This window comes from Vombatus ursinus, unplaced genomic scaffold (assembly GCF_900497805.2).
Source record: "Vombatus ursinus unplaced genomic scaffold, bare-nosed wombat genome assembly UNPS02010822.1, whole genome shotgun sequence".
NCBI lineage: Eukaryota > Metazoa > Chordata > Mammalia > Diprotodontia > Vombatidae > Vombatus > Vombatus ursinus.
Window position 1 is genome coordinate 3,769,820 of NW_020950600.1, and position 71,574 is coordinate 3,841,393.

Sequence of the window (71,574 nt, forward strand, 5' to 3'; positions counted from 1 at the left end):
CAGGGCTGATGGCCTGTTTTGAGAAAGGCCTCTGATGAGAACTACCACGTCCCCCTTGTGTGAAAATCACACGCTCCCACAAAATGCGGGCTTCATTTACCCTGTGCCCTGTGACGGAGGCTGAAGTTCTCCAATAATCAGAGTTGGACATGGACGTATGAAGAAAGAGGCGACTGGAAAGACCCGACCATGGGTCTTGTTGGCTGTGTCCAGCAGTCTCGAGCCACAGAACTGGAAGCCAAGCGTCGTTCGCACCCAGGACCTTCAACGGTTTGGTCATTGTTAATACTAGCAAAAACCGAAGCTTGATTTTAAAGCCCTTTAAAAGGCTATATTAAAACTTTTCCCCTTGTCTATTTTTATACAAACTCTGCCTACTCACAGTTAGGTACACCACAACAATCGACTCTCAGTGATGTGGGGAGTAAGCCCCCAGACGGCTGGGAGCCTAGCTCAGTAGCGGTCTTAGCAGACATTGTCAGGGAGGGGGAAATACTGTCTCTGAGGGCCCTGTGGAAAGAGTTAGTGAGAGAAAACACAAAAACTGCCGTGGAACTGAGCCCTGGTCACAATCAGCCACTCACATCTATGATAGGGAACTGGTCAGTGGTGAACCAAGCCCGTCTGAAGACCTTGTCCCAAGGCGGCACGACACTGACAAAGCGCATTACACTGTGACATCTCTCCCGGTTCATTCTCATGGCAATCCTGTGAGGGAGGCCCTATTGTGTGACTTATCTACACCTACAGGAAACTGAGGCTCGAGAAGGTAAGTTAGCATGAGACGCCGTGGGCAGGGGCTCATGTTGCAGACACTCCCTAGATGGCCTCCGTGGGCACACCTGATGTCAGCCAGGATTTGACCCATTTGATTCCACACCCAGCACACCATCCTCTACATCATGATGCTTTTCTATAAACTGGACTACTGGGTACCAATCTCAGCAACGGGTTGATGCTGCAGGCTTCCTGACGTCGATAGTCTCCATTTAATTAAGAGGCTGTGGACAATTGTCGAGGGGAGAGGGGATCCTGGGGCAGCACCATGGCTGAATGATGAACTGGCCCCTGCCTCTCTGTCCCAGGTGCAGTCCAGTCTCACCGACTGCCTGCGGCCATCAGAACACACAGTCCTGGTCCACCACGGCCAACGACCCAAACGAAACTTGTGCGTGATGTGAGCGTTCCCACATTATACACACAGCACACACCCAGACAGGCATGCTGCGCAGGCACAAAATCCTTTCCAGGATCCCCATGTGCTCCCCAACACAAAAGCCCACCTCTCCAGGGCCAGTCCTGCCCAGACTGATGTACTAGGTTATGACTCATGGCACCCAGATGACTTGAAATAACCCCAATGGATGCCGGGCGTGAGCGAGCAGGCTGCAGCACGTCAGCAGTGAGAGGCGGCAGGACAGGAAAGAAAAGAAAAAACCAATCACATGCTGAGGAGGCAACTGCCAGATGGCTGGGCAGACCCAAGTGGCACGCTCCAGACCAACCCCCCAAGAGATGGCTGGGACCCTCCAGGGAGGACTGACAGGAGAGGCAGATAAAAATGACCCAGGAGAGGAGGAGTGCCCACCAGGGAAGGCAGGCTCACCTCTGAATCCTCTTCTGCTCCGGCTCACAGCCCGGCACATAGTCGGTACTTAACACACGCTGGCTGACTGGCCTTGAACAGGACTGGGGAGGAGGCCACAGCAGAGCGAGCCAGGCAGCAGCTTCTATCTGCCAGACATCATCTGCTCCATCCGAAATTCCCAGATGATAAATACATTGCCTGCTCTTCCGTGACAGGCTCTAGGCAGTGCATAATGAAGGGGATTACTGAAGGGCAGGGGGCCTCAACCCATCCCCACCCTAGAGACAGAACCACCCTCCCAGCAGAAACCACGCATGGTTCCAGAATGATGACTCATCACTTCCTCTGGCAAACGCGCTCACTGTCATGTCAAAGATACTCCTCAGAGTTTTCCCGGTCCATGGAGCAAAGCAGAGCAAAGCAGAGCAGTGAAGCTGCCCCTCGCCTCCTTCAAAGGGTTTCACAAAGACAGGAGGGGGCACTGGAGACAAGGCTGTGGTGGTGACCAAAGGGGTGGGTGGGTGGGTGTGTGACATTTTCTGCCATTTGAATAGCACATATTAATGGGGTCTGGGTTGATAGCCAGGGGGGGTACAATGGAGAGAGGACAAGATTCGAAGCCCACAGGACCTCATTTCCAGACCCACCTCGGGCACTCTCTGCTTCTGTGTGTGACCTTGGACCAGTCATTCCCAGACGCTACCCTTCTGTCCTTCCCATAAACACAACAAGCCAAGCTTTTGGAGGCAATTTTTAATAAATCTGAAAAACAAAAATGCCGCTGGGACAAAATAATGTAGCGGGAAGGGCAGGGGAGGCCCAATACAAATGGAAGTGTCTCAAAGCGACCTGACAGGTCTGTTCCGAGGGGGCCGGCTTCATCATCAGGGACAAGGAGAAAAAGCCCATCTCCTCATCACACTCGGGCTCAGCCACACCCAAGCATGCCCTGAGGATTACTCCAGAAAACGTAAGAGAACAGTGGAAATCATGCTGCTCCTGTCAAATTAAGATCCTCTAGCCTGCATGACCTCCAAGGACCAACTCATTTCAAGGCCACCACAGTAAACACCAACAGAGGTCCCTTTGCCATGGCCTCAGGGCTAAGCCTGGGATGCCCCCAGCCAGGCCCCACCCCACCCCAGGCACTCCACACCAGGGGGTGCCCCAACATGGGTCACCTACAGGGAGCTGTGAATGCCCATCTCTGTCCTCCTTCCTACTGGTCAAGCACTAGCCTTGGGCTTGCCTCTTCCTTAAAAGGGCCACAGTCTGCCCTGCTCTAAGCCATGGTGAAGCCCCCATCTCCACCCCCACCCCCAATCCCACTCAGCCACTTCACAGGTGTGTGTCACGAGTCAAAGGAGGGGTCTGGTGGGGAAGAGGACGGTCAGCGGCCACTGCGCTGCCGATCTGGGACAGGCGGCAGGACGACGGAAGCCAACGTTCAGAGTTCTGAGTGGATGAAAGGCTCTCTGCTTCGGAACCAGGCGAGTGCGCACACACAGGCACACGACACAAACAGCAGCAGGAGATTCTGTCCTCTCGGCGGGGGGGCAGGAGCAGGGGCGGGCAAGCGAGGAGGAAGCAGCCTCAGAACTCCTCGTGCACGTTCCGGGCATAGTCCATCAGCTTGCTTCCGGTGAAGTACTCCCCATACTTCAGGATCTCCTCCATCTCGAGGTGATGGTTCTGGTTCTCGTCGGCCACGGCGATCATCTGCTTGGCTTCATTGAGAGCGTTGTACTCGTTCATGGGGTCCATGTACTCCTGCGAGAGAGAAGCCGTCAGAGGGGCTGGGGGTGGGGGGCGGAGACAAGACCCCCCCAGCTCCCGAATGCACGGTTAACCCTAAATGCCTTTTTGCTCACAAACGACTGAGTTACACTCAGCCTTTCCCAGTCTCCCAAACAGAGTCAGGCGTTTGAAAAAGTCCTTTTCTACCCTCACTGCTTCCTCGGAGCCCCTGCTGTCATTGGGGCCCTCTGCAGAGCTGCCAACCAGGGGCGGCAGGCTGGGGAGCCCCCAAAGGAAGGACCATTTTGACCACTGGGCACCTGAGTCTTCACAGGCTGCCACTGCAGCAAAGCAGGGGGTGCCCTCTGTCAGCCGCAACAACGCTGTCAGATCTCGGGGGTCATCTTCTTACTAATCTGGGGCCCTGACAGCAACATCTCCTTCATTATTCCACTTCTTTCTCAGAGTCCCAGCACGTGGGTACTTCATATCCTGTATTCACAAGCAAAGAGCTGCCACCAAAAAAAAAAAAAAAAAAGAGGCCACCAAAAACCTTTATTTAAATTAGTTTCTTGACCAAAACATTGAACAAGAGTCCAGACAGTGCACAGGGCCCAAAGAGCTTGCACTGCCTCTGAGGCAGCCTTTCAGCAGAAAGGGCCTCCCTGGGAGGCTCAGGAAGCCACTGCTGCAGAGGGGGCAGGGCCCAGGAAGCCCAGCACCCCTCCTCCAGGGGGAATTCTCTGAAAGGTCACCCGTAGCAGCTTCTCTTTCCATGGGAAACCCTAGGCTCAGAGGGTCCCAGCCTGGCAGGCCTCCTGCCCTGCCCCAGGAGCCCCACCTGTGCCTTCCCTCAACCCCAGGCTGAACACCCTCTCTGCTCCCTGGTCGTCAAGGACGACAGGCCTGCAGGGCTGCAGCCTGGGTGGACACTGTGAGCCCTCCACGGCCAACGCGACTCTCCGGCCCACCTGGTGCAAGCTGCCAAAATGATTTTTCTAAAGCACATCTCATTCTCCTGCTCAAAAAATAGCAGTGGCTCCTTATTTACTCTACGGTCAAATTCATACTTCTGTTTGCCAAATGGGCACTCTTGTCATGTTCCCCAAATATCTCCAACTGACATCTCCTTTCTCCACACCTTTGCCCAGGCTGTACCCCATGCCTAGAATGCCTTCTCTTCCCCTCTGCCTCTCAGTCTCCTTCAGAGTTTACCTCAGGGGCCACCTCCTCCATAAAGCCTACCCTGACCCCCCAGCTGCTAGGGCCAGCCTCCCACCCACCCCAAATTCCTTTGTTTGTATCAATCTTGTCTCCCTGATAGCACTGAAGCCTTTTCACTTAAGAGACGCTTGACAAGGTCTAGGCCTGTCCCTCGCTTCCTCCGTCCTTCCAGGGACACGCGGTATCTGTATGATGCCCCTCCCTGACCAGGACTCCCCAGCTCTGAGCGCAGCCAGGCCAGCGCTGACGACCAATGACGATCAGACGGGCAACGCCCAGGGAACGAGGGCTCACCCATCTCTGCCGCCCTGCCCCATGCCCAAGGCTTCTCCTCCATTTCCCACCTTTCCTGCTACAGCACAGAGGGCTGAAGGGGCAAAGGCCAGAAAGAGGCTGACACCCGAGGCCCAAACACTGGAGGTCAGGTGTTGTCTATTTCAGGAAACACCAGCTAATTCTCTGTGGCCAGGGGAGTTCTTCCCTGTAACTTAAACTCCTCAGTGTGGCCCGCTCCCAAACACAACGGCCAGCTTGGCCCTGCCATTCAATGTCACAAACCCTCCTGAAGCACCTTTACACGTCCCATGAGTTAGACTCTTGTTCTCTTAAAGGAGAGAACCAAAGATCTGAGAGTTGGAAGAGACCATGATTAGAGTTCAATCCTTCTCTGAGACTGATTTCCTCATATGTAAAACATCAGAGAATGAAATGACTTGCCCAAGGTCACAGAGCCTGCCGAGCTCTCCCGGTCCCTGACTCCTGGGCCCAATCCTCTTTCTACAGTGAGAGGAAAGGTGGCGTGATGGCAGCACTCCCCCTGCCCGCTGGGCCTCTGCAGACTGCCCCCAGCTCCCAGAGCCCAGAAATACCCACCGCACCTTCTACGAGGAGAAGCAGCAACGAGGCACTGCCAGCCCCTCCTCTCACCACCTGAGCTCCTTCTTGTGAAGGGCAGACACCACCCCCACGGTGAGGGAGGCAAGAGGAAAAGGTTTCTAAGAACAAGAAAAACTGTTTAGCAGCCTGCCAGACATACCTAATTACTGGAGTGACTATTTCCTCGTTTCTACAGAAGTCTAAATGCTGGAAAGAATTTCAATACTCAGAGTTGCGGGCACTGAGATGCCTTGTGAATTTCCTCTAGGAATAAATTTGAAGGGGTTCCCGAGAGCCCGGGGGAGAACCAGCTGCTGGTGGGGAGGGGTACCAGAGCCAAAGCACTGGACCATGCATCCTTGAAAACTTCTAACGAATCATAAACAATGTCCTCTCTCCTCCTCTCTGCTCCCCTTTCCTCTTCTCTCTCCACCTCCCTTCTTCTTCTCCTCTCTCTCTCCCCACCTTTCCCTCTCCCCTTTTTCCACAAATAACACAGATGTCCAAAAGTGTGACACACTTCAGTGAGGCAGGGTGGCAAACTAGCGAGAAAGAACCATGCAGTCAGGAAGCCCCAGGATCGATCCTCACCTCTGCCACAGCCCAGCCTTGGTCCCGGCACAAGTCACTTTGGCCTCTCCAGGGCTGGCAGAGGGAGGGTCCTTATTAAACACCCCCTACACCTGGGAAATCTGGGGAGCAGACCACCTCAAAACTTAATGACATCATACACGATGGGGGATGGTTCTCAAATACTGACTGGCCTCCTGCTTAAAACCCATGAATGCCCAAAGCCTAGTTTAAGGACTAATCCTTGGATTTTCAGGTCAGAGGCGTGAAGGGGGGCAGACTGGATAATCAAGTTAGGAATGACAAGGTCTCCCCAGAAAAGAACAGTTCCTGTTACAGAGCGGGACGCTTTACAGAGTGGGAACAGGGGTGGACGGGAATGGACCCTGCCATCACTGAGCTGTTACATATACAGGACCAGAAGGACTTTCTGTTCCAGGGGTGGAGAGCAGGGCCCCCTCCCGTCCCTGGCCCAAGCTACCCTTTCAACACTGGGACCCAAGGGTCGCCCCAACAAACCAGCACTAAAAGCCCACACATTCAATCTGAGAGCAGGGCCTACAAAAAGCTGGATGACACTGGTGGCCATTCATTTTTCTGGAGAGCCACAAACAGGTTTTGGGGGAAGAATGATAGAAATAGAAAAGAAATTATTTTTTGTCCTTACCACAAGATTTGATTCAACAAGCATTCCCTAGGCTCAGCGCTAGGATCAATGGGACCCAGGCTCTGACCCAAGGACGCTGGAGTCGACTAACAGCCATCATGATCCCCAGCAGAGGTTGGCCGACCGGAAATGGAGGGAAGCCGCCAAACTGCCGGGCTGCTCCAGCCTGGTCACAGTCTGATGAAGGCAGGGCCCACCCCTCGGACCTCACCTCGAGTTCCTCCATGGTGACAACCCCGTCATGGTTCGCGTCAATTACTTCTTCAAACTCCTTCTTTCTGTCTTTCACCCAGTCGTCATCAATGTCTTGGGCCTGCTGGTTTTCAACTGTCCCCACGGGCAGGGAAATGAACTCAGACAAAACCAGCTTTTTATCACCGTCCTGGTCTGAAAAAGAGGTTTGAAGAAAGAAGGAGCATGAAAAACGACCATCCAGAACAGCAGAGACAACTCAGCCCTAAGCACACAGAAGACCACCTAAGTCTGTGGAAACATCAATTGAGCTCCAATGCTCGTTTTCTCCTGGAACCAGCCGGACCACAAATTCCACACATCTCACTAGTTTGTGGTAGCCGAGGTACCTGCAAGCACAGACACTACGTGAGGGGCCACTGAATTAAGAATCATCAAGAACAGACAGCCTCAGGGAAGAAAGCGGAGGGCACCGACAACAAACACGGGCGTGCCCAGCGAACCCCAGAGAGCATCATCCCCCCAACCCGGTGACCGAGTCACTTGGGCACGTCCTGGGCCCTCCCTGCCCACCCCAAGTAAGCTCTCTGCATCTCCCACCAATGCGCCTGACAAGTGCGTGGCCCAATCAGCAACCTGCCAGATCAGAGCACTGGATCTTTAGAGCCAAAAGGGACCCAGAGGACATCCCAGTCATTGATCATCAGATCACAGATTCAGAGCCCGAAGCCATCTAGTACAGAGGAGGAAACTGAGGCTTAGAGAGGCTCAAAGTTTGCCCGAGGTCACACAGCAAGTACCGTCAGAGACAGCAGCAGAAGCCCAGGCTCAATTCTCTTCCTTGCTGACTCTCTGCAGAACTGAACGCTACTGGACGACTGAACTGCTGTCCGTTTCTCTCCTGCCCTTTCGATGGCCCGACACGCCTGTCTGACCACTCCTTCTCAGCCTGTCCTCCTGGAAGCTCCTTTCCCGGCTCTGCTCTGGGCCCTCTTCTCTTTACGTTCTCAGTGAGCTCATCAAACACGACGCCTGCATAGGCCCACAGCCAGATTTTTACAAACTAAATGCCTGGCACCCAGGCACTCATAAATGCTTAATAAAAGGAAGAGTCGTCCTGCTGCCCAGAGGACAAGTCCGAGCTCCTTGGCCAGGCATAAAAATTCCGTTCTCTACTCCAGGGCCACAATCTTCTTTGCCTGAACCTCATCTCCTGCCACTAGCTTACGGGAATCTCCCGCTCCAGGCCGGCTGACTCGGGACCCTCCAAGTTCTGTCTGGCATTCTCACCTCCACAGCTTGGCTAGGCATGCCCTCTCATTCCCCAGCCACCTGTATCCCTTCTGGATGGCCAGCATTGGGCTCTCTTCTTCCTGGGAAGCCTATGCTAACTGCTCAAGCCCACTGGGCTCTTCTCTTCCCTAAATGGACCTACCATGTGCTCAAGGCACTGTTCTGGGTCTTTGTGGGATACAAACTTGGGTAAGACACTAGCCTAGCCCTCAAGGGGCTTGCAAGTAAGATTCCAAATGACTCTCTGCCATCGGTTAAAATCAAATAAAATTAGATATAGACAGATAGACAGATATATAGCTTTAGTGTTACTAAAGAAAAGAACAGCTTTAGTGCCATGAAAGAAAGGAAAGCTATCTCTACTTTAATGTAGAAAATAGTTTCTCTATAGATTCATTCTTCAGCACTACAAAGCACAAGACAGAGGTAAGGAGCTGCTCTTCAGCAGGAGCAGTGTTTCAGTGGTGGGAAAACATAAGAAATCACAATAAAGAGAGGTCTCACACACCCCTCTTTCATATATGACAGCAGGTAATTCTATATACATATATATGCATATTCATGTGTGATTAGATATAGATAGTATATACAATAATAATTGTTACCTAATAAGAAGTCGAGTAAGGGAGACAGAGAGTAAGGGGGAGCCCTGGAAAGATTCCTGAACAGCTGCCCAGGAAGGGAAAATCCCTAAGCTCATGTGAATTTCCAAAACCAGGTTTTACATGGTTGTGTTAAAATGTCCAGGAAAAAAAAAGGTCATATAATTAGAGTGGGCCCAGCTTTTATGGGTTAGGAATGAAAAATAAACCAAAGGAAGAAAATAACAGAATCAGAAACAGCATAAAAAAAAAACGTAAGAGAAAACTTATTTTGAAAGGTGTAAGATTAAGGAAGGGAGAGGGGAGAACCTGCAGTCAGTTTCCCCTTGAGAGTGAATTATAAAAAACAACTTTTTTTTTCTCCTAAAGTAAACCACAAAATTTACATTGTTAATAAATTCTACCACAAAAACACGGGTAAAAATTTTTTTCTTAAAACTTCAGGGAAACTTTTCCACACAGGATACTAAAATAATAAAATCTTAAAGTTAAAAATGGTTTCATAGATAGATCACCTAGTTTAACTTTCTACCCAAAGCTGTAAGACAGTCAGTCGACTCTTCCTTAAATACTTCCGGTATCAGGGAACTCACCACTACTTTATAAAGCCACCTATTCCACAACTAATGCTCTGGGTGAAGCATGCTGAAATCTGTTTCTCCATATTTCTGACTCATGAGCTACACAAACCAAGTAAGTCCAGGTTCAGAGCTCAGAGACACACCTGTACAAACTGATATGCTGTGAAGTAACTGCACCAGGAGGATGAGAGAGACAACACAACCAAAAATGAGCCTGAAAGGCATTTGTTGTCAAAACCGTCCTGCTCCATGGAGCCAGGGGCCTTTCCTGCCAGCCCTGGACTTCTTTATTACAACGGGTTTGGAGGTTACAAGGGAAGCACAGAAGGCAAATACAAGACTGGACTGGGATGTAGAAACAGAAGTCGTATCAGTAAAAACCAACAAAATGGGCCCTTGTGCCTTTCTGTTCTCGCCCCCCACCCCGACCCGCACTGGGCGAGGGTGAAGCACCTACCCAAGTCCCGCACGATTTCCTTGACCATGAACTTGAGCATGCCCCTGCTGTGTTCCGGATGGAGGAAGGACAGGAACTCCTCCTCGTTCAGCAGCTGGTCGGCTGGAGGGTTGTCGGCCTGATACCAGCGATCCTTGAGGTTATCGAGAACTTCCAAGGCTGAAAAAAAGGACATGTCTCATTAGCCCAGATAATCACAGGCGCCACACAGGCGACACCCAAATTTTCTACAGGTGAAGGGGGATGGGGAGTTCTGATTACATATGTTTTAAAAAGAAAAGGTCATCAAATTGGAATTTTAAAAAGTCAGCATGACCATTCCAACATAATCCCATGTGACAAAGCCATTTACATGGGGAAAAAAATGTGAGTGTTGACTTGTCCTCTCCTACAAAGATATCTTTTACTGTGCAGAATAAATAAAGGATGTAATCACCTGAAATTGGATGAGTGATAATCCTTTTATTATTATGAAAACTAGGGAAATGGGGGTGGTCTGCCATAGTGCTGCTAATACACTGAGGCAAAAATTAGGGTCCACTGAAGGAAAGCTACACGCCTTTCTTAGCCCAAGGTGGGATCCCCAAGGTGGGCCCCCCCAAATGAGGTTGCCCCCCCAGGTTACAGGATCTATTTGACAATCCATGCTCTCTAGTCTCCTTCTCTGCCCCAATCCCAACTCTCAGCCTTCTGGGACAGATTTATGATTCCCTCCTCAGCTCTGTGAGGGAAAGGACTATTTGTTTTTGTCTCTGTGCCTTCATCATCTAGTACAATACCTGGCATGCAGAAGGCACTTAATAAAGGCACAAGTGATGTGCAAGAGGAGAGGAGGTCCTTCCCCACAATCCCAGACTTTCACACAGCCACAGAGTGACAGACAGATACCGATCAGAGCCACCTGAAAGCTAGGGGACGCTGCTGGGTGCACCAGTGAGCAGACGGTCCTTCTAAGACTACTTCAGCAGCTGTAGACAGACCATTCAAGGACGAGACAAGATGAATGCCGCTCCTTGGTTGCACATGCTTTGACCAAACAAAAGGTCAGAGGCCAGCATGCGCCTCCTGAGAAGGTGAGAGGACCAGACAAGGATGTCAACAATCTCAAGGATCTCAGCTTTGCAACTCTGACCCGGCAAGGACAGTGCAAGGAAGAAGATGCCTGCTTTGCTCTCAGGTCTCGCCTGCTCCACCCCTGGCATTAGTCAATTCAAGTCAAACACACACTAATTAAGCTCTGGGTGGCAAGGTCCCAACTACAACAATAGCTGCTGCTGGACGGTACCCTTGCCAGAACCGTGGGCGGCTGGGAAACGCTGGTGTCTAGTGCAACTGTTCTCAAAGTGTGGTCCAAGGACCCCCAAGGCCCCCGAGACCTTTCCAGGGGTCCAAGAGGTCAAATCTATTTTCATAATATACTATGATATTATCTGCCTACATCTGTTTTTTCAAACTGTATATCTATATGATTTCTTCACACGCTTCAACATGTGGGTTTGTTGTTTTGAGTTCTAATACAGCCATTATCAATAGCACACATAACCCACATTTTATAAAAGCTCTTTGGGGTCCTCAATTATTTTTGAGAGTATAATGGGGTCTTGAAACCAAAATGTTTGAGAACTGCTGGTCTAGTTCACTGCCACTAATAAGTGGAACCAGAAAGATGGCACAGTTAGAAAGACAGGCTTCAAAGACTACCAGAAACAAACCTCAAAGGGTAGGACCATGCATTCCAAGCCCTAAGCCTCTGACAGTCTGCTGATGACCTCAAGAAATAACAAGGCCTGAGTGATATGCGAAGAAACAAAATACGACTCAGTGTAACAGGAAGTCCCACCAGGAAGGAGCTACTCAGACCATCCAGGGGGCTGGAGCCACAGCAGCTGTATCTGTGACTCTTCAGATGCAGCTGCCCCTAACATCAGCACTGATGACGTGAGAGTCAGTCAGTCTTTGGGGATGCAGGATTCTACAAGGTTTTAAGAGAAGCCTGATCTATCCTCCACATGACAGACTTCCAAGAGGCGAAACAGACTCCATTCTTTTAACTGACCTCACCGGGCAGAGGCTCAAGGACCTTCGCTCTCCTGGCTGCCCCTCTCCGGGCACTCTCCGGTTGTGAACGTCCCTCCAGCCCATAAGAGAACATGACACTGCAGATGAGGCCTGATGACAAAGCACAGCGGACGAGCACCTCCTCGTGCCTCAGCACCACACCTCTCAAGGTGACGCACGATCATAGTGCTTTTGCTGCTGCCCTTTTAACACGAGTTAACAAGTGTTTATTTACCGCTCACCATGTGCCAGGTATAATACTAAGTGATGAGAATACAAATACAAGCAGAAAGAAAATCAGTCCCTGCCTGCCCTCCAGGAGCTTCCATTCCAAAAGGGGAAGAGAAGCTAGAAAAAGAGCATGGGGGAGGAAGGGCCTGGAGGACAAAGTCTGGACAGGCGGGAGTGCAGCCCAGGAAGACATGGCTGGCTTGGGCTCTTTCCTTAAAAAGGAGGTTCTGGGAGAAACCATCTAATCTAATAAGAGGAAGGGGCTACAGGGACAGAGTGACTGTCTGTGAACAGAGTGAACATGTTTCCAGTGCAAGAAGACCAGGAGTGGGAGAAAGGAATCTCTGGGTAGGTGTGCACCCACGTGTGTGCGTGTGCGCTCGTGCGTGTGGTGTGTGTGTGTGTGTGTGTGTGTGTGTGTGTGTGTGTGTGTGTGTGTGTACCCCTCTCCCAGCAAGGACGTTGGCCAGCCGTCATGCAGGTCACCAATAACTTGGTTATTATTGTTAGAACTGTTAGCTCAGGGACAGTCCTTTCTTTGCTGATAACATCAGAGACCCTGGTAACACCACAGCCCCTTTTTCTGATTATGGAGACAAGATTCTTGTTTCTTTTGTCTTTTTCATTAAGTGGAAACTATACTACCAACACTGAGTCATATATAACCAAAAACTTGACAGAAAAACAAAAGGCCAATTCTTTTCTAACTATAGGTTATTTTCATGTGCAAAAGAAGAGACTACAAGAATTTCCACGAAAAGCACATCACAGAATGTTATTTCTTACTGTACTATGAAGAGACCAGACAGGGATAAAAATTACGAAAACAAGATTTGGAAGAGTTAAGTTTCAGGATGCAGATAAACATACCACACCTGAGGCTAGGCTGGTGGGCCGCCCCACCCCGACCCCATGACTCAAAGGGCTGTCTTGGGCACTCTACCCTGAATCCCCCTTTCCCATCCCCTCGTTCTACCTCTCCTATGGATCTGTACCCTTGTCCTAGCTCCCTAGAACAGCGTAAGCTCCCGAATCTTACTCGATCCATCTCAGTGAGGGTCCAGGTACCAGGGCAGAGCGAATGCAGCATTAGGGGCAGGGGCAGGAAGCCCCGGATTCACATCACTTACTAGCTGTCAGAGCTATGAGTTTCAGGGTCCTCCCCACCAACAGAAGCCCTCGTACAGGACTACTGAGAGGTTCAAATGAGAGAATGTGTGCAACAGCCCCAGTGCTAGGCACAGGGCCCTGCACAAAGATGAGTGCTAGATAAACGCAGATGTGCAATATATTATTGTGGCCTACTCAGCATTTCTGTAAAGGAAAATTATACACATGGTCCTAAGACTAAGGGAAAATACCTGTACTGCAGAGGAGTTGAAGTTAGATTTGCATTTTGGTGGCTTTTTGATGAATAAGGGGTAAAAAAACAACCAATTTTCAAATGACTAATCCACACGTAAATCAAAGGAACACAGAACCTGAGCTGGAAGAGACCCCACGGGCTGTATGAGGCTCCCTTCTACAAAATTCCTCAAGCCCCCCGGTGAGGGTGGGGGAGCCCACCACATCTAGGGCACAGCTCTGGGAGGGGCCTGGACCTGCCTCGCTCTGTAACATCTACTGCCTGCTGCCACATGACCCTGAGGTCAGGCTAATCCTTCTTCCAAAGACCTGAGGGTTCTCGTGTCTATCCATCCTATCTGCCCGACCTCCCCCTTCCCCTAACAAATCTCTTTTCCAATATAAATATCTCTGGTTCCCCCAAGGGATCCCCATATGTTATGTCCTTCACCATCCTGGCCACTCTCCCGTCTGGCCATTCCTTCCTAAACAGTGCAGCCCCAATTGGATGTGTCCGTCTGGTCTCAGCAGGGCAGAGGATAGCAGGCCTGACCCTTCCCACTCCTCTGAAGGCAGGCACATGGCCCATTTACCCTTGGGGCTGCCCCATCACACTGTGACTCACCCTTCATCCATTAAAACCCCAGAAGTTTTCCATATACACCACTATCTAGATATGCCCCCTCCTCTGTGTTTGTGAAGCCATCTTCTGAGCCCAACAACAACACTTCACATTTACTCCTATTAAATTTCACTCTGAGATTTAACCCTTTATTCCAGCCCCCCCCCGAGGTCTTCGGAGAGTGTCACACTGATACTGGCAATCCTTCCCAGCCTGGGGTCCTCTTTATATTGAAGAGCTACGCCAGCCAGGCTTTCTTCCAAGTTAATGATTCAGCTTTTTTTAAAATTTAATTTTTTGTTACATTTCAAGTTCTGAACTGTCTTCCTACCTCTCCATCCCTAATGGTTCAATTTTTAAATGGCCCAGGGCCAAGAAAGATCCCTGTGACCCTCCACTGAAGACTTCCCCACAAGATGACACGGATCTGTTAACGATTACTTTGGCGGCTCCAGCCTACACTAGCTTGTCTATATGGAGAACACGAACGACTCTGTCCAAGACTGTGCTGAAATCTAGGCAGACCCTCCGTCACGCTGGCCAACCAGCTTCAGTGAGCCAGGCCAAAAAGGAGATCAGTCAGTCCTGCAGGACCTCTTCTCCAAGAAGGCTCTCTGTGACCAGCATCCCCTTCAGAGATACTCACAGACAAGGGGTGCCAGAGTGTGCCCGGCTTTCCTGTGCTCCTCTGTCATGAGGTGATACACGAGACGGAGAAGCCATTCACTGACCCCAAAGTCTTCATCATTCCCACTTCAGCAGCAAAGTGCTCCTCATGAGCCAGCATCAGGCCCAGAACAGCAGTGGCCCTGCATAATCCTACCATCTTTTGAAGAATGAAATCAATACTGCTGTGCTAACGTATGTAAATGTCTTATAAAACTTGAAGCACAGTGGACAGAGCACCAGCCCTGGAGTCAGGAGGACCTGAGTTCAAATACGGCCTCAGACACATAACACTCGCTAGCTGTGTGACCCTGGGCAAATCACTTAACCCCAACTGCCTCACCAAAATAAAAATAAAACCAAACTTGAAGCACGATGTAAATGTCAGGCCCCAGCCCAGCAGCTACTGTTAAGTCCACATTTATCAACTGCTTGGCCTTTGCCAGAGAGAGTGCCAGGAGATATCCAGAGATCTTCGCAGGAGAAGTCTCTGCCAGGCTGGTGAGCTTTCCAAACTCATCATCAATGTCCTCCTTCTGTCTTGGTAGCCTGTAGTGTATTACCAAGACAGCTGTACTTCAGCTTCTTCCCCCACTGCTCCTCAGCCAAATGTTCCTGACCATATTCCGCCTCGTCCCACCCTGGAGCCCCCAGGCTCCTCACACAAATACATCTTCTCAATGTGCCGCTTCTCTACTTCCCTAATCCAATCAGTACCCTCCTTTCCACAGCCATGTTTGCAACTTGCCCCCTCAGGTTAATACCTCCAAGACACCCGGCCTATTACTCATACCTTGTACATTTATGTATAAGAACCACGTATCCCTACATAATCACCAGGCATTGGGGTTTAAGTCATCTAGTAAGTTCTCTATCCTGTCCTAGATACCGGAGACATTCAGAAGAGATTCAGCTGGACGTGAGGAAGAATTCTCAACTTTCAAGATGGTAAGACACAACCCTAGACCACCCAAGACTACAGCATCTCCTTAGAGAGCTTCAGGAAAACAAGAAGAAACCACCTGGCAGGGAGAAGGGTCAGAGAATTTATTGAATAAGGCTTTAGTTTGAATATTCTTTAGCTTGTAGACTCTAAGTAAAGACAGATCAAGCTCAAAAAACATTCTTCTCACTAACGTGTCTAGAATTCAACTCCTCTGCCTGCTCTTGGATGTAAACCACCCCAACCCCCAGCCTTGCACACCTGGCAGTTAGTTACCTCCCCACACCCTAGCCCTGCACATCTGGCGGTTACCAGCTCTGTACATCTGGCAGTTGGCTTACCCCCAACCCCCACAGCACATCTCTCCCCTTTTCAAGTCAAAGCAAATGCTCCACCAGGACTGCACCAACAGGACTCCCAGCATCCTGGTTCTGATGGCCCAATACCCAGACAGCCCAAGAAGGAAGCAATGCTAGCCTCAAAACTCTAGGGGCTACGAGGCTCTTGTGGACTTACTTTCTTCATCAATCTTCAGCTCCTCATTGTTCTTTATCTTCTCTGCAACCTCTTTTTCATTGTGGCCCTTACTTGCCAAAAACTTCACTTTATATTCGTCCCAAGACACACGGCCTAAAAGAATACATCAAACACGTTAGAATATTAATAATACATTGTTATGCTCCTCTGATACAGCTGTTAAGACCTTGACACTATGCAAAGACAGGAAAACCCCCAATTAGTCCTGTCCTATACTCACTGTGGTTATGGGGGAGGTCTTCCCAAATACTTAACTAGTTGATTTTCTCTCTGAACAAAGACCTCAAAAATACTTTTCTTGAGCCTAATTTTACTTTTAGGTAAAGTGGGGTGTGGTATGTGTGTGATGTGGTAGAGAAAAGCAGATGAGTAAGAAACCACGTTGGCTTCTACCTTCCCCAGTAGTTCAGCTAGCTCAGCGCAACCCCTCGATAGGCACACCACCCCAGAAAACACTATGGAGTTGAATGAACCCAAAGTAAAAGGCAGTATGGTTAGAAGAAGCCTTCACAACAACCAAAAAATAGAAGAGACCACAAAAGACAAATCAGACTATTTACATTATGTGAAAATTTTAAGCTTTACCAATGCAACCAGAATAAGAGAAGAAGCTGTCAGGCTGTGTGTGGAAAAACCAATGAACACTTCTCATTAAAGTTTGCTATCTAAGACATAAACTTTTTAAAGTCATGAATACTTTTCAAAGGAAATTAACACCCATATGAAAAAATGTTCCAAATCGTTCATAAGAAAAAGAAACAACTCTGCTGTTTCCCTTTATCCCCAACAAACTGGCAGTGATGACAAAAGAAGGAGGCCGTCCAAGGTAGAGAAGCTGGAGGAAGACAAACACCTCAATCCACTGCTCCGGGAGCTCTGGACTGATTCAGAATTTCCCTTCTGAAAAACAATCTGAAATCCTGGGAGTGAGTGAGCTTTTCATAGCCTCTGCCCAGTGAGGTCAATGTAGAGAGGGTCCATATTGAGCCACAAAAGATAACAAAGAATAGAAAAGAGGAATTCGTGGAAAACTAATGCATTGTTGGTGGAGTTGTGAAATGATCCAACCATTTCGGAGAGCAATTTGGAACTGTGCCCAAAGGGCTACAAAAGTATGCATACCCTTTGACCCAGCAATGCCACTTCTAGGTCTGTATCCCAAAGAGATCATACAAATGGGAAAAGGACCCACACGTACAAAAATATTTATAGCAGCTCTCTGTGTGGTGGCAAAGAATTAGAAATTGAGGGGATGCCCAACAACTGGGCAATAGCTGAACAAACTGTGGTATATGAACGTAATGGAATACTATTGTGCTATAAGAAATGATGAGCAGTTATGCGATGACTAATATTGGTAAACTTAACCCTTCCGAGCAATACAAGGATCTAAGACATCTCCAAAGGCCTCATGATGGAAAATGCTATCCACATCCAAAGAAAGAACTATGGAATTTGAATGAAGATCAAAGCATACTATTTGCTAGTTTTTTTTTCTCTTCTGTCGAGTTTTGTTTCCTCTTTCTGGTGGTTCCTCCTGATTCTAATTCTTCCTTACAACACCACTAATGTGAAAATGTTTAATAGGAATGTATATGCATAGCCTATATCAGCTTGCATGCTGTCTTGGGTGGGGGGGAGGGAGAGGGAGAAAAATTTAAAACTCAAAAGCTTACGGAATTGATTGTTGATAAATCAAAATAAATTAATTAAAAGAAAGAAAAAAGAAATTCAGAGGAAGAAGGAATGTTTAGTCAAGAAAGTAAGAGCAGGTAAATACGCATGACGACTCCTAGAAGATAAAGGGAAATAACTCTAAAATACATCTGGATTCAGATTTAGCGCAAGAGCCAATCTGGGCTACTGGCAAAACTCTCCCCTTCTTTTGGGGATCACAGGAATGGAAGACGTTGCCAATGCTGACAGATTAGAGATGATGTTGGCTGGCTCTACTCAACTGTTTTTCTTGGTATATGAGGGAGAATTTCATGCGGGGAGAAGTTCATTAAGAAGCAATTACAACTTAAAAAGCAAATGGCATACATAAACATTAAAAAACAATAAAATACCAAAATTTCTAGGATGTATCAAAAGCAGTTCTTAGAGGAAAAATTATGTCTCTGAAAACAATACAAAAACCAAATATAAGAGTTTTAATAAACTAAGTATACCATTTAACAAGTAAAAAAATGAAAAAAATACACCCAAGATATGCACAAGAGGAAATTCTGAGAATTAGAAGAAAAATTAAAAAAAAAAAAATAAAGACTATATAAAGATAAATAAAATAAAAAACTTGGTTCTTTGAAAAGGCTAATAAAAATCAACAAAACAGTTAACCTGATCACAAAAGGAGGAAAATCCAGTTACCAAAAACTTAAAAAAAAAAAAAGATGAAAACCACAACAGAAAATAAAGGATTTATCAGAATGAATGAAAAAGCATTTATTAAGAGCTTAGTATGTGCCAAGCATTGTCTTAAGTGCTTGGGATACAAACAGAAAAGTGAGACAGTCTCTGCTCTCAATGAAAGAACATGATCACAAGAAGAGACAACACAGAGGAAAGTGCATTCAGCTATGGGGCAGATGGCAAGCCCCAGTGGTCCTTGGGGAGTCACAACAAAACAGATGGCAATGCACAGGACATAGGGCTTACTACAGAATTTATATGCTAGCAAATGAGAATTTAAAAGAAGCACTGTTTACAAAAACAAATGAACAGAATATCAAATAGAAAACTTTAAAGTTTCAGAAAATAAAATTAAACAAACAGTAAAGGCTATATTAAAGGGGGAAAAAAAAACAGCAAAAAACAGTGGTCCAGATGGATTTGCAAGAAGAACAATTAACACCTATGCTACACAAGTTATTCTCAAAAACCTGAGAAAGAAAATATTCTATCAAGCTCCTGTTAAGAGACAAGTCCTAACACTTAAACCAGGGAAGCATCAAAGAAAGAAAGAGAATTATAGACCAATGTCACTAAAGCATATTGATATAAAAATTTTAAATAAAATCCTAGCAAAAAGACTATAATAATATACCTTAACATTCATATTTTAAAATTTTGAGTTCCAAATTCTCTCCTTCCCTTCAGCCATTACCCATCCATTGAGAAGGAATACAATATAATATCAATTATGCATATGAAGTCACACAAAATATATTTCCATATCAGCCACGTTGCAAAAAAAAAAGGGGGGGGAAGAAAAATAAAGAAAGTAAAAAAAGTATGCTTCAATCTATACTCAGAGTTCATCAGTTTTCTCTCTGAACGTGGATAGCATTTTTAATCGTGAGTCCCTTGAAACTTGTCTTAGATCACTATATTGATTAAATAGCTAAGCCTTTCACAGCTGTACATTATAATATACAGTAATGTATTTTAATTATTCACTATAGCCTAACTGAATTGATATTAAGCATGCAAAAATGGCTCAACATTAGAAAAACAATTAATATAAGTGAGCATATAAAAAACAGAGACATACTGCCATGTAATCATATTAAAAACACAAAAAAGCTTTTAAAAATAAAACATTCATTTATGATTAAAAAAAACCAAACTCTCCAAAAGTATAGGTATAGTCCAAAACGGAAAGCTGACACTGGGGAAAGAAGAGATGTCTTCCCAGTAACTAGAGAAGTAAAGCTATTTGACATGTTCTAGTAAGTCTAAGGAGAGTAATTAGATAAGAGAGAAAAATAAACAGAAGACAAAAGCAGACAAAATTAATCCTATATGCTGCTGGCACAGAGATGCAGCAAACAGCTAATACAATAGCAATAGCGAGCATTTATATTGTACGCACACATACACACACGCACACCACACACACACACACACACACATTTGTAAAGTGCTTTACAAATGCCATCTCCTTTGATCCTCACAACAACCCTGGGAGGAAGGTACTGTTATTATCTCCCTTTTACAAATGAGGAAACTAAGCTTAAATGCAAGGTTCACAGAGCAAATAGGTATCTGAAGCTAAATCAGAACTCAGGCTCTCCTCACTCCAGGACTAGCTCTCCATTCACTGAACCAGCTAGATGAGAAAATATCCAATCAAAAAGGAAGATACAAAATGAACCCACAAATAAATAGCATTTCTATATAACAACAATAAAACTCAGGAACAATAATAGAAAGGAAAATTCCATTCAAAAGACTAGGAAATGCATAAGTTATCTGGAGTCAATTTAACCAAGGCAGACACATAAATAAAATTATAAAATTCTTTAAAAAACTGAAGAAAAACTTAAATATTCAAAGGGATACTCATTGTTCATCGTTCACCAGCGTCAATATAATAATAAACATGATGACAGTACCCAAATTAATTTATAGATTCTATACTGTACCAAACCTCCAACAGAATACTTTATAGATCGAGGCCAAGTGATAACAACACTCCTTTGGGAATGAACTCCCTATTTACAAAACTTCTAGAAACACTGGAAAGCCACTGGGCAGAAATGAAGGTGGGTGTCGCTGCTGAGTCATGTCTGACTCTTTGTGACCCCAAGGATCTTAGCATACTAGGCCCTTCTATCTTCCACCATCTGCTAAAGTCTGTCCAAGGTCATGCCCATTGTTTCCATGACACTAGCTATCCATCTCATCCTCTGCTGTCCCCTTTTCCTTTGGCCTTCAATCTTTCCCAACATCAGAGTTTTTTTCAATGAGTCCTGTCTTCTCATTATTTGGTCAAAGTATTAAAGCTTCAGCTTCAGTATTTGACCTTCTGGTGAATATCCTGAATTAATTTCTTTAAATACTGACTGATTTGATCTCGTTGCAGTCTAAGGGACTCTCAAACGTCTTCTCCAGACCCACAATTCAAAAGCATCATTTGTGCGGTGCTCAGCTTTCCTTATGGTTCAACTCTCACGGTCACACATTCCTACTAGAAAAACCACAGCTTTGACTTGATAGAACTTTGCCAACAAGGTGACAGCTCTGCTTTTTAATATGTTGTCCAGATTTCCCATACCACTCCTTCCAAGGTGCAGACATCTTTTAATTTCATGGCTGTAGTCGCCGTCTGCACTGATCTTTGAGCCCAAGAATATAAAATACAAAATCTGACACTGCTTCCATTTTTCCCCCTTCTATAAAAGTGATGGGACCAATTGCCAAGATCTTAGGGTTTGGTTTGGTTTTGTTTTCCTATGTTAAGCTTCAGGCCAGCTTTTACACTCTATTCTTTCACCCTCATCAAGAGGCTTTTTAATTCTTCACTTTCTACCATCAGAGTGCTATCATCTCCATGGCTGAGACTGCTGATATTTCTCCCAGTCACTATCATTCCAGCTTGGCATTTCCCATGATGTACTCTGCATATAAGTTAAATAAGGTGACAATATATACAGCCTTGTGGTACTCTGTTTTGAATCTTTTTTTTTTTTTTTTTTTTTTTTTAGTGAGGCAATCAGGGTTAAGTGACTTGCCCAGGGTCACACAGCTAGTAAGGGTCAAGTGTTTGGACTGAGGCCGGATTTGAACTCAGGTCCTCCTGACTTCAGGGCCAGTGCCCTATCCACTGCACCACCTAGCTGCCCCCTGAATCTTAAACCAATCAGCAGTTGTTCCATGTTTGGTTCTAATTGTTGCTTCTTGGCCCGAATACATGCATTCCACAAGAGACAAGTAAGATGACCTGGTACTCCCATCTCTTTGAGGCCTCGCCACATTTTGTTGGGATCCACACAGTCAAAGGCTTTAGTGTGGTGAACAAAGCAGAAGTAGAGGTTTTTCTGGAACTCCCCTGCTTTCTCCATAATCCAGTGAATGTTGGCAATTTGGTCTCTAGTTCCTCTGCCTCTTTGAAAAAAACTAGCCTTCTCTTCTGGTAATTCTCGGTTCACATGTTGCTGAAGCCTAGCTTGTAGAATCTTAAGCATAACCTCGCTGGTGTGTGAAATGAGCACAACCGTCTGATAACTTGAACATCCCTTCTTTAAGACTGGGACGTAAACTGATCCCTTCCAATCCAGTGGCCACTACTGAGTTTTCTAGATTTGCTGGCACATTGAGTGCAGCACTTCACCAGCATCATCTTTTAGGGTTTTAAATAGCTCAGCTGGGATACTGTAAGCAAACTGGGAGAGCAAGGAATAGTTTACCTGTCAGATCTATGGAGAACAGAAGAATTCATGACCAAACAGGAGATAGAGAGCATTACAAAAAGCAAAATGGATAACTTTTGACTACATTAAATTGAAAAGTTTTTGCACAAACAAAGCCAATGCAACTAAGATTAGAAGAAAGGTAGAAAATTGGGAAAGAATTTTTACAATCAGTCTCTCTGATAAGGGCCCCATTTCTAAAATATATAGAGAATTAAGTCAAATTTATAAGAATACAAGTCATTCCCCAATTGATAAATGGTCAAAGAATATGAAAAGGCAGTTCTCAGATGAGGAAGTTAAAGCCATCTACAGTCATATGAAAAAATGCTCTAAATCACTATTGATTAGAGAAATGCAAATCAAAACAATTCCGAGGTACCACATCACACCTATCAGATTGGCCAAGATAACAAAACAAGAAAATGATAAATGTTGGAGAAGATGTGAGAAAAATGGAACACTAATGCATTGTTGGTGGAGTTGTGAAATGATCCAACCATTTTGGAGAGCAATTTGGAACTATGCCCAAAGGGCTATAAAAATTTGCATACCCTTTGACCCAGCAATAGCATTTCTAGGGCTATATCGCAAAGAGATATACAAATGGGAAAAGGACCCACATGTACAAAAATATTTATAGCAGTTCTTTTTGTGGTGGCCAAGAATTGGAAATTGAGGGGATGCCCATCAACTGGGGAATGACTGAACAAGTTGTGGTATATGAATGTAATGGAATACTACTGTGCTGTAAAAAATGACGAACAGGCTGACTTCAGAAAAACCTGGAAAGACCTGTATGGGCTGATGCTGAGTGAAGTGAGCAGAACCAGGAGAACGTTGTACACAGTAACAGCCACACTGAGCGATAATTTATTGATAGACTTAACCCTTTTCAGCAATACAAGCAATATAATACAAGGATCTAAGACATCTCCAAAAGCCTCATGATGGAAAATGCTATCTACATCCAAAGAAAGAACTATAGAGTTTGAATGCAGATAGAAGCATACTATTTGCTATTTTTTTTCTTTTGTTGTGTTTTGTTTCCTCTTTCTGGTGGTTCCTTCTATAGGTTCTAATTCTTATTTACAGCATCACTCATGTGAGAATATGTTTAATAGGAATGTATATGTATAGCCAATATCAGATTGTGTGCCATCTTGGGGAGGGTGGTGGAAAGGAAGGGGAAGAAAAATTTTAAACTCAAAAGCATTTGGAAGTGATTGTTGATAAATCAAAATAAACTAATTTAAAAAAAAAAAAGACTTATATGCAAAGTGAACTGAACAGAACCAGGAGAACATTGCACACAGTAACAGCAATACTGTGTGATGATCAACTGTGAATGACTTAGCTATTCTCAGCAATGCAATGATCCAAGACAATCCCAAAGGACACATGATGAAGCATGCTATCTGCCTCCAGAGAAACAACAGATTGAAACATGCTATTTTTCACTTTCTTTTTCTTTCTTCCTTTCTCTTACTCTTCTTTCATTTGAGTCTTCTTGTACAAAATGACTAATATGGAAATGTTCTACATGATTGTACATGTATAACCCATATTATTAGATTGCTTACCACCTCAAAGAGGGGGAGAGGGGAAGAAAGGGATAGAATTTGGAACTTAAAACTCTTTTTTAAATGTTAAAAAACTGTTTTAATAACATGAAATTGGGGGGAAATAAGATACTAAAAAATTAATATATATATGAATAATAAATGAATGAATGAATGAATAAACACCTCAGCTGGAATTCCATCTTCCCCACTGGCCCACTTGACTTCACTCTCCAGGATGCCTGGCTCTAGATCAGTAACCATATCACCATGGTTACTGGTATGTTAAGATCTTTCTTCCTTTTTTCTTTTGTGTATTCTTGCCACCTCTTCTTAATCTTTTCTGCTTCTGTTAAATCCCTACCATTTTTGTCTTTTATTATGCCCATTTTTATATGAAACTTTGCCTTGGTAGCTCTAATTTTCTTGAAGAGATCTCTTGCCTTTCCCATTCTATTGTTTTCTTCCATTTCTTTGCACTGCTCATTCAAGAAAACCTTCTTATCTCTCCTTATTAGTCTCTTGGATTCTGCATTTAGCTGGCTCTATCTTTCCCTTTCACTTTCCTCCTTTCCTCAGCTATTTGTAAAGCCTCATCAGACAGCCATTTTACTTTCTTGCTTTTCTTTTTCTTTGGAATTTTTTGTTGCTGCCTCTTGTGCAATATTGCAAACCTCTGCCCGTAGTTCTTCAGGCATTCTAGCTACCAGATCTGAGCTCTTAAGTCTATCCATCACTTCCACTTCATATTCATAAGAGATGTTATTTAAGTCATACCTATGTGGTTTGATGGTTTTCCCTCCTTTCTTCAATTTAATCTGAATTTTGCAGTAAAAAGTTCATGATCTGAGCCACAGTCAGCTCCAGGTATTGTTTTAACCGTATAAAGCTTCTCCACCTTTGGCTATAAAGCATATATTTAATCTGATTTCTATACTGACCATCTGGTGATGTTCACACGTACAGTCACCTTTTAGGTTGTTGAAAATGAGTTACCTTGACAAAACTCTATTAGCCTCTGCCCTGCTTCACTTCTGTGCTCCAAGGCCAAACCTGCCTGTTATTCCAATCATCTTTTGATTTCCTATTTTAGCATTCCAGTTCCCGAAGATGAACGTAACATCTTTGGTGTTATTTCTAGAAGACGTTGTCGTTCTTCATAGAAGTGATCAACTTGGGCCTCTTCAGCATCAGTGGTTGGAGCATAGACTTGTAGAAATTAAGTGTAGACTAACATATTACAAAATATACCACACACACACAAAAACCCACAAATGTGAACTACCAAAGATCACACAATAAAAAAACTGAAATAGAAATTGTCACAGCTGTAAATAAGGGAAAGCTTCTTAACATGAGACAGAGGGGATCACAGAGGACAAAACAGATACTTTAAATTGAATGAAATAAAAAAATCTTACCCATCAATAAAATCAGAGCACCTCAGGTCCAAAATACATAAATAACAAAAGAAATAAGACAAAGTCCCGCCCCATCATTTTCTGGGCCCCAATTGATTAGTGGTCAAAGGATGTGAACAAACAGTCTCCAAAAGAACTGCAAACTATGAAAACTATAGGAGAGAATGCTCCAAATCATTTAGAAGAAATAGAGAAATGCTGATCTTTCATCACACACTCAGCAAACTGGCAAAGATAACAAAAAACAGAACTACTCGAAAGTTTCAGAAGTATTAAAAAGACAGGCACACTAATCTGCCATGAGTTGAAACGTAAACTGGTCTAATCATTTTGGAAAATAATTAAGAATTATGCTTTTAAAAAGTAACTAAAGTGCTCAGAGTCTCTGACCAAGATACGCCACTGCCAGACATACACCCCATAGGTCAGAGAGAGAAGGAAAGGCCCCACTTACACTATAGTCACAGCAACATTTTTGTGGCAGAAGACTGGGAAGCAAACTGAGGAGGGATTGTGGCTTATGAGCATAACCCTATCACTGCCTGGCAAGAAATCACAACTGTGACGCCTGCAGAAGCATGGGAAGATCTCCGTGCACTGCTGCAACGTGAAGAAGGACCAGAAAATCAGGTAGACGATGAACACAGCACGATCAAGAGAGAGAAGTGATTAACAAGAGAAGACGGGACGCTGGGAAGAGACAGCCAAGTTCATCCCGGAGAACTGACGTGAGAGGACACTCCACCCTGACTTCTTGGCAAAGGTGGGGGACCGTGGCGAGGAGACACTCCAAAGAATGCCAGGTTTTTTCATGGCATCGGTCATTTTTCCTGAATTTTTATTTCTCTTTCTATTCCTTATTAAAAGAGATGGCTTTCTGGGAAAGTGGGGGATAGATACCTCAAGAAACATAGGTATGATAAAAACAAAAAGATGAACAAAATTTATTTTAAAAAATAAGATGTTTTAAACAGGTAGCATCTATGTCCTTTACTGATTGTATTCTTTAGTCCTTTTCTTTCTTCAGATTTTGTTGCTATTCTTAAAACATAGCCTTAGTGTTTATATTAAGAACCCCTCATTTAAAAAAAAAAGTTCAGAGGAACCCTTGCAGTAGAATCTTTCAAATTATTTTTTAAATGTTTGCTCTAAATGGTACCAAACAATGTCAAGCCATTTCCTAGTTCTTACTTCCAAATCAATTGTATTCTGACTTTTGACTGTGACCATTTCTATGGGAGCAGTTAACAGGCATTGATTAAATCCCTTCATGGACCTGGCACTGTGCTAGTTCTCCTTATAAGATTGGCTAGTCATGTCTGGGGCTTCGGGGAACAGGAACCAAGCTCTGCACTAGGCCTGACCCGACCTAACAGACCAGCTCATCACACTGGCAGCATACAAGCAGACGGGCCTGTTCCAAGCGCCCACCCAACAGCTCTAGACCTCACCAGTGGCCTACAGCTGGTCCAGGCCGTCCGGTTTTACCTGGCAGAGTCAGCAGGGGGAGCAATCTTCTTTGGGGTCTAAGGTCCCATTCATGGATATGCCCTCCCAGTAGCCAGCTCTCCACGCAGGCCCTGCAGCCTTTCAGGCACCAAGGGGACCAGGCTAACTCACTTCTAGGAAAGCAAGCATCATTTCTCCTCTGGTTTACATGCACCAGTATTGGGGGAGTAGTTCTTTTGTCACATTTTTGCTTTAAAAATGTGTAGTTTGTCTCAGGAAGCCCGTTGCGACCTTGCTGGACGCAGGAGGGCATCTTAAAAGGCAGCCTGGATGCAAAGGTGGGGGTGCCTACCGTCGCCGTCGGGATCGACCGCCCTGAAGTGCATCTTGTTTTCTTTGACAGCTTCCTGAAAGTGCTCCTCCGTCTTCTCCATGATCCAACGCTGCATTTCTTTGGCACTGATCCTTTTGTCATTATTAACATCCACCCTGCAAAGATGCACCAGAGTCAGGCACTAGAGAAGAGCACGACAGCGTAACTAAGGTTAGCGGGCGAGAGAAGAGGGCCATGCTACCGATCCTTAGGAGGAAGCAGCCTCACAGACACCCAGAGTCCATGCCCCTCCTTCTACAGGCGAGGAAACAAAGGACCCCCGAAAGGAGGGAAGGGCCCCAGACCACAGGGCAGAATGGCTGTCTGCGGCCTGGGGATGACCGGGCAGTGACGACGACGATGGTGACAGATGATGCTAGGACCTAGGCACCGAGGCCAGGATCTGGTGACACTGCTCTACCCACACACGTGTCTACACCACTCAGGCAAAGGAGACAGAGATACAAGTAAAGAAAATGGAGGCCAAGGGCCCCACAAGGCTCAGAGCACTAGAGAAAGGCCCAGCACCACTACTGATGCTACAAGGAGCTGAGAAAAATCAGGATCCTCAAGGCCCAAGGGCTGACTCCCTGGGAGGAGCCAGGACATGCTGCTCCTCCACCCCCCTTCTCTGCCCTCACAGCGACCTCTAGGCCCCTGCCCCTTATCCTGGCACACAGAGGGCTTTGCCAAGTCCTACCTAGGTCTTGGTCTTATTAGATTTTGTCGCCACTGGATTGCAACTCTGATTCACACTGAAGTCCACAAAGACTACTACGATCTTCTCTGGACAAACTGCTCCCTAACTACACCTCCCCAAGTTGATACTCATCAACGGGATTTTTACATTTTACCTGTACTCTTATTAAACGTCACCTTCTTAGGTTTGGTTCAACCTTTCCAATCTTTCAGCCTGCTGAGGTATTTTTGGATCATGACCGTCATTCACTGTGTTCACTACATCTCTCTCTTAATGTCATCTGAAAACTGGAAAATCACACCATCTGTGCCTTGGTTCTAGTCCTGGAGAAAAATGGGGAACGAGAGAGATACAGGAAAAGCCCCCTGGAGTGCTTTGCTGGAGGCCTTTCAATCTGATAATAGCCAGAAGCAAATGAATGAAAAAGCACTGCCCCAAAGTACACCAAGTGCTGGGGGTACAAATGCGAAAGGGAAGCCAACTGCAGCTCACAGTCTAACAGAGGCAAAATATACAGGGGAACAAGGGCCGGGGGCTGCTTTACTTAGGAAAGGAGCAGGGGTGGTAAATGGGGTCGGGGGAGAAGAGCTCATCAATTGACCTGATTGATGCAATCAAGTGATCCAAACAATAAACAATCAATTAGCAGGCATTTACTAATTTTCTACTGTCTACCTACTGTGACAGTGGGCAAGTTGCTCACCAGTGTAAGCCTTGTGCCTCCGTTTCCTCAGCTGTAAAATGACGACACTTGGCTAGCCAGCCTCTGGTACCTTTTCCCTGCAGGACAAGGATGCCGCGACCTGCCCAGCGACGTGCCAACCCCAGAGGACACAAACACTCAATATGAAACAGTCCCTACTGTAAGGAGGTCCAGACCCCAGAGGCAGGGACAAGCCCCCACGTCAGGAGACAAGACCAACACAAGGTGCTGCAGTTTAGAAAAGGCCGAAGGAGCCAGAGGAACAGGAAAGGCTTCCTGCAGAAACTGGCGCTGGAGCGACGCCTTGAAGGAAGAGAGCACTGTAAGCAGCAGTGGGGAGGCGGGCACACGCCAAGCACGGACATGAGATGACAGGGGACAAGAGGCACGTCAGACCACCTTGCAATTGTCTAAGAAACACGTGCTGGCTGACCAACCAGAAAGAACCCAGGAGGAGAGAGATGAAGGGAGCAGCGTCAGATGCATGGGGAGGTCGGCAAGGGGAGACCACCAGCCACGACAATGAGGAAACCACAGGACCTTCAGTGGGGGAGCTTCACTTGAGGGATGAGTCAGGCTGCGCAGGGTGGGGAGGCAGTGGGCGGTGGCTGAATCTCCAGGAAAGACCACTTTCTCTGTGAGTCGGAGAGGACAGCTAGAGGGGGCGGAGGCCAGTCTTTTGAGGGCTGAGGGAGCGGCTGTATTTCAATGCAACAGAAAAGGAAGCCCTGCAGAGAGAGAAGCTGAAGATTAAAGAGACAAGGGGATAGTTTGGGGTAAGCTGCGAGAGAAGAGGCGTGTGCCCTGGGAAGGCACAAGAGAAGGGCCTGTGCAGAGAGGCTGGCCACCTCACACTCGGGTCATCACAAGCACAAAGGGAGACCGAAGAGGCCCAAGGAGAGAAGATCTGGATGGCTTCTGAGGGCTGAGCTGGGAAGTGCCAGAAGGCCTGCCCACCCAGGATTCTAGAGTCCCCAGGCAGCCTGACTGCACTTTGTCTAAATACTATCTACCCTGGTGACACCCACGTGACTTCAAAATAAGGTTTTTAGTGCTCACTTAACAAACACACTTCCACACACAAGGCAGAACTGAAAACGATTAGTAACGTCTAGACTGCGGCTCTCCCGAGACCGAGCGAACTTTTCTTTTCAGGTAGAGGAGACGCTCAAGCTGTAGCTTTCAAAGCGTTCCTTCTGTTCTGCTCTCAGAGATTCTCCTTTTCTTGATGCTGCCCCATCCCTTCCCTTACCCTCCCCACCCCTCCCCCACTGGAGAAAGAAGGAACAAAGCCCTTGGAATAAAAATGCAACAGTCGGGCAAAACCAAGTCCCACCCCGGCTGCGTGTGGTTCTGTGTCTCCAGTCCACTGGAGGCGGCTCACCCAACATTCCAAGGGGCAAGGAGGGGCTCTGAGCAAGGGTACTCAAAGGGGCATGTGGGGGCTGGGAGAGCGAGCAGGAAAGAGAAGGCAGCCATCCACTCGGAATGCTGACTCCCAGCGGCCAGATGGAAGGGGGAGCAGAGTAGCATGCTCTTTTCTGGATTTAATGATGGTTCCAGAACTAGAAGTCAAGCAACTTGGGGAGGAGCGAAGGGATGGGGAGATAAGTGAGCCTGCCTGGGGCCTGTCCAGATAGGGGGTGCAAGGTGAGAACCACATGAAAGTCTGTTAAATGCTGGTTCAAATTGAGGTAAACTATACAGACAGCATCCTATTGACCTACTAATCTAGGAACCTAGGCAAAAAAAGGAAACGTGGTTAGTGTGACAGGACCTATCCATGATCCGGCCACAATGACCAGCAATCGCTACCTTCTCTAGATTTTTACTAACCATCCCTTTAATATACAATCTAGAATGTGGCCAGGAATCAAAGTCAAATTCATTGGCCTACCCTCTGCAGATATCCCTCTCCTCTCTTATGTGAAAATCAGCACAGCCTTTGTCTTCTGGTCCCAGTGCATCAGCTGGGATCCACAAGCCTTCAGAGACCACTGACAATGGCTCCCCACTCCCATGTGGTCATTCAGCACCCAGGATGCAGTTCATGGAGGCCTCTTCAGGACAGCTATGGGGTCCTCTCTCCTCCCTGCTTAGAAGCAGTTTCAACTCTCTATTAGCTATGTTCATTCTTTAGAGGATTACACCTTACCGGGTGAGATGATCAAAATGGTGTTTCTGAGTAAATAAAACGGAGTACCAGAGCCTTGGGCTGTAACGTCACCAAGATAAAGTCAACCTTTGATGCTCAAACTAACTGAGCAAGCCAAAACTAATTCTAAGACCATAACTGTTTCTACTCTCAAATGATGGCAGAAAGTGAGGGGATTTCTTCAGCAATATCTCTGGTTCTATTCTAAAAGTCACATTACCCCTAAAAAATTCCAAGAGTAACCACATATGACTGTAATGAATAAAGTTAAAATGTCAGCAGATAGTAGATCAGAACAATGTAAATCAATAAGCAGGCCTGTCCCTAGATGGAAATACCATGGAAGACTTGTGGGGACAGCCACATTTGTAGCTCTTTTCTTTTTCTCAAATTGTATTAACTTGCCTGTGTTTAATGTCACACACACACAGGGCTGCAAGTTATCTGATGCCTTAAAATTAAACAGTGTAAAACTACCTTCATTGCATTGACAGGGAACCACCTGGAATTTATTAGTTGATTCAATTTCCATAAAACTGCATTCTTTTTCCCTATTTTAATCCTGACTATGGCATTAGAGGAATAAGAAAAGGAAAAAGGGAGTGGACCTGTGATTTCATTGGTTTAGTATTGGTACAGCTGACATAGTGGATTGGGCACTGGGCCTAGACTAAGGGAAGATTCAAGTTCAAATCCAGCTTGAGATACTTCCTAGCCGTATGACCCTGGACAAGTCACTTAACCTGTCTGTCAGGGTTTGCTCATTTGTAAAATGGAAATAATAACAGCCCCTCCCTCTCAGGGTTGTAGTGAGTATCAAATGGATGACAAATGAAAAACTCTGCTCCTAAAATGACAGCTATTATTATTATTATAAGGGATCCCCCTAGCAACGCAGGTTGGTACTTTCCAATGTACACATTCTTAAGAGAAATTCTCTTAACAGTGAGATAAGTGACTTGTCCAGGGTCACACAGCCAGCATGGATCAAAGGAGGAACTTGTGCCCAGGTCGTCCTGCCTTCCAGTTGTCTCTGGGGCCACAATGCTGTGCTCACGCTTAATGAGAACACATTCAGTGAAAGGTTTCTAAATAAATCCTATCTCTAACTAGAGCAGACCAAGAGTCTCCTTAGTAATTTAAGGCAACAGAGAAATAGCACCGGGCAATGTTCACATCCTCCTTCCACCAAACTCACCAACCCCACTCAACCACAACAACTTTGGGTACAGACCAAACTCAACACCATTTTAAAGACGTTTTCACACAGACCCAGCAGGTAACACACCTTCTTGGGTTAGCTTTGCAGCAATGTGCCACACAGGGAGGCAACCTAGGAAGGCCACGAAGCCTTGCCTGGCCTCTCTAGTTAGTCAAGGCAGGGGGAACGGGCCCTCTGCTGGTTTCTGACAGGAGAGTCTGGGGGTGAGGACACTGGGCACGTTATACTATCTACCCAACTCACTTGGATTTTATAAGAAGTTTCAATCTGTACTTTGGATAGTCTGAGACATTTTGAGCTCTGCTAAGGACCAGACATAAAACCCCACCAACAAGTCTACTTGGGTTCTGAAGGCAAAGGTCAAACATCCATAAAATTAACATAAATCTCTCAGAGAGAAGTTCCAAAGGACTGCTTACTTTGAATATGATGATTAAGGACTAAAGGATTACAAGTGGACATTATTCCTTCATTCATCAATTGGGGCTGTATTTTATCTACACTGAAAAAATGCTGTCCCAGGCCTCTTTCCAGTTGCAATGTTTAAGAAATATACAATGTTGTTCTAGCAGAAGTCAAGATATGGACTAAATTTTTAAAAGGGCAGCTAGGTGGTACAGTAGATAGAGCACCAGGCCTAGAGTCCAGAGGACCAGGATTCAAATCAGGCATCAGACACTTACTAGCTGTGTTACCCTGGGCAGGTCACTTTACCATCTTTGCCTCAGTTTCCTCCTCTGTAAAATGAGCTGGAGAAAGAAATGACAAACCACTTCAATATCTCTGCCAAGAAAACCCCAAGTGGGGTCACGAAGTCAGACATCACTAAAACAACTGAACAACAACAAACTTTTTTTCTTTTGTTTTGTTTTGTTTTTGTTTTTGTTTTCTGCTAAACAATGGGGTTAAGTGACTTGCCCAGAGACACACAGCTAGTAAGTGTTATGTGTCTGAGGCCAGATTTGAACTCAGGTCCTCCTGACCCCAAGGCCAGCGCTCTATCCACTGCGCCACCTAGCTGCCCCCAACAACAAATTTTTAAAAACAGACTTGGGAAAATAAAGTATAACTCACATTTTAAAGACTTTATCTTAGTTTCTTTTACCACAAAATAAAGGACATTTCAACTACTCCATTAAACATCTAGCCAACTACCTGGAGAGTCTTAAGACATTCTGCTCAAATCACTTTCGGGGTCATTATGGCTCGAGAGTGTCGGTTATACGACAGATCTAAGAAGTTTGCATACACGTGGTCACCCACAAAGAATCACAACCGAACCTTCCAGAGGCGTGCTGCAGCAGCCCTTCCTTCACACCACCCTTGGTGCTGGTGCTCACGGGCTAACAAGGGCAAGCTGGACACGCATCCTGCCCTACCTACTAGAAGCAAAGCAGCCTCAATCAACGGTCTTACTCCTCCAAAGGTGGGGGAGGGTCAAGAAAAAGGGACTTCCAGGAAAGGAACTGGTGCCCAAGATAGAAACCAACAAGCTTTTGTTAGATGCAGGCCACAAACACAAAATGAAAGACCCTGCCTTCCAGGAGCTTACAGTCTCAGGGAGGGTGATCCCTGTGGCGCTCCCATTTCAGAATTCACAAAGAGGAGGCATGACATCCACTCCAGATTTGGGGAGACACGATTTCAGAGCATTCATTCTCTAGGAGATGTCAGTTCAGGAAAGATGCATCTAGAGGGCATCACAGCACACAAACTGCTGGGCCTCAAGATGGGGAGATCTGGGAGTTCAAATCCAGCCTCAGACACTTCCTAGCTGTGTGACCTGGAACGGGTCCTTTGACCCTTGTCTGCCTCAGTTTCCTCAACTGTAAAATGAAGATCATAATAGCACCTACCTCCCAGGGTCATTATGAGGATCAATGAGATAATAATTGGGAAGTGCTTAGCACTGACATGCCACAGGCACTTAATAAATGCTTATTCCCTTCCCCTCTTAAGATGAAATTCTAAAGACACAAACAGAGATAATTCCATTAGGGAGAAAAAGGGGCAAAACAGAAATATGGAAGCAGACGGATTTGTGACCAACTTCCATTTTAAAAATAGGAGATAGAGGCAAGGGAAGATTAAAAGGATAAATAGCATTAGGAGTGGTAAGGCTCAAAATAAACAAAAAACCGGGCATCGAAGCTAAGTACACCCTTCTGGGTTGTTTTTCGTTTGTTTTTTTTCTTGCTTTTTTTTGCTGCGAGGCAGTCGGTGTGGGTTAAGTGACTTGCCCAGGATCTCACAGCTAGTAAGTGTCAAGTGTCTGAGGCCGGATTTGAACTCAGGTCCTCTTGACTTCAAAGCTGGAGCTCTATCCACTGTGCCACCTAACTGCCCCTACCTTTCTGTTTTTAAATCAATTTTTAATCGATAGGTTTTCTTTTTACAGGACCATATTTCCTAATGTATTCCACGCCTCTCTCCAGAGAATTATCACTTGTAAATAAAAAAGGGGGAAAATTAATTTAAGAATACTAAATAAAACCAAAAAAGTCTGATATGACATAGTGTTCCACATCCACAGTCTTCCTTCTATGAAAAAGGAAGGGAGGTGCCATCTCGTCTCTTCTCTTCTCTAGGGTCAAGCTTGGTCACTCTATGTACAGCCTTCAGCTTGGATAATTTGGCATATTTATCATTTCTTACAATATAGTAATGTTTCATGACATTCATGGATCAGAACTTGTTTCATCAATTCCTTAATCAACGGGTGTCTACTTGGTTCTAGTTCTTTGCTAATAAAAAACCCTGCTGTTATAAATATTCTGGCACATATACCATAAATTTATAATATAAATGCTGTTGTAAATACGCATGTGTATTTATCGCTCATGTCTTTTTCTCACTATGCCTAGCAGAGGAATTTCTGAGTCAAAAGGCATGGACACTTTGGCCACTTTCTGTCGTGGGCCCTCTTCTCCCTGCACACGACTTCACTTGGGGATCTCATCAGCTCCCATGGATTTAATGACCATCTGTCTCTATGCTGACGATTCTCAAACCTACCTTCCCTGCCCCAGTCTCTCTGCTGACCCCGAATCTCAAATCTCCAAATGCCTTTCAGACATCTCAACCTGGAGGTCCAGTACAGCCATCTTAAAACTCATTAGGTCCAAAAGAACTCATTATCTTCCCCCAAACCCTCCCCTCTCCTCCCTTCCCTCTTTCTGTAAAGGGCAGCACCTTCCTTCCATCCCCCAGACTCTCAACCTGGCAGTGATCCTGGACTCCACTCTCTCTCATTTCCCATGTCCAAGCCATTGCCAAGGCCAGGTGCTGTCACCTCTGCGGCATCTCTCTCATCTGCCCCCTTCTCTCCTCTGATACTGCCCCTATTCTGGTGCAGACCCTCATCCCCTCATGCCTGGATCACTGCCTCCAGGACCAGATACAAAATGCTCCATGTGGCACTCAAAGCCCTTTGTCACAGGCCCTCTCCTACCTTTCCAGTCTTCTTACAGCCCACTCCCCATTATGTACTCTTCCATCCAGTGACACTGGCCTCCTGGCTCTTCCATGAACTGGACGCTCCAGCTCCTGGCTCTCTCTGTCCCCCATGCCTGGAACGCTCGTCCTCTTCATTTCTGCTGTCTTCCTTCCCTGGCTTCCTTCAAGTCCCAACTAAAATCCCATCTTTTACTGGAAGCCTTCCCCAACCCCTATTAATTCCAGTGCCTTCTCTCGCTTATTCCAGCTACAGTTTGTTTGTACAAAGTTGTTTGTCTTCAAATGACTACGATTTAAGAACAAAAAGCATCAACAAAACTAAGTTTTCCCCCCAAAGTTAAGAGACAAAGCAGAACTATTCTCGGATTCTGCGTTTTCTCTGCCAAGGACACTACTCTTTGTACTGTGAAAGACAGAACAAAGACCATGGACAGGGAGATGAAAGCCTGGAGTCAGAAAGAACACAGCACTGTCTCCAGAGGCTTCAGGACAACATCTGGCAGGTATGGTGGCTGAGTCACAGTCAAGGGCCTCACTAAAACTGCCAGCGGCCTGAATCTCAGAACAGCCAAGCAGGACCCTACAACCCTGGCTGAAGAGTGTGACGGATTGCTGGCTCCATCACGTCACTGGAGAACCCTGAGAAAGAGAATGGGGATTGGTAACCCCCAGCACAGCTCCATCCAGAACAGCTCACACCAGAAACAGCGTGGGAGACAAAGCGGGCGCCCATCAATGGGCGTATGGCTAAAGAGGGGGTCCTCCTCTCGGGGAGGAGCTTTAGGAAGTGACTTTAAAAGAAAAAGAAGCACCAATAAAGTGGAATTTTAAAAATAGCAGACGAACTTCATTTCTTTTTATGGAGGGTCATCTGACCCTGTGAAGATGAGGAAGATATCACAGCCATGATCAGCCTCGATTTCATCAGATGTTGGATAGGCCTCCATGCCTTCCAGGTGGCCAAGGCAGAGAGAGTGCAAAGTGAACCCAGACAGAACTGGCTGAGCGACTGGACCCTCAGAGCAGGACGGCAAGGCTCCACGGCAGTGCCCCACGGCAGTGCCCCAACAACCCTGCCTGGATCTGTGCTAGCTAATGTTATCATCAGTGACTCAGGAGAAGGTACTGGTGGCAAGTTTATCAAATATATGGATGACATGAAGCTGGGAGATGTGAGAGCACCCCGGGTGACAACCACGATCCAAGCCAGAGCTGTGGGCTAGGGTGGGGAGACTAAATTTGACAAACATTTAAAAACTAACCAAGTTTTTTTTCTTTTTTTTAAATAAGCTTTTTGAGGACAAGATGGTTATAAGAGTGGTGAGACAGACACTGCTGCGTGTGCAGATGGGATGGGTGCAGTGGGCTGCAATCTGGCTGCGTGCTCTGGGGCCCACACTGAGGGGGGAAGCCCAGAAGACAAGAAGCTCCACCTTCCTTGCCCTCAGCAGACGGGCGCATCTGGAGGACAGGGCTCAGTGCTGGGGAGTGCAGGGAGAGAAGGGATCAGCAGGAAGGGGGGCATTGGGGATGAGATGACAAGGACACCTCCCCTCTTCATTCCTGTGAAAGACAACCACATGGAAAAGGGCCCCATCTGTCTAGTACAGCAGCAAATTCTATCATCACTAGCACAAAGAAAAACTTCCCAGTGACTAGACCTGTCCACAAGTAAAGTGAACCACCCAAAGTCCTCCCTCACGATAAATTGTGTTTCTACAGTATCTTAAGGTTTACAAAGCCCTTCCCTTTGTCGGCCAAGAAGCAAGTATTGTGGCGGGAGCAGGGAGGAGCGCTGGGAATGCAAATCCAAAGAGAAAGGTGGCACGGCCCTGGAGGAGCAGAAGGGCGTGACAGAAGGGGGCAGGGGGCAGTGGACAGCGCCAGGTCTGGAATCAGGCAGAAAGCTCACAGCGGTGACCCTGGGCCAGTCACTTCACCTCTCTCTGCCTCCAACTCTTTATCTACAAAACGGGGATGGTAACAACAGCTGACCCCCACGATGGTTGTGAGGATCCGATGAGATGATGGCTGTAAAATGCCTAGTACGGTACCTGGCACCTAGTACGGCGCCTGGCACCTAGTATGTGCTATAAAAATGTTAGCTATGATGATGAAGATGATGATGAAGGTAGGTACCTAAAGTAGGGGCATGGAAGAAAGCACAGCCTAGAGAGGAAAGAGTTAAAGGACCCATAATGCACAGGAGTTGTTACAGCATTCCCTTTTGTGGTAGCAAAAAACTGGAAACTAGGAAGGTGTTTATCCGCTAGGAAACTGCTGAACAAATTATGGTAGGTGAATCTAATGCAAGACAGTGACCATAAGAAATGATGAAAGGGATGGCCTCAGAGAAACCTGGGAAGACTTGCATGAACTGACACAGAGTGAAGTACAATCCATGCACCAACCCTACAAAGACAGGCCCAAGAACTCCAATCCACATGATGAACCTCAGAGCCAGAGGACAGAGGATGAAGCTTGCCAATGCCCTGGGCAGAATGGTGCCTATGGTGCCTTCGAGGCGGACACTGAGTCCCATGCCCTTTCAGACAAGGCCAGCGGAGCAGGCTGCCCTGCCTGACTGGGCTTTTCCAATGGGGGTAAACTAGAGGTCTCCAAGTGAAGACTGCAGGAGCATTCACTGGGGATTTGCAGAGATTCTAAATCAGGAATGGGTTAGGCTGGCATCTATTCATCTCTAGTTATACCACTATAACTAGAGGCCAAGGGAAATGCTGAGCCAATGAGAATCAAATGAAATTCTTGGAGAGAACAGAAATTAACTTCTCTGACCCCAAAGCAAATGCAGGGTAGACCAGAAGTGTTGCCATCATACACAAACACCAACACGCACCTAGCAGTCATAAGAGCCAGTCATTCTCGACAGGAAAGGGGGCTCTGCCTGCTGAAGTGTGGGAATTCTTCTGTAACAAGGGAACGACATTTCTGTAAAACGAAAAGCGGGCGGCGAGAACTACCCGGCCTTCCGAGAAGCACCTTCCTTTGCTCTTCTCAGAAACCACGCCATGAGAGTTCTCCCTCCCTGAGGGAGATCAGAAGGTCACAGCACTAAGTTTATACAGTCAATCATCAACCCTTTTCCTCAAAAACAAGTGAGAAGAGGTCCCCTCCCTCCTTTTTTACAGACAGGGCGGGGGAGGGGGAGAAGGGGTACTGAGCACTGCATTTACGTGGTCAGGCTCTGTGAAAGTGTTGGTCAGTTTTACTGGTTGGGTTTTAAAAAGTATTTGTTACAAGAGATAGTTCCCTGGGTAGGAGGGAGGAGGATAGTTAGAAACACATGTGACAAATAACAATTTCAAAAAATGTGTCCAGCTCAAATGCCTGGCTTCTCCTTCCCCACCATCCTTGGCTGGTACACCTTCCAACAAAATACAATAAAAATCCTTGGCTCCTGTAAGTGGAGGATGAGTCCTCCTGTGGAGAACGCTGCTGCACTGCCTTCAAGGCGCTTAAACTGCTAAGGGGAAATCACTGCCACCTGGTGGCCAATGCGCACTGACCGGTTGTTTCATCCACGTCACACTAAGGGGAAATGCACCAAATGCCAGAGAGAGAAAAAATGGCAGAGAGTTGTCCAAGACATGGCAGCAGCCACCCCAAATAAGGGGGAAGAGGGCCTCTGAGCCAGAGCCTTGGCTAGGTCATCTGGTCCTGAGCCAACACGTGAGTTAGGGGTCATATGATTTGGGCTCACAATTGTAAAAGCAGAGCAGAGCTTCACATTTTAGGGGACAATGTTACAAGATGTTACATTAAAGTAGATTAATTTTTTCCTCAACAAAGACATTTGACACTTGTTAATTTCCAGAAAAGGATTATACGGTTAGCTACTGAAAATGAATTTCTAAGTAATTTCAAGCTACGTCCCAAAGTCACTAGGCTGTGCCCAGTGATACCAGTTTGAGGCGAAGCCCCCAAAGAGATCAAGGAAGAAGACAAAGACCATGTGGACAAAACCCTTCCCAGGAGCTCTCCTGGCCAGGGTGGAGGAGTGAGGGGAGCGCCAGAGCGGGTGCTCTGCGCCCAGCTGCCCGTGCGCCGCGTGTTGAGGATGAGCTGAGGCAGAGGGAAGGGGGCTGAGCAAGGGAAAGAAAGACACAAGTCCAGAGGCCCCTGAGGAAGCCTGTGCCCCCACCTCTAGTTGCAGCATCAAAGCCAGCTCATGTGTGGATTTGTATTGCTAGGGGATGTCACGGTGCACAGAGCGCTGGGCCTGCAGTACACAAGCTCCGAGTTCAAATCCAGCCTCAGACACTTCCTAGCTGTGTGACCCTGGGCAAGTCACTTCACCCTGTTTGCCTCAGTTCCTCATCCGTAAAATGAGCTGGAGAAGGAAATGGTCAACCACTCCAGTATCTTTGCCAAGAAAACCCCAAATGGGGTCCTGGGGAGTCAGACACAACTGAAATAAAACTGAATAACAACAAATCTTGTGACATTTCCTCATGACACTTATTTTACTACTGTGTCCAACAGCGGTTCCACTTTTTACATGTCTATGCCTTGTCTCCAGAACTCAAGGAAAAGGTCTGTTAAAGCGCCTCCTTGCTCTCCAACTTCTTCCTCCTTTCCAGAGGCCAAACCTAACGCTGGCTATCTCGTCACTTCTTCTCACAGGGGTATCCCTAACATCTCTGCACCTGTTTGCTTCCTCCTCTTCATTTCCCTTTTTATTCCCTTAAATAACCATGATACAGGCCCCAATTTTTATTAATACTAGATTTATCGTTTAACATTCTACATTAACTTGTCCGCAACTTTAAAAAAAATTAAATGTTTTCTATTTTGCACAAAAACACTACTAAATAAGTTTTTTAAAAAATTAATGTGGCTAATACTTGACTTTTTAATCCAATGGTTCTTGGAAAATAAAGTTTACAGGCCTCTACAAAACACAGAACCCCAACTTCAAATGACTCTTAGTGCAAGGATTTTGTCATATTGGCTGCCAGCTCATGTTACCTAACCTACCCACAGGGAATGATAACACCTTAGAACTATCAGTCTTTAATTGTTCTACCTCTATTAAAATTATCTAATCAACAAGCATTTAGTAAGGAACTACTAAGTGCCAAGCAAAAGCCTAGAGATACGAAGAAAGGCAAAAACACAGTGCCTGCCCTCAAGGAGTTCCCAGTCTAATGAAGGAGACAATATACAAACAGCTATGTACAGATAAGATACATACTGGATAAACTGAAGATTATTCCAAAAGACAGCACTAAAGGGGATGGGCATACAGCCTGAACCAGACTAAAATGAAACTGGAAAAGATTTAATAAAATACAAAAATAAAACAAAACATAAATAACACGTTAATATGTGTTTTCTAAGTTGCTATGAGCCCAAAGGAATCTTTATATGTGGTTTAGCAGCTCTTGCTTCTATTTGAGGTTGATTCTACTGCTGTAGAAGGTGGGATCTGAGCTGAAACTTCAGAGGCCAGGAGGCAGAGATGAGGAGGGAAAGCATCCCAGGCCTTGGGGATAGCCAGGGAAACGTCCCAAGCTGGGAGAGGGAGGATCTTGTCTGAGGAACAGCCAGGAGGGCCTGTGTCACTGGACGGTAGAGCACGTGGAAAGGAAAGAAGACTGGAAAGGGAGGAATGCCCAGCTTATGAATGGCATCTAAAAGTCAAACAGAGAACACAGAGCCACTGCAGTCTACCGACTAGGGGAGGGGGAACTACGGAAGAAAGGATTAGAAAGGGAATTGACAGCTCGGCTCGGCAGAAGAGGTAGAAACCTGCCCGAGCCATAAATTCTCCGAAAATCAGAATGGTCCAAACAGAAGCCAACAACTTCATGAGGCAAGAAGAAATACTAAAATAAAATCAAAAGCCTGGGGGAGAACAGAAGAAAACATTACATCAGTAACAACTGACTTAGAAAACAGACTGAGGGGAAAAAATTAAGGACCAAAAAAAAGAGGGATCATGTGACAATCCAAAGGTCAAGACCAAAAAAGAAGTCTAGACAGAATATTTCAAGAAATTTTAAAGGAAAACTGCCTAGATCTCTGAGAACCAGAGGGCAAAGTGTAAACAGAAAGAATCCATCAGTCATCTTCTGAAAAAAAATGCCAAAATGAAAACTCCCAGGAAAACTCCCAGAAAGATCCAAGGATTCCAAATAGATAAATTAATTAATTAATTAATAATAATAATAATAATAATAATAATACAAGCAGCCAGAAAGAAAGAATTCAAGCACCAAGATGCCCCAGTCAGCATCACGTACAATTTAGCAACCACCACTATGAAGGAGCAGAGAATTTGGAATATGATATCCCAGAAGGCAACGATGTAGGCTTACAGCCAAGAATAACTTACCCAGCAAAACTGTGTATAATGTTATAAGGGGAAAAAAAGAACTTTTAATGAAGTACAGGACTTCCAAGCATTCCTGATAAAAACACCAGAGCTGTGTAGAAGCTTTGAAATTCAAACACTGGAGGGAAGAAAATTATTTTTAAAAAAAACAGAAATAAAGGACTTAACAAGGATAAATTTCTTACATTCAAATATGGGTAGATGATACATGTCTCTCCTCTGATCCCTATCATCTTCAGGGTCCACAGAGGGAGTCCAATTAGACAAGGCCTAGGAGTAGTTCTGTTATGCCTTGATGATCTTAAGAATGAAAAGGAGGGAAGAGGAAAATGCTGAGGGGCAGGAAGGAAGAAGGTTAGGGAAAATTATCTCACATAATTTGGGTACACAAGTAGACATTTATACAAAGAGGAGGGGTAGAAACTGCTGATATATGAACTTCACTCTCATCTAAATTGGTCAAAGGAGGGAAGAATACGTACACACATACACATACACACACACACACACACACACAGAGTTGGGTACAGAAGTACATTTCACTCAACAAGGAAATAGGAGCACAGAGGGAATTAGAGAGAGGGTATATTAAGGGATGGATTAGTTCTAAGCAAAGCAAGCTCTAAGGATGTATAAAAATATTTATAGCTCTTTTTGAGGTGACAAAGAATGGGAATCTGAGAAGGTGCCTGTAAGCTGGACAATGGATGTACAAATTATGGTTTATAATGTGATGGAATACTATTAAACTCATATCAGAATAATAACCAACCAAGATTCCAGAGAACTAATGATGAAACACACACCCAGCTCCTGATAGAGGTGAAAGACTCAGAATGCAGAATGGGACAAATATTTTTTAGGCAAGGTCAATGTAGAAGTTTGTTTTGATCACCTACACATGTTTATAGCAGCGTTTGTTTTTCTTGTGTTCTCATTTAAGAGGGGTAGGGTTGGGGCAGGAGGATAATAAGGTAGATCTTGGCTTCTTAAAATATGTATATTTTTAAATTTTTAAAAGTGATCACTGGTAACTTTGGAGAGAGCAGTTTTGGTTGAATGAGGTCAGAGGATAATTAAGAAGTGAGAGGAAAGGAAGTGGAGACACCAATGATATGTGGCCTTCTTGGGGAGTTTAGCCACCAAAAGGAGAAGAGATGTGGGGATGGATGGGGAGACCCAGGCATGTTGGCAGGCAGCAGACAGGGAGAGTTTGAAAAAGAGTGAGAAAGTGAGGATGACAGTAAGAAACAATCTAGAAAAGGCAGAATGGAATGGAGTCATGTGGGCAAGTAGAGGATCTGCCTTGGCAAGAAAGGTGATGGGAGAAGAATATTTCAGTGAAATATGAGGCCAAGGCTCTCAAATGAGAAGAAAAAAAGAAAAAAAAAAAAAAGAAAAAATAGCTCCTGCTCTCAACTTGTACAAATAGCATAAAGAGATCAACTGGACCTCAGAAATCCTCCTGAGTCAATAAGTATTCATTAAGACTCCATGTGCCATACCCTCACTTTAGCTCACTTCTCCATCTATCCATCCCCTCATCCATCACCTCACTCTCTTTCCTTACAATCCTGACCCTAGAACTAGTGAGTGAAACTCCACAGCATTCCCTGAGCTTAAGTTTGTCCTTGTCAAGCCACCCAGAGTGCCAGCCCTCCCCCTCTGGCACTGCCAGCAGCTGCCAGAAGCTGCTCCTAATCTCAAACTGCTAAATGCTAATGGATCATGTCCACTAGGAAATCAGTTCCCTAAATCAGCTGAGCTCGGCAATCGATCCTTTGAATCTTCTGGGATAAGATTATCACTCTCCCCAAAGCCCAAGAAGTTACCCAACCTCCCTCCACAATCTCAGTAAAGATTTATTAAGGGCCGTGGGGCTCCCAAACCAAACCAACCCCTATAATCCCCACTATGGAGGCTAAACGGCCTCGCCTCCTTCTTTACTGAGAAAATGCCCTCCCTCGGCTCCCCTTCTAGACTATCCAGGCGCTCACCTCTTAGCTCCAGCCTTGCAGAAGTAATGGCCCTCTTCCTTACCGGGCTAACCCTTCTAACTATGCTCAATCCCCTGTGTCTCCCCTGAAGCCTGCCCCTTCGATCACAGCACTCGTCATGATTCCTGAAGGCCTGGGACTGTTTACACAGCTTGTTTATACTGTTTGTTTGCTTGTGGTCTCCTCCTGTTAGACTATAAGCTGATGGAGGGCTGGGACTGTCTTATATCTCTTTTTGCATCCCCAGTGCTTAGCACAGTGCTTACACAAAGTAGGTGCTAAATAAAGGTTTGCTTCCCTGCTCAAAATTTTACTGGCTCCCCTTCCCTGTAGGATAAGATATCATCAACTCCTGGGCCTAGAATTCACTGCCTTCCAGAGTCTGGCTCCAAATGGCCTTTCCAGCCTTATTTCACGGAATAAAAACACTCTGCGTTTGAGCCAAAGTGGATGAGCAGCTATTCCCCAAACTCGACATTTTACCCCCGCCTCTGTGAAGCCCCACAAGCTAGCTACGCCCCCTGCTCTCCACATCTCTTCCCCTTCTAAGCATAGCTCAGATACGATTCACTGGCTATGGTTCTCTCCTCAAATTACTCTGCATTATACTTATCAATTCTATTAAGAGGCAACTAGGGAGGGCAATGGATACAATTCTGGGCCTGGAATCAGGAAGGACCTGAATTCAAATTGTGCCTTGGGAACTTACTAGCTGCGTGACCCAAGGCAAGTCACTTTTGCCTCAGTTTCCTCTTCTATAAAATGGAGATATAATAGCACCTCCCTCCCAGGGTTACTGTGAGGATCAAATGAGATAACATTCGTAAAAGAGCTTAGTACAGTTCCTAGCACACAGCGGGTGCATCACTATTATTTTTCCAGATAAATGTTTCATCCCCCAAGAAAGGGCTGACTTGCTTTTCACTTTGTACCTCTAGTGCTTAGCACAGTGGCCTAAACACTCTAAGTGCCTAATTAATATTTAAGGCATTACATAGCAAACACACCCTGAAACTGAGTAAGTTTGCCTGTGAGGCAGTGATCTGACCGTCACAAGATGGGGATTCATGACCTGTCATGATAGCACTCTAATGCTTGCAATCCTCACTCCTCACCACCCCAAGAACTACTGGGACCAGGAGTGCAAGCACGCCCATTTTACAGAAGAGGAAGGACCCCGATGCTCAGCAGTGACACGTACGACCCACTGAGGTCACACAACCCAGAATCGTCAGAGGCAGGATTCATTCCGGGGTCTCCTGACTCCGAGCCTGCAGCTCTTTCTCCTAAAAAGCCCAATAACTCCCGATGGCCACAGCAAACACTCAGAAGCAGGTGAACCACACCGCCTACTTCTGACTTACTTTGCAAAGATTGCCATGAGTTTTTTTCTGTTTCTTCGTGGTTCTGAATCTTCATCAAATTCCTCCATCTCCTTCCCCAAAAAGACCTCCTGATGAAAGTCTTTGTTGAGGTGCCCATCCATCTCCATCTTGACGCCGTTCAGGTGGTCTCGGGGCAGAATCTCGTTCTCGTCCTTGTCCATCCCCTTCTCCTTCAAGGCCGAATTGTTCGCAGGCCTGGCGTAAACATCCATGAGGAGGAAAACGAAGAGCAGAGACAAGTAGATGGAGCCCAGGCTGCAGAGGAAGGCCTGCTTGGACACCATTTTCTTCGGGCTCTTTAACAGGAGCTCCAGTATCTTCAAGGAAGGATCCAATGAGCTGCCAAAATAAAAACGAGAGAGTAAAGCTCTCCGAAGTCCCCAAGGACAGCTGACTCTGGCCTCCCCTAGGGGGGCCTCAGTCAACTAGAGACCCATTAACAGACCCACCTCGAAGCCCAAGTATGCGCCTCCAAAGGACAAATGTATTTTGTCACCTGAGGAGTCAGCTTTCATGATAATGGGAACACCCAGAAAACAGCCTGGTGGCACATGCCCACAATCCCTGCTGCTGGGGAGGCTGAGGCTAGGCGGTCACTGGAGTCCCAAGCAGCACTCAGGCTACAGTGGAATGGGAGTCCACCCTACATCCAACACTGACCCGGTGAGCCCCTGGGAGCCAGGATGACTGGGGGGCAAACACGGCCAGGCTAGAAAAATGGGGGCAGTTAGAGCTTAGGTGCCTATGAGCTTGGGGGAGGGGGGTGTCAGGCCTATGTGAGGCCACTGCACCTCTAGCCTGGGCAAACAGTCATACCAGACTAATTTGATTTCATTCTGTGACAGGGTTACTAAATTGGTATATCCGGGGAATAACATAAATATGATTCATCCAAATTTTAACAAACCACTTGATAAAAGTATCTTGCACTGTTACGTTGTTGGGGGGTTTTTAATTATAGTGATATATTTTATTTTTATATAATTCTCCTTTCCCAGCCAGAAGGCTCCCTCCCCCAGGAGGCATAAGGACCCCGGGGCAGGGCGGGGGTTTTTCAATACTGGGATATCCCAGGAGAGGAAGCCCTTCCCCAATGTAGGTTCATCCCTTCTCAGCACCTGCTAATTCTGCAGATGTGGAGGTGACCTAACCAGGCCAGATAGGCAGGATGTGACAGGTCAGCCCCTGAGCCCTTGTAAGAATAAGAAATAAAGGAGGAAAATAACCACAGAAAAGCGGCCAGCAGAGCAGCCAAGTCTGAGACCTCCCCCAAGAAGAGAATGTATTTTCTCCTCTCATCCTTAGAGCCAGGCTTGGTCAGTAATCACGACACACTGTTCAGTTTTGATTTTTCTGTTCTTTCCATTTATCTTCTGCTACTCTGACAGGAAAATGGAGAGATGCGGACTAGAGGAAAGCACAATTAGATGATTCTGTATGGACTGATGGGCCAGCCTCCAGGAGCTGGGAAAGTCTCCAACAGAAGGAACCCAGGATCTCTGTGGCCTGCGGCCATGTAACCCGTTTATCAGTAAGCTGGGTAAAGTCAAAGAGCTTCTAGCAAAATCACTGGATAACACAATGAATAAGTAAGGATTCAAAAAAGGTGACAGGCTCAAACAATGCACAGAACCTAATAAGATGAGATTTAATAAAGAAAAACACTGGGCTCAAGAAATCAGGATGGGGAAGCACAGTTAGAGAGGTGTTGGTCTGAAAAACACAAGGGGCTATTGGATTGCAAGCTCAATGCATCAGTAGGGTAGAACTGCTAAAATAACCCAAAGCCACTTGAGGCTGCATAAAGGGAGAATGAGCAAAAGCCAGACCCATTGTATCTGGTCCTAGGGTGTTGCAGGCTCTTCTGAGCACCACATCTTGACAAGCTAGAGAACATCCACAGGAAGGCAACCAGAATAGAGAAGGGCCCCACATTCATGGAAGTCCATCACAGACCCAGGGATACCATAGCTCCTTTGAAGTACTCAAAAGCAGGACTTAATCTCCTCCAGTTTGGTGCTGAAAGGCAGTAGGGAGAAATTGTAAAGAGGCAAATTTATGCTTCATTTCAGAAAAAAAAATGTAACCACATCAGGAGTTCTCTAACATGGGAGGCAGTGGGAGCCCTCTGACTAAAGGTATGTAATGAGAACATGACCACTATGGTCCCTTCCATCTCTGAAATCCTGTGATTCTAGCACGGAATAAGCCCTGTTTAAACGAATTCACTTTTTTGTGGCTTAAAATTGGAAGCCCAGCAGATCTGGGGAGACTTGTAATCTAGGCCAAAAGACAAAAATTCAGAGATACTCGGGAGTGACAAGATTCACTACCCTTCCTTTCTGCCTATAGGTTTTAGCTCTCTCTATACCCACCCAAAACATCCCCTCCTTTTTTGTTCCAGCCCAGCAGGTCCAAAATTCACATTTTACTGATTTGAGGGTAGGAGGGCCAACTAGAATCCCTAAATCTATCAGAGAGAATAACTTCAAAAGAAGCCCCAAAGTCTCATTAATCTTTCCCATGAAAAAGGTTTCCCAAGCAGTTATAGGTAAGGGAAAGGCTCTTTCAAAAGCCCTTTTCTCCAAGCGCGACAAAAAATACATTTTGTGACTGGCATATCTCTGTGTTCTCCAGTAGTAACATCAGACTAAATAAGTTATTCCAGACCTCCTCTCTTGTATTTATCAGGCTTCCAGTAGTCCCCTCCCTTTTCCCCTCTGAGAGAAAAACTTGGAAAAAGTTCTCAAAAGAAAAATAACATACGACCCTGACTCTCTAAACATTGACAGTGATTCTGCCTGTGAAGAAGGAACAAACACGATGAACACACACACACACACACACACACACACACACACACACACACACACACACACACACACACACACACACACACACACACACACCCACACACACCCACACACCCCCCCCCCCCCCCCAGGAATTAGTTGATGGCAGCCTAGGTCTCTAGCAGGGTAACCCAGGAATCCATCCTTGGCCTTCTGGTGCTGCACACTTCTGTCAATGGCTTGGCTCAAGGCAGAGCAAGCATGCTGATCCTACATGCAGATCACCCAAAGCTGGGAGGACCAAGAGCCAAGGTCAGGAACCAAAGCGTGCTTAAACAACAGCCATCCTAAAAAAACAGAAATCTGGGAATTGCAGTGGCTTGTGAGCTCAGCAGTGCCAAGCAGGGGCATATGGCAGCCACAAAAGCCACCCTCATCTCCAGGAGCATCCAGAGGACAAGGTTCTTCAGTACCAGCTTTAACGCCACCATTTCCTTGTGACACGCTGACACCTTGGGAACGGAGCTGAGACTTCCCCATCCCCACCCCCACACACACAGACCCTTGGGCTTGGGTGAATGACTGGCTGGTGACAGGACTTTCTGCCTCTCCATACCGAAGGTGAGCACTCCCAGGCACCAGGCCGGGAGGAAGCTCATCTCTACCCCAACTGCACTACTACAGGATTCCTCGGATTTTTCCTTTAGGCCCCTACATCAGGAAGGAGCATCACCTGCCACCCCCTTCCAGCTTCCTGGTTAACTGGTAAACTCCTTGAGGGCTGGGGCTGTCTTTTTTGTATTTGTATCCCCGCACTTAGCACAGAACCTGGCACCCAGCAGGCACTTAATAAATGTTTAATGACTAACTCACTCACTCCAACCCTGGTATTAACATTAGTCTGCAAGTTTTAGCTCCATCCCTGATGTTTCCTGATCAGTCCACAATCACACCTGATACAGACAAGGTGTAAATCTTTACCGCCCCTTGTGTAATCCTATAGTGTCCATCCTGCCTGAAGTAACTAAGACGCACCCAACATTGCTGAAAAGGCTGCTCAGAACCCACTGGCCTTTGCGTACCGTGTTCTATGCTCAGCACGAAAGAAACCACTTTTAAAATGTCTCGGCAGCAATACCTGTCAACAAAGCCTTGGATAATTTTTATGTTAACAGAAGCCCTCCTTCCAGGAGGGAGGCACCAGTCCCACCACCTTCTATCAGGTGAGTCACACACTGAGATGTAAAGGCAGTAATAAGCTGGAGGGCGGTGGAAGGGCACAAAGTCCAAGTCACACGAAGATTACAGGCACTGGAGATGTCTGGCCTGCAGAAGACTGGAGGGCAAGGGGAGTGGGAGGGAGGAGAAGAGAGCTATCTTCAAGTCTCTGAAGGGATGGTACACGGAGAAGTAGACTTGTTCTGTGTGGCTTCAAGAGGGAAAGAAGTGAGAGACCCCCTGGTTAGAGATGTCACAGCAAGGATTTGATGAGGTTGGGAATCTGGGCCCCAGAAAGGAAAAACCCTGGACTCTCCCACATGGCCAAATCTCTGGCAGTCCCCTGAGGCTATAATCCCATTAACCGGCCTTTCATTGTGGACCTCCCTATGGCCCCAGGCCATTTCCCACCCTTAATCCTAGCTACACTCCATTCTCCCTTGGCCACACGGTCCAGGTCCCAGGAGTTCTGTTCACCCCAGTTTACTGGCCACTCCCATCCAGATCCTCCTTAGACCCCTCCTTCAGTCACCCCAAACTACTTGGCCATTCCTAGATCCCTCCCGCAGTCTTTCTGTATATAAGGTCCATCTTGTCTTCATTAAGATGCTTAGATTCTTAAAATCTAGGCACTGCTCAGATTCTTATAATCTAGCCAATAGCTCACTAATGTTCAGACTCCTTAAGAGTCTGCCCAATATGACAGATGTTCTAATAAACCTTGTCTTTGGCTGAAAGAAGGTTTGGGTCAAATTCTTTCGGACAGGATCCACGTGTTGTGATTTTGAGGTCCAAGCACCCCTAAACCTCTAAACCTCATCAGATTCTTCGTATGAGGGGACTGGACACAAGAGCCACCGAGGTCCCTTTCAGCTCCCAAAATCAGTGATTCTGTGAATGATACACTTGACTGGAAGATCAGTCAAGCTATTTATTAGCTTTCTGACATCTGGCAAATCATCTGACTGCTCTAAGCCTCAATTTCATCACCTGTAAAATGATTGCTGGGCTAGTACAAGGGACGTCTGAAGGCCCTCGGCCCTCAGGGATCCATGACCTAGAGAAAAACCACCAGAACAGGGAGGAGGTTGGTGACCCTCCCGTGGGAAGAATGAGAGAGGCCTTTAAACAACTGAAGGGCTGATTCTCCAGCAGATAAGTGATGAAAAGATTTAAACAGTTCTTTAAGAGACGAAATGCAAACTACTAACAATCACAAAAAGAATGCCCCAAATCACTGGAGGGAAATGCAAAGTAAAGCAACTGAAGTTTCACCTCATATTCAACTGTCAAAGGTGATGCAAGGACAGAACAGTTCATGTTGGCCAAGCTGTGGGTAAACAGGCACACCAATGAACACATTTTTGAGTGGGGCTGCAGATTGGTCGACCATTCTGTACAGTAATCTGGAATTATACAAGAACCTAAACTGCTGTTCACACCCTGTGAGTGGGCTATCCCATCCACAGGTACAGGTACACACCCCTGAGGAGATCAAGAAGATAAAAGGATTCACACAGTTAGCACTGGAGCATGAGGAAAAAAAAAAATAGCAAATGAAAGAGGTGACTCCTTGACCAGGGAAATGGCTAAACAAATTATGGCTCCATGGAACCACATAAGTGCATTTAACTCAAGTAAATTTCAACTACACGCAGGAAGCGGGGGGGGGGGGGGGGGGGGCAGAGAAACAACTGAAAACTAGAGGAGGCCACCCACTCTTCAGCTCCATGAGCATGAGGGCTTTATGTCACGGACTCCTTGGTAGCCTAGCAAAGCCCTTCTCAGAACACCATTGCCTACATTCATAACTGAATAACTGAAGGAAATGCCGAAGTTCAGGTAGTGTAATGAAAACAAAAACCTAACTTTTTTCCCCCGTTCAAGTTCACAGAGCCTCCTTGAAATACATCTGTGGATGCCGATATAAGCAGGCCCCTGTGTTATGTGACACGGGATACACCAACGTCCTGGACGGATCTAGCCTCTCTCTGCCATCCACAGTCTAATTATTTATTCTGCTTAGGCTGGAGGAGCCAATGAGAGGGGCAGCCTCGGGCTGGCCTTGTCAGCAGGCAGCCCCCTGCAGCCAGCTCCCTCCGGCCCTCTCACATTCATGGCAAAGCAGGACCAGTCGTGACCACCCTACAGGAATTACACCTACATAGAAGACCTTTCAAGAGTCTTTGACTCAGTGGGATCCTGACTTTGGAATGCAATCCATGCCCAAGATTTGTCTGTGCGATACATGAAAGTAATGGAATCTGGATGTACTACTCTCAAGAAACAACAATTTTGAAGAATTTAGAGAAATAGAGAAAGACCAAAGAGAGCAGAACCAAGAACACACTACACAATCTGCCATAATGATCTAAGTGAAAACAACTCTCAGGACTATCTAAGGACTGTCTGTGGCCCCATAAAAGAAGAAACAGCCCGCACCCTTCTAGGAGAGAGGGAGCAGGTTGTAAATATTATCAAGCAGTCACTCTGGGGCGTGGATTTGCTAGAATTACTCTTAACAAGAAAGGATTCAATGAGAAAGAGTGCATGTCAGGACATGACTGATGTTTTTTAAAAAGCATAAAAGTTATTGATTGTTAAAATAAGTACATTAAAGGGTTATTACAGGAAAGAGGGATTAGAGGTGTTGTAAGGAAAGCTGCCAAGAGGCGGATTAGGCAAGGACTCCCTAACAAACAGCTGCCCCAATCGGAGCACATGGCTGGAGAGGGGTTGAGGGGCAGGGAGGCCAGAGGACTGTAGGTCAGGGATGTCATTGAAGGGGTTCCTGATCAGGGAAGCCAAGGCTCTTCTGAGCTCCAGACCTCTCAAGTCTACACGTCATGTTGTCCCCTTATCCTCCCCTCCATTCTCCCTTCCTCTTCCTTTAACCCAAAGTCCAGGTCCTCAGGGCCTCCTCACTCTCCAGACTTCACCTTTTCAAACCCTGAGGCAGCTCTCCAGTCCGCTTTCCCCTAAGGCCTCCCTTTTGGGAGAAGCTGGGTTAGCAGCAGTCCTCTACCCCTTCCCATCTCTGATTCTGGCAGGGCCATCTCCAGTCGTCCTGATCTCTGTCTGGCCACTGGACTCCAATGACTCTGGAGGAGAGTAAGGCTGGTGACTGAGCACAGCCCTCCCTCACTTAAATCCAATTCACTTGCAAGTCATGGCATCACCTTCCTGATGTCATAGTCCTCTTCAGAACAAAGTACAAACAACAACTCGTAAATAATCCAAGCTGCCCCACGGGGAACCTGGCCAGTTCCAGTTGGGCAATGCAGCCCCTTCCTCTCCTCTCTCTCCCTTCCCTTCTTCCTCTCCCTCAGTCCATGTGGGGTATCATGCCCTTACCTGTGGGTGCTCTGCCCAAAGAAACGTAAATTTTGATGGCTGAAATCTAGCGAGAAATCTTGGGGTTAGATTTCTTTCTCAAGCTAGATATCTTTCTCAAAGACCATGCCTTAAAGTAAACCAAATTCACTCTGGCTCTCACTGATTGGCCAACAATAGGTCCTAAGCACAAGTACCACTTAGTGGTCATAGTCTGGACCCTGATGGCTCAGAGTGAATGTAAATAGTAATTGTTTCTGTTTTGGCTAGAAACCCTGAGGGTCTTTTCCTACCAGATAGATTTTTTTTTTATTAGAAAAAAGGAGCCACTCCTTGGCCCATTTCTTAACCAGCCTTAATCACTGAATGGGCATTGCCTCAGTCAAACTGTCACCCGTTAAAGACTTTAGCTTAAAAAGGCCAAGGTCTCCCACTGCATCCTGGACCATCTCCAGGCATCCTGATCTATTTCTTGCCACTGGACCCAGATGGCTACAGAGGAGAAAAGTGAGGCTGGCGACTTTGCACAGCCCTGCCTCACTTAAATCCAATTCACCTCCAAGTCATGGCATCACCTTCCTGACATCATAGTCCTCTTCAAGAACGAAGGACAATCAATAATTTCTGATTCTCTCAGGACTTTGGCACCGTTGCCATGAGGGTGCCTTTCCCTCAAATTCTTTAACTCCCTTTTGTGGGTTCATTTCAATGTAAGCATCTTGAGGGCAGGAATTGGTTTTTGGCTTTTTGTTTTGGATTTGTATCCCCAGTGCTCAAGCACATGAGGAAGACAGGTTCAAATCCAACTTCAGACACTGACCCTGAGGCAAGTCATTTCAGTCATTTCTGACTCTTCATGACCCCATTTGGAGTTTTCTTGGCAGAGATACTGGTGCGGTTTGCCATTTCCTTCTCCAGCTCATTTTACAAAGGAGGAAACTGAGGCAAACAGGGTCAAACTGATTTGCCCAGGGTCACCCTGCTAGTAAGTGTCTGAGGCAAGATTTGAACTCCAGACCCAGTCCTCTGTCCACTTCACCACCTGCCTCAAATTGCCTCAGTTTCCTCATCTACAAAGTAATAATAGCACTAACCTCCCAGGGTTGTTGTGAGGATAAAATGAGATAATAATTGCAAAGGGCTAAGCACAGTGTCTGGCACAGAGCAGGCACTACATGAATGCTTAGTTCCTTCCCTTTAAGCACTACACATCAGTTTCTATTATCACAGTAACTGGCACACAGTAAGCACTTAATAAATGCTTGGTGTCTGCCTGCCGGTCTCACCAATGTGACCCCGACTTCCCTTTCTAATCTGACCTCTTCTTCCTCACCCAAAGTAACTTCCTCAAACTGGTCCACAACCCGGCTCTCCGGTTCCCACCTCTGCACCATGATCAGCACCCATCCCTCTCCTTTGAATGACCTCCTCTCATCTTTTCTACTAACCAGCCTTCAGGGCCCATCAAGTCCCACTTCCTAAAGACAGATCTCCCAGCTTCCTGAGCTCTTCCTCCACTGAACTCTCACAGCATTCAGCATCTGCACCACTGGTCTTAGTAAAAACAAGCTCCCTTGTGGCACCTATTGTCGTCATGCACTGTAATTTAACTCTTTGGAGTTATTTATTATTCAAAGCATTGCTACAACTAGGCAGAATCCCTTCAAAAGAACAGCGAATTTACATTAGCAAACACTCAGCAGCGCACACAGATACAATTTCCTCTAGAGTGGGGCCTTCGATGCTGTTTTGTGTTACTTGCAATACCTTGCACAATGCTAGCTACCTACCTAGGCGGTGATCAAACAGAATGTGCTGACTACTTAGATGACTGTGCACACTACAGTTTTCATCCAGGAAGGTCAAAAAGCCTTTCACAGGCCTCTGTAAATCCTTTCACACACACTCACCACCTTACTAAGGACACCCCTAAGCTCACACAGCCAGGAGAGGGCCCAGCAGGACTGCACTAGAGTTCTGAATTTAGCTAGGTAAGATCAAGTTTCTAGTCCCAGGTCCAATACCTGATGGCCCTGTGACCTTGGGGAAGTATCCCTTGACTGTTCTGATGTTTGAGTTTAACTATAAATGAGGTGGTCATCCCTTCGAGGCCTCCTTTATCACAGGGGCAGTTGCGAGGTCATCAGATGAAGGAACAGGCAGAAGGCCCAACAGATGAGTGCATCTCCTCCTAGGCTCCCAGTAGTGGACGTCCAGCCTGACGACCACCTAGGGCAGCTGGAGGGCTTGAGGAAAAGGCAGGCCCTTCACTCTGAACACAGCGAGCTGCGGCAGGGGCCCCAGAAGACCTCTCCAGAGGACCCCCCCCACAAAGGGCAGCGTAGGATTTGAATTGAGAAAATCAGATGAGGTCAGATCAGGTAACAGCTTCCTTGGACAAGCAGTTGAAATCCAGATCATGAGAAGTAAGGTCCTTTTATCTGTGCAGTTGCACCAGAGAAAAGAGCTGGCCCAGAGACAAATAACACCCTATACAGGTGAGGCAATCTAGCCTCTGACCAGGACAGAGAAAAAACATCTTTCCACTCAATCCCTGGCCTCACTAACAATCCGACCTCCAGTCCCCATCTCACTCCTGGACTTCCAGATTTAGGGGAACTAAGGAAAATACCCAATATCCTCCTCCTTTCTCCATACCATCCCACAGCAGTCCATATAATAATAATAGCTAACATTTATATATCACCTACTATTTGCCAGGTACTGTGCTAAGTAAGCACTTTACAAATATCTCATTTCACAAATATCACAACCATCCTGGGAGGTAGATGCCATTATCACCGCCATTTTACAGCTGAGAAAACTGAGGCAGAGACTAAGCGACTTGCCCAGGGTCATACAGCTTAGTGCCTGAGGCTGGTTTTGAAATCAGGTCTCTATCCACTGAGCCACTTAGTCACCTCATACTGATGGAAATCAAGGAACACTGGAGGCCACAACAGCTGGGTCTTGCAATCCAGACTCTCGCTGCTCCAGGAAACTGCCCCATGTTTATCTATGCCTCTATAAAAAAGGAGTGAGTGCCTGTTTGCTCAGCCCTGAAGCACCTGGGTCAGGGAGGCTTTTCTCCCTCCAGATGGCCAGGGGTGAGGCTGAGACCCAACACGTGGGGGGGGGGGGAATAGTCCCCAACTTCTTCTACCAGATGTGGGGAGGGAGCAACAGAAAGCCTGGGGTTGAGGGGCCACTTCAGGAGTCAGCAAGCTTGAGCCATGGAAGAACGGAGAAGTCCCTGAGGAGCTACAGCTGTTTGCCAAGAAGCTAATTGGGGAGAGAAGCAGCCTGCTTAAGCCCAAGCTCAGGTGAGTGTCCCATTGGGAATTCTCTGGGCCTTGGAACCACTGCAGCTCAGCTCAGGAACCCCAGGAAGCTTAGTCCCCTGCTGCAGAAGGAGCTGATGGCAATGACCATTGGCGGGAGTCGTCCACGTGGAGTGGGTCCTTGCACAAGCCAAACAGAATGATGCCTTTGGCACCAAGAGACCCTGCTCTTCCGGGGCCCTGGCCCTCAGAGCAACAGAACAGCAATGGTGGTGAGGATGTTGACCTGTTCGGGTCCGTAAAGGCAAGCACGGCAATGGTTACTCATCCCTCGGGGGTCTGGAGACAGCGGGCTCCTTCCCTGAGCCCTCCACTCAGTCACTTCAGCTATAGGGGCTCCAATTTCACATACATCCCCTACTCTCCAGCCCCACGTTCCTGTCACCACTCTGCATCCAAGATGAGCTGACCCATCCCGGGCAGAGGAGATGGGGGAGCAGGGAGATGGGGGAGCAGAGAGATAGGCACAGGGAAGAGACTGAGCTCTCCCTATATCCTAGGAAGGTGGGGAGAGGGGAGTAAGGCCAGTGTTTCATCCGTTCATCAACAGAGGAAGCTTTTCGAGAAGTGGGGTGGGAAGAAAACTGGGGAATTTCTTGCTTGTTAACTCTGCATTTCAAAGCCAGATAAAAAACAAAAAATTGAAAGGGATAAGATTCTATAAAAGGGTTTGGATTTCTTTCCCAACCTCCAACTTCCTTTTGCTTCTGGTTCCATCTAGTTGAAAAGTAAGCACAGCTGACCTTCCATTACCTGCAGAGACAGATGATTCAAAAACCAAAGGCAATCCCAAAACAGTAACTTGAGAGTGATTTAGAGATGTGCAATAGGATTAATTTTAAAGAACACATTTCCCTCTCCTCCTCTTCCTCCACCAACCGGATCCAGCCAAACTGGATGCTCCACTAACTCAACCTTCCACTCCACCTCCTACCCCTCCATACTGCAGCCTCAGCCACAGCTTTGAGGCCCCCACATCTTTGAATACACACCCCCAACCCCCTACCCTACGTGGAGGGTCAGTCTCCTCCAGGAAATCTTTTCTGGCCCTTCTCTCAACTGGTCAAGGTCTTTCCAACCTCAAATCACCCTGTCTTTTGCTTACTTTATCAACATAAGGTACAGCCCATTAGCATATCAGCTCCCGGAGAACTGTTTGTCTTTGTATCTTGAACCCTAGCACCTAAAGCCCTGGATTCAAAGGATCCAGGTTAGAGTTACAGCTCTGACACTAGCTCCCACACTAAGCTCGCTGGGCACCAGTTTCCTTAAGTGAAAAATCAGGGGGTTGGACTAGAAGATCCATGAGGTCCCTTCTGACTCTAAAATCTGTGGTCCTGCTAAAAAAATTAGTGTCTTTAAGAGATATCAAAATAAAAGTAAATCTCTGAGCTGAGTGAATAAACAGCACAAAACGACGACTGGTGGAAGAGCATTTTCGGTTAGATCACAGGACCACCCCCCACCTCTGGGTCTCAGCTTCCTCACGTGCACAAGGAGGAATGGGTCTGGATTCTAGATGAGATCTAAAGTCCTTTCCAAAGCTCTAAAGCTACGGAGAGCTCACACTTAGTCAGTCAACAAGGTTTTACAGGCGCCTACTGTGTGCTCGGCATCTCACCAAACTCGGGGGACACAAAGAAACAGAAGGGACGGTGCCTGATCTCTGCCCAACGGGGGCCAGCCGTGTGCAGGGGAGAACCCCAGGGCGGGTCAGAGGATGGAGAGGGGATGGGCCCTGAGGGGAGGGAGTGAGCTCCCCATAGCCAAAGGTCTTCAAGTGACCCCTCCTCGGGGCAGGGGCGAGACGCTGACCTCCAAGGTCCCTCCTCCAGCCCAGAGAGTCGGTGACCCCGTGACCCCCCGACGGTCAGTCCGTGACCCGGGTTCCCTCCAGCCCCCCACAAATCCGACTGTCCGTGACTAGAAAGTAAGCTCCCCGTCGCCAGAGAGCTCCTACCAGGACTCCTCCAGCCCGGACAGCCCGTGACACGGTAACCCACGAGCCCCCTGCCCCCCCGGCCAAGTCCGGGCCGCCCCACGCTGGGCGCGCGTCACTCACCGCACAGAGCCCCGAGACGCCCAGAAGCAAAGTCCGCGACACCGTCAACGGAAGCCCACACAGGCGGCCGCCATGTTTCTTGAGGGAAGGGGCGGGGAGGCACGAGCAGCCGCAGTCTCGTACTGCCTATAGCGCCCGCGCGCCGCCATTTTTCCTCCGGGCGGAAGAGACCAAGATGACGTAGCCCCTCTCACGTGCCAGGGGCGGCGGAAACTACCTGCATCACATGACACCCGGGCCAGTCCCAACCCCGCCCCTCAGCTCTGCCACCTCAGCGCCCTCGGCTGGAGGCACGCCTCCGCCGGCCTCCTTACGAGTCTGCGCGCCCGCCCCTCTCACTTTCTCCTCGGCAGCCGAGAGGGGAGAGCGCCGCCCACGGGAGCGAGGCGCGTCACGGTCCTGGATGACAGGCGCTGCGGGAGGCCGTCTCGCGCACGCGCAATAGCGACGCCCGCTCCCCCCGCCCCCAGCCCCTGCCCGCCGGACGCCCCCTCCTCGGAGCAGGCCGCGGAGGTCGGCGGAGAGGAGGTGCGCGCGCAGCCCCGCGTGCGGCAGGGCGCGATGAACCTGCCGCGGCTCGTGTGCCGGCACCGCACGGCGCTGGCCCTGGCCGGCCTGACGCTGTTTGCAGGCGCGCTGCTCTGGCTGGCCAGGTGCGCGCCCGAGGGACCGGCAGGGGGCGGGCGCGTGGCCGCCACGGCGCATGCGCCGGCCGTAGCGGGCGAGCCCGCGGAGCGCGCGTTTCTGGCCGTGCTGGTGGTGAGTGCGCCTGCGGGCGCCGAGCGGCGGAGCGCGGTCCGCGGCACGTGGCTGGCGGGCGCCGGGCGGCCCGGGCCGCTGGCCGACGTGTGGGCGCGCTTCGTGGTGGGCACGGCTGGGCTGGAGGCCGCCGAGCGGCGCGCGCTGGAGCGGGAGCAGGCGCGCCACGGCGACCTGCTTCTGCTGCCGCACCTGCGCGACGGCTACGAGAACCTGACGGCCAAGGTGCTGGCCATGTTCGCGTGGCTCGACGAGCGCGTGGCCTTCGACTTCGTGCTCAAGGCCGACGACGACACGTTCGCGCGCCTGGGCGCCCTGCGCGACGAGCTGCGCGCGCGCGAGCCGGAGCGGCGCCGCCGCCTCTACTGGGGCTTCTTCTCGGGGCGCGGGCGCGTGCAGGCGGGCGGGCGCTGGCGCGAGGCCGCCTGGCTACTCTGCGACCACTACCTGCCCTACGCGCTGGGCGGCGGCTACGTGCTCTCGGCCGACCTGGTGCGCTTCGTGAGCCGCAGCCGCGACGTGCTACAGCGCTGGCGCAGCGAGGACGTGTCGCTGGGCGCCTGGCTGGCGCCCCTCGACGTGCGCCGCGAGCACGACCCGCGCTTCGACACCGAGTACCGCTCGCGCGGCTGCAGCGACCAGTACCTGGTGACGCACAAGCAGAGCCCCGATGACATGCGCGCCAAGCAGCGCAGCCTGGCCCGCGACGGCCGCCTGTGCCCGCAGGAGGTGCGCCTGCGCCTCTCCTACATCTACGACTGGGACGTGCCGCCGTCGCAGTGCTGCCGGCGCCGCGAGGGCATCCCCTGAGCCGCCCCGACGTGCGCGGAGCGGACGGAGGAGGCTGGGCGGCGGCGGCTGCAGTTGCGGGACCAGGACCAGGACCAGGACCAGGACCACGCGCCGAGGCAGCTCCCCGCCCCCCCCCACGGGGCGCGCGGGCTGCCGTCCGACGTCCCCCCGGAGCGCGCAGAGCCTTCCCGACTCCAGCTCACGTTGCGCCGAAGCCGCGTCTGGAGCCAGCAGCAGCCCCTGAGCGGCCCAGACCGCGAGAGAGAGACGCCGGCTTGGGTGTTTGCGCGGGAAGATGTGGTGGATTATCCGTCATCTCCTGGGTTTACTTATTGAAAGTCGCACGCGGTGGTCACATGACCTCTTCTCCTCCTCATTCTGAGCCAGGCCAGCCTCCCCAGCCCCGTTGCCTAGGAAGGGAGACAAACTTCAAAATACCAGTAACCAAAATGGACCTCTGTTTTAGTGATTTATGCCAAAGGAATCAAGAGTGTATATATTCTAGGGTGGGACTGAATAAATTTTCCTCATCTCATTCTAAACAAAACTGAGGCTTGGAGGGGAAAAAAAATATTTTAATGACTGAAAAGGAAATCACTTTTCGACCCCTTTTACGCCGTGCAGTAAAAAAGTATTCTTGCCAAGGCAATTGTAACTCCCCTTAATCTGTTGTTTTGCATCTGACTTGTTGTAGCAGGTAAAACTTCAGTTTGGATTTTATTTTGGAGTGACAATATTTAACGAGCCGTTGGTGGGTATGTCCCTGGGGGAAGGCAGTACTGTAAATACAGGTCAGTGTTTAACTGTGATATATTTATAAATACTATAAATATGTATAGTGAGGAGCTTAAGCAGAGTGTGAGGTTCCCAGTATTTGAATAGTATTTAATGAAAAGTCTTTTTATTCTTCAGCTGTCTTAACAAGACTTCAAATTCACGGGGGTACAGTTTGTTTTTAGGTTAGGAGTTTTATAATCCCAATTTGCTCCACGTCCATTTAAATTGGCAAGAATGTGGGAACCATCCGTTTATCTTAACCGTTTACATGTGTCTTCTGTTAGAGGCTCTCCTTTTAAGGCTCCCTTGATGGAGTGAATAGTTGCGACTTCCTCTGAACAGGCACTGAGAAGGACTTCTATCTCTTTTCCACATTCACTTTTATTCTTGTAGCTCGTGGGCAGACATGTAGATGAGAATCTGAATTCTTTATCGTGGGTCTGAGGTTCTCTTAATGCCGGAAAGACCCTTTTCCCATTGCGATATTACCTTTGAACAACAGAGAAAGTGGTTCCTAGGAGGTGACCCTGGCCAGTGGTCTAAGGTGCCTTTTTCTTTTTCTCTGGCAAATGGGAAAAATGAACTCTACTCCTTGTAATTAAAATAAGGCAAACCTTGGCTTTGTCAACCCACTGCCAAACCTATTTGAACTGTGTTATTTAACTATATTTTTTGCTTTGTGTTTTATACTACCTGAGAAATTTATTAATTACTAAACTTGGTATAACCCAAGTTTAAGTCATTTCATTTTGAAACAAATATTGGGAATCATGAGGATTCTAAAACAATCACAATGTTGTCTTAAGATTTCAAGTTTTATTTTTTCTTCATAAAAGAAAGAGAATGATGTAAAGATTTGCAAAACCCTCTTTTCCAGTAGAGCAAATGGTACGGCCTGGGACCAGTGATCGGGATGGCCATGGGCAAATGACCTTACCTCTCTGGACCTCGTTTTCCCCATTTGTAAAATGAGAGGTGTTGTGTCCAAAGTATGAAAGCTGGAAGCTCCAAAAGTCTAGGAGAAGCATTCATTGGGTCTTCCCGAAGCAAGGCCTGCCTTGTTCGGTTCTCCTCCAGATTGGCTGATTGCCTTTCTGATGAGGTTACTCAGGGATTTCCCTGTTCAGTGCCTGAGAGCTACTGAAGATAGGTCATGATGTCGACGTGACTGCTAAAGACAAAGTGTCTGTTGAAATGATCAGCCCATAGTCTATGTCACTGGTCACATCTGAGACTGTGTTAAGGTACAAAGGAACGTGACCATCAATCAGCCTAGATGTAGACCTTCTTCACTACCAAGACTGTTTGTTTGAAATAAGTGTGATAGAATAAAAGGGGGAAAGCCTTTCTCATTCATTTCCTAAGGCCCATTGGCTGTGCATCACCCTTCTCACTATACTGGAGCTAGGGACAGGGACTGAATCTGTGGCTGTGGTGGAATGTGGAGCCCCACTGAGCAGCTTCGTCTACAAGGGCCATTCTTGGCCCTACCTAGAATACCGAGAGTTAAGGAACGCAAATTGCCCAGGCTCCCAAAGCCAGTGTTGAGTCTTGAACCCAGGCCTTCGTGATATAGAAATTTTATGTGTGTGTGTGTGTATACACACATACACAGAGATATAGGTTGGGTGGTTTTTTTCTTGCAGTGTAAGTCCTTTTAGGGTTACCAAATACCAGATATTTGGTTGGCTGTTACAAGAACATTAAACATAAAACAGCAAGCATCCAGATGGCAGGAATATTATTCCATTTATGTATGTATGTATGTATATATATATATTTCTTTTTTTTACAAAGATCATGCTTTAAAATACAGTATCCATTGTAAACACTCCTTAGCACTTAACCACCAGCGCCTCTGTATTTTAACTGCTCTCAGTGACTTTTTGCTGGGCACGTACAAATGATCCGACCCCATTTGTCGGATCTGCTACAGTCCCTATTTCCTTCCTCCTGTCCTTGTTTTGCAGAAAAGGTTTTTAGAGTGAGGACAATGACTTAAAAGCACTGTATCAGGATCGTTTCGTTGATAATGACCAACATTTGTATGACCCTTCAGTGACTTGCTTTGACTTTGAGCCACACCTTAACCTGTGAGGGTGGTGGGCTCTCCACTTTATAAACAAACACATTGAGGGAAACAAGCCCCCTCATTCAAGGCCATCCCCCAGACTCGGTGTCAAAGGCAGGATTTGGAGGAGGTGAGGTGGATAGAGCACTGGCCCTGGAGTCGGGGAGGACCCAAGTTCAAATTCGGCCTCAGACACTTAAAACTTACTAGCTGTGTGACCCTGGGCAAGTCACCTAGCCAATATAGCCTAGCCCCACCTCAAAAAAAACAGGATTTGAACTCAGGTGACCCCTTCCTATGGACCAGAATGTTGCCTCAGTTTGAATTTAAATGTCTTTTTTTTTACCTTGAGAATTTAAAAGCCTATTAAAGTTTTACCTTTGGCCTTTTGTGTGAGCAGCTTTAATATTCCACTCACACTGGCACATGTATTGAACTATACAGACTGGAAAGCTGGCCATTTTAAAATGCTCTCAATAGTGGCTGATTTGATGAAGGGTCTAGGGCAGGGGTGGGGAATCTTCAGCATCAAGGCCACATGTGGCCCTGTAGGTCATGTGCAGCCAAATGAGGACTGCATGTGGCCTCGAGACTGCAGGTTCCCCATCCCTGGGCTGGGGAAAGGAATGCTCATTTATACAGCACCTACTTTGTGCTTTACACGTATTATTTGATCACACCACCCTAGGCGGTAGGTGCTGTTATTATACCCATTTTACAGATTGAGGAAATTGAGCTGGATGGATGAATGGCTTTGCCCGGGGTCACACAGCTTGTAAGTGTTATATTTGAACTCAGATCTTCCCCTCCGAGCCCAAAACTGTGTTCTGTGGCACCGCCTAGCTGCTGTGGTGAGTTCCTTGTCTGCGTTTTCTGGTTAACATTGTTAAGGTTAGTTGACTGGCCCAATTCAAGCATTTCTTAAGCAGTCCTGTATGAGGACACTGGAACATAAGGGCAAAAACTGAAAAGAGCACCTGCCCTCAAGGGGTTTACATTCTGCTGAGGGGAATATAAGCAGTAGTACACAAGTAAATAAAAAGTAATTTTAGGAATGGTTCAGCAAGCATTTTTAAGCACCTACTACTACTAGCTAGAGTGTGTGTATACACACACACACATAATATTCCTCATTTTATGGATGAGGAAACTGAAGCCAGCAGAGGTTAAATGACTTGCCCAGGGTCACACAGCTAGGAAGTATCTGAGTCTGGATCTGACCACAGGTCTCCCTTGCTACATACTCCTCAATGTCACTGGCCTCCTGGCTGTTCCTGGAACAAGGTACTCCACCTCTCAGCTCCAGGCCTTTTCTCTGGCTGGCCCCCAAGCCTAGAAAGCCCTCCCTCTGCACTGCCTGTTGACCTTCCTAGCTTCCTTTAAGACCCACGTCTACATCCCACCTTGTACTGGAAGCGTTTCTCAACCCCCTCTTAATGCTAATACTTTCCTTCTGTTAACTATTTCTAATTTATCTTGTATACAGCTTGTTTGTATATTTTTGTTGTCTCCCCCCTTAGATTGTGAGCTTCTTGTGGGCAAGGGACTGTCTTTTGTCTCTTCTTATATCTTTATATGCACATAGTAGGTACTTAATAAATGTTTGTTGATTGACTCCAGACCTAGCTGCCCAGCACTGTGCTAAGTGCTGAGTACAAAACAGCCCCTGCCTTTCTAGTAATAAATACAGAATTAGACCCACAAACCCCCCACCCAAAAAAAGCAGAGAACTAATTCAGGAAAATAAATTAGGGTTTCTATAGAAAGTTACCATCCCCTAGAAAGAAAGAAGGGAAGAGTGGAGTTAGCTAAAATCCTTCCACAAAACAAGGCTTCCCTGAACGGGTTGGGTTCCCACTCTCCTGGAATCAGCACCTCGGGGGAGGGCTGGGTTTTACAAAATGTAATTGCCAATATGGGGGAGGGGCATTTTGGTTGTTAATGAAAAGTCCATGGTTTGGAAGCGCTCGGGCCAAGTTAGATGTGGTGACTCAGATGCTCAGGTCTGAGTGTGACATTTATAGTAGGTCTGTATACTATATTTATGGTCTTCCAGAGGTGGAACCAAGACATAGAGCCTCTAAGTTTCACTGGCCAGCAAAACCTCAATGCTCTTCATTTCCTAATTTAGCCCCTGATTGTGGCTGTTCCAACCCAAGCATGGGGCTCGATTTTTACAGCGTCTGTGATACCGCACAAACAAAAGGGAGGTTGATTTAAAAGGCATAGCTTGGGATTTAAAGAGCTCCATCAGTCCCTGTAGCTACGTGTCAGGGGGCTGATTTCTAGAGACTGCCATGGAGACGGAGAGGGAAAAGAGTGCACTCTTCAAGTCAGCAAGTATTCATCTGATGCCAGGGACCGTTCGAGGTGCTGGGGATACAAAAAGGTTCTGTCCTCAAGGACCTCTCCAAACCTAGAGAAACAAAAATAGGTAAAGAAAAAACAGAAGTATGTAAATAAAACAAACCACAGTAAATGCTAAGTAATCAGATAGAAGGAACTTTGCTCCTGGCAGAGGGGATCAGGGAAGGCCTGTGCACAGAAGCAGGAGATGGCACATCGAGGACAGATAGGTACTAATGTGCCCCCTGGAACATGGAGTGTGGGAGGGGAAGCGAGGAAGGACCAGCCGGGAGAGAGGAGCCATGATGAAAGGCTGTAACGAAAAGCCAAAAGGAAGGGGGCTTCTATGCTATCCCAGTGGCAGAAAGGAGGCCCTGGAAGCCTCTTCGTGGGGGAAATGGCCTCAAGAATATTAATTGGGAATAATTTTGTGTAATTGTTGGTCCTGCTTCTTATTTGCCAAGAGCTAATTATCATAACCCCAGCATGTAACAGTGGCTGACACAGTACGTACTTGTTGGATTGAACAGGATTGAGTAAGACTGTGGCTCTACTGGCTGATTGTTCATAGGAAGCAGTGGGTGGGGGTGGGAACTCCAATCTCATTGGCTCATAGGTGATCTCATGGGTGATCTCATAGGTTCGATTATCATCTCCAATTCGGATAATTCACAGATGGATAGATCCAGCCCTGACCTCTCTCCCCCAACGTTAGTCATGCATCACCAACTACTTCTTGGGCATCTCAAGCGGGAAATCTTCTAGTCTTCCTATGATACCATCTGGCTACAGTGTATTCCTCATACACCATTCCCCATTTCCCTTCTCCTTGCCTTTGAACTGGCTGTAATGCCGTGCCTGTAATGCCCATCCTCCTCACCTCTGCTTCCAACGATAAAATACTACCTTCTACTCAAGGACATCCCCACCCCCCACTGCAAATGCCATCCCTCAGAGATGACCTTCCATTAACACTATCTATATCTTATGTGTACATACATAGTTGTTTGCATGTTCTCTCCTTAAGGGCTGGGGCTGTGTTTTTGTCTTTCTATCCACAGAGCTTAGCACATGCCAATCAATAAACATTTATTAGGCACCTGTACTAAGCACAGGGGATACAAAAGGAGGCAAAAGATAGACCTCATGGAGTTCCCAATCTAATGGAGAGACAATAAGCAAACAAATACATACAAAAAAACTATTTTCAGGATAAATAGGAAATTATTAACACAGAAAAGGCACCATAATTTAGAGAGCCTAGGAGGGCTTCCTGTTGGGACTTAAAATAAGCCAGGAAGGTGGAGTTGAGAGAACATGACTGGGTAACTAGTAAGTGCTTAATAAGTGTTTGTAGGTTGGTTGACTAGCTCTGAGGTCCCTCACATCTCTAAATCTTTACTTCTACACCCTATGTGGGTAGTGGGGGTGATCCCAGGCTGAAGATAAGGGGAGGGGGGTAATAACGAAAGGGAGGGTGAGTAGGGAAAGGGAATCAAGGAGGGAGGACAAAGTATTTGTGACTTGGTTTACTACAGTACCAGAGCCTGGAAGGGGGGAAAAAATGAGGCCATAGTAAAGGCAAGGAACCAGGAAGAGACAGAATCATGACTGTTGTTCCTGGAGGAAAGGTTGACGGTGGATCCCACAAAGAGGAACTGATAGACAGTAGGACAGGAGGCTGCTGGAGACGGAAGGTGCAGAGTCCCAGATCATGGTGTTAACGGAGTCATGGGCCACGTGGGGAGAGCCAAGGAGTGACCATCCCTAGATGAGAATGGAGGGTGGTGCTGACCTGGGAGGCTGGCATGTCTGGGGACTTTATAAGCCTGTAGATTGAAGTCCCCAGGTATGAAGCAGGGGCTGGAGACACCTCCGAACCATCTTCTAACTTCTTTCACGTTACCAGACCCCCACTCCCACCCCTCATATACACACTCTGGCCAAAAGGGCATCATACATGACGTTCCACTTTCCAACACCATGCCTTTACTGAGAATGTTCTCACCTTTTACCTCCACCTTTTGAAGTCCCTACTTCCAAGGTCAGCTCCAATGCCTTCTTGCTTGGCAAATAGGTGGCACAATGGATGGTGAGCTAGTCAGGAAGACCCCAGTTCAAATCCAGCCTCAGACATTTCGCAGCTGTGTGACTGAGCAAGTCAGTCACCATCTGCCTCATCTGTAAAATGGGAATGACAATAGCACCTACTTGGGGGGAGGTGTGAGAATCAAAGGAGATGTTTGTAAAGTGCTTTGCAAACTTAAAGCTCTTTATAAATGTTGGTTATCTTCTACCAGTGACCTTGGCTAATCTCCCTCCAGGTATTAGTCTCCATGTGACATTACTGTGCATTTACTCTGTGTATATTTTGCATTTACTTAGCTGTTTGCCTCAGTTTCCTCATCTGCAAAATGAGCTAGAGAAGTAAATGGCAAACCACTCTAATATCTTTGCCAAGAAAACCCCAAATGGGGTTACAAAGACTTGGACAGAACTGAAACAATTTAATAACAATTAGTATATGCTCCTACCCTTTCCAGTAGAATGTCAGCTCCCTGAGGACAGAAATTTTGTTGTTGTTGTTGTTGTTATGTTCTCAGAACACAGTGCCCGGCACATATTAAGGGCTGGTTGGATTGAATTGGAGCCAGCTACTGAACTCAAGATAAGAGAAGTAACACCAGCTTAGAGCCATGAAGATGTGCCCTGGGAGGTTAAAGATACATTGACCTTTGAGGGAGGAGGACTCACAGAGGGTCTGAGAGCAGCAGTGAAGAGTGAGGTGTGTGCTGACTCCGGCTTCTGGCCCATTGCTACCCAGGGGCTGCTGCTAGGACTAAATTAGATAACTTGGCAATGGACCTCTGCTAACCTTAAGCTATGATGAGGGAGTGTTCTGACTCTAGAGAACCAGCCCTCTGTGAGAGCATGGAAAGAATGTGAAATGCAGAGGGTAAGAGAGATTGCTATATCCAACTGAGTGTGTGTGTTATTCCCTCTTTAAGCCAATTTTGATGACAGTAAGGTTTAAGCTTTGCCCATCCCCCCCATCTTCCCCTCCATTATAATAGCTCTTTAATGCCTCATTCAATCTCCCTCCCTCCTCCTTCCAGTGCAATTTTCTTTCTCACCCCTTTATTTTGTTTTTTGGGGTATCATCCCATCAAAGTCACCTTATGTCCACACCCTCTTGTCTACATATACTCATTCCTTCTAATAGTAATAGTAATATTCTTCTAATAGTAATAAAGTTAAGTGTTACAAATATTACCTTGCCATCTAGAAATACAAACAGTTTAACTTTATTGCATTTCTTATGTTTTCTCTTTCTTGTTTCTTTTTTACCTTTTTATGTTTCCATTGAGTCATATTTGGAGGTCAAATTTTTTATTTAGTCCTGGTCTTTTAATTAGAAATGCTTGGAAGTCTTCTATTTCATTAAATATCCATTGTTTTTCTCTGAAAGATTATATTCAGTTTTGCTGGGTAGGTGATTCTTGGTTATAATCCTAACTCCTTTGCCTTCTGGTATGTCATATTACAAGCCCTCCAGTCCTTTAACGTGGAAGCTGACAAAGCCTGTGTAATCCTGACTGTAGTTCTATCATATTTGAATTGTTTCTTTTTGGCTGCCAGCAATACTTTCTCCTTGATCTGTAAGCTCTGGAATTTGGCTGTGGTGTACTTGGGAGTTTTCATTTTGAAATGTCTTTCAGGCAGTGATCAGTGGATTATTTCAATTTCTATTTTGCCCCCTGGTTCTAATATATCAGGGCAGTTTTCTTTGGTAATTTCTTTTTTTTTTTTTTTGCTTTTTGATGAGGCAATGGGGGGTTCAGTGACTTGCCCAGGGTCACACAGCTAGTGAGTGTTAAGTGTCTGAGGCTGGATTTGAACTCAGGTCCTCCTGACTCCAAGGCCAGAGCTCTATTCACTGCGCCACCTAGCTGCCCCCCATAATTTCTTGGAAGATGTTGTCTAGGCTTTTTTTTTTTAATCATGGCTTTCAAGTAGTCTAATAATTCATATATTATTGGATCTATTTTCTAGGTCAGTTGTTTTTCCAATGAGAAATTTTACATTTTCTTCTGTTGTTTTTACTTTTTTGATTTTGTTTGATCATATCTTGATGTCTCATTGAGTCATCTGTTTCCACTTGTTCAGTTCTAATTTTTAAGGAATTCTTTTCTTCAGTGAGCTTTTGTACTTCCTTTTACATTTGGCCAATTTTATTTTTTTAGGGAGTTATTTTCCTCAGTAAATTTTTGTATGTCTTTTCCCATGCTATTGACTCTTTTTTCATGATTCTCTTGCATTATTCTCATTTCTTTTCCCACTTTTTTCTTCCACTTCTCTAATTTGCTTTTTAAAATCTTTTTTAAGCTCTTCTAGGAATTCTTTTTGGGCCTGAGACCAAATTAGATTTTTCTTTGAGGCTTCACATATAGTCATTTTGACACTATTGTCCTCTTCTAAGCTTACACTTTGATCTTCCCTATCACCATAGTAACTTTCTATAGTCAAACTCTTTTTTTGTTTGTTTTTTGCTCATTTTTTCTGCCTCTTTTTGTGACTTGGTGTTTTGATGTGAGAGTTGGGCTCTGGTCCTACACTGTCCCAAGCTTTTTGTGCTGGGGCTCTGGGTCTTACTGCTGGCTTTCACTGGGCTTCAGGGCTTAGTTGCTTGCTTTCTCTGGATGGTAGGCATCCCTTCTGGCCTGTAATGGAGGCGTGGGGCCTCCCTGTTGGCCCCCTCTGGGTGTGGGGTTTAGGGGCCTGCGAGCTCCAGGGGTGGGGCCTTGCGACTGGCTTGCTATGGAAACAGAGCCTCTCTGCTAGCTGGCCTTGTAGGAATAATTTTGTTGCCCCTCTGCCTGAGGGTTGGGGTCCTGCTGCTGGGTTGTTATGGAAACAGGGTCTCTCTGCTGGTAGGTCCCAGGGGTGGGGTCTTGCTGTTGGGCAGGGCCAGCCCCAGGGCAAGGCTTCACTACCGTAGGTCAGCAGTGGGATCAAGGCCTCACTGGTGGCTTTTGCTGGTGGTGAGCTTGCTGAGGTGGGCCCCAGCTGTGCTACACAGACTGCTCACTTGCCGGGGGGTTGCCACCTTGCAGGAGGGCGAGGCCTCACTGTTGGATTGCCCCGGGCTTAGAGCTTTGCTGCAGGCCCCCTGCTTCGAGGCTGGCTGCTACTGCTGCTCTTGGACCTCCCTCCCCTCCCACCCCAATGGGACAGACCTTTCCTGCGGTGCTGGTAAGCGGCTTCCCTGCTCCTAGGTCAATTCTGAGGTGGTTTTCTAGTTGTTAGGAGGAGACTTTGGGAGGGCCTCAGAGGGTTCCTCCGCCATCTTGGCACCGGAAGTCACCATACCTATTTCAAATCTTCAGGTGCCCTTTCTCTCCTATACCTCCTGGCTGAGCTTACACTAACTGCCTTGTTAAGATGGGTGTCCCTCTTCTAGCTGTTGTCCAGTCGTGTCTGACTCTCCATGACCCCATGCACCATAGCCCATCAGGGCCTTCTGTCATCCATCATCTCCCAAAGTCTGTCCAAGCTCACGTCCTTTGCTTCCATGACACTATCTGTCCATCTCATCCTCTGCCGTCCCCTTCTCCTTTTGCCTTCAGTCCTTCCCAACATCAGGGTCTTTTCCAGTGAGTTTCATCTTCTCATTACGTGGCCCAAGTATTTAAGCTTCGGCTTCAGTATTTAACTTTCCAGTGAATGGCCTGAATTAATTTCTTTAAGTATTGGCTGATTTGATCCCCTTGCCCCCTTCTAGACCCCTTTCTCAAGTGTTGGAACCATGTCGCTTGATCAGGTCAGCTGGGCCCTTCTCCCTGGATGGGGCATGCCTCGCCACTCCCAAAAGCCCCGCTCACCATCCCTGTAATATCCCAAACCTCCATGCCCATCCCTCCCTGGCCGCTGCTCCCCTGAGTGCGCCGCTTCCCTGTTAGGATAGAGATCCTGGACCTCGAGAGCTGTCATTGCATTTGTGTTCCCAGCATTGGTGTTTGGTTCTTAATAAATGCTCAATACATGTTTTTTTTTTCTTCTATAAAAAATTTAATTGATTTTTTTTTACATCACCACAATTTCTCCCAGATGATAATAACAACAAAAATAATAAGCATCTTTATATAATTTATAAGTTTTCAACAGGGCTCTGTCCTGGGTCCTCTTCTCCTCCCTCTCTAAACTATTCAGTTGTTTCATCAGCTCCCACGGATTTAATGACCATCTGTCTCTATGCTGACGATTCTCAAACCTACCTTCCCTGCCCCACTCTCTCTGCTGACCCCCAGTCTCACATCTCCAAATGCCTTTCAGACATCTCAACCTGGAGGTCCAGTGGACATCTGAAACTCAATATATCCAAAATAGAGCCCATTATCTTCCCCCTAAACCGTCCCCTCTCCTCCCTTCCCTCTTACTGTAGAGGGCAGCACCTTCCTCCCATCCCCCAGGCTCTCAACCCGGCAGTGGTCCTGGACTCTGCTCTCTCTCACCCCCCATGTCCAAGCCGTTGCCTAGGCCGGGTGCTGTCACCTCTGCGGCATCTCTCTCATCTGCCCCCTTCTGTCCTCTGACACTGCCCTCACCCCCGTCCAGGCCCTCATCCCCTCATGTCTGGATCACTGGAGTAGCTGCAGGTGCGTCCACCTGCCTCCAGTCTCTCCTCCCTCCAGTCCATCCTCCATTCAGCCACTAAAGTGATTTTTCTAAAGTGCAGATCCAGTCATGCCACCACCCCCAACCCCCACCCTAGCACTCAATAAACAAGTGGTTCCCTCCTGCCTCCCGGATCAGATAAAAAACGCTCTGTTTGACATTCAAAGCCCTCCATCACCTGCCCTCTCCTGCCTTTCCAGTCCTCTCACACCTTTCTCCCCATTACATCTTCTTCAGTCTAGTGACATTGACCCCCTGGCCGTTCCACCACCAAGAATCTCCATCCTTAGCTCTGGGCGTCTTCT

At 46.9% G+C, this 71,574-nt stretch overlaps 2 protein-coding genes across 3 annotated transcripts; one reads left to right on the forward strand and one right to left on the reverse strand.

Annotated features, from left to right (window-relative positions):
- Nucleotides 1-2,326: 2,326 nt before the first annotated feature.
- On the reverse strand, nt 2,327-57,994 carry SDF4 (stromal cell derived factor 4). Of its 2 annotated transcripts, none has more exons than XM_027855481.1 (7): nt 57,850-57,994; nt 45,083-45,442; nt 27,107-27,243; nt 16,168-16,281; nt 9,788-9,946; nt 6,874-7,049; nt 2,327-3,358 (listed from the first exon to the last, which is right to left on the reverse strand). In XM_027855481.1, exons 2-7 carry the CDS (start codon nt 45,385-45,387, stop codon nt 3,182-3,184), a joined length of 1,068 nt encoding a protein of 355 aa, XP_027711282.1. In that variant the 5' UTR covers nt 45,388-45,442; nt 57,850-57,994; the 3' UTR covers nt 2,327-3,181. The 2 variants fall into 2 exon arrangements, with proteins under 2 accessions (XP_027711282.1, XP_027711283.1); XM_027855482.1 differs by lacking the exon at nt 57,850-57,994 and adding an exon at nt 57,748-57,816.
- Nucleotides 57,995-58,410: 416 nt separating this feature from the next.
- On the forward strand, nt 58,411-59,418 carry B3GALT6 (beta-1,3-galactosyltransferase 6). The gene has a single exon (XM_027855277.1). The coding sequence runs from the start codon at nt 58,411-58,413 to the stop codon at nt 59,416-59,418; it is 1,008 nt and encodes a 335-aa protein (XP_027711078.1).
- Nucleotides 59,419-71,574: the final 12,156 nt, after the last annotated feature.

What these genes read in the sequence shown, in the direction of transcription:
- B3GALT6 (XM_027855277.1), top strand. Translation starts at nt 58,411, where the DNA reads ATGAACCTGCCGCGGCTCGTGTGCCGGCACCGCACGGCGCTGGCCCTG.
- SDF4 (XM_027855481.1), bottom strand. Translation starts at nt 45,387, where the DNA reads ATGGTGTCCAAGCAGGCCTTCCTCTGCAGCCTGGGCTCCATCTACTTG. An exon ending in GGTCGATCCCGACGGCGACG is followed by an intron (nt 16,282 to 27,106) that starts GTAGGCACCCCC and finishes GTATTCTTTTAG; the next exon opens with GCCGTGTGTCTTGGGACGAA. An exon ending in TCACCATGGAGGAACTCGAG is followed by an intron (nt 3,359 to 6,873) that starts GTGAGGTCCGAG and finishes TCTCTCTCGCAG; the next exon opens with GAGTACATGGACCCCATGAA.